Source organism: Caretta caretta, chromosome 2 (assembly GCF_965140235.1).
Source record: "Caretta caretta isolate rCarCar2 chromosome 2, rCarCar1.hap1, whole genome shotgun sequence".
Taxonomy (NCBI): domain Eukaryota; kingdom Metazoa; phylum Chordata; order Testudines; family Cheloniidae; genus Caretta; species Caretta caretta.
Genome location: NC_134207.1, coordinates 52,067,117 through 52,120,171, shown reverse-complemented (window position 1 = coordinate 52,120,171; position 53,055 = coordinate 52,067,117). Strand labels below are relative to the sequence as shown.

Genomic DNA, 53,055 nt, shown 5'->3' with positions numbered 1-53,055 from the left:
TTGCATTTGCTTCAAATTGTATGTAATGGTCAGTGGGTCAGAAGTGCCCAGTGCAGAGAGTACCCTGGAGTGGGGACACCCTAGCCCCTGTCCTAGCTGACGACAGCCGGGTTGGGGGTCGAGCCTCCCAGGAATCCTGGGCCCAGCCTTGCTGGGGTTACGAGGACTCCGCCAGACGGAGTGGAAGGGTAGCCCTCAAGGGCAGGGAGGCCACTGGTTAAAGGAAGTGGGAGCAAGGACTCAGATCCTTTTGCTTGCCCACTTCACCAGGGTAGTGCAGAAGCCAGGAAAGTTCCCCACAATAGCGGGACTATTCCCCTGCTTACATCTAGTCAAATAGATCTATTTTAGTGAAAGTCTCCTTCTAGAAAGCTTTTCTATAAATATAGGCTTGGATTTTGGAAGTTGTATAAAGGCATAAGTGCCTAATTCCCTTGAGGTTTGTGAATATTCCATCCTAATATTATAGGAACGCTTTCTTAAGTTATGTCCCCTTGATCTACCCAAAACCACAACATCTTCCCCACAGACATCTAAACTGTACATTAATATCTTAATTCTTGTCCTCCCCACTGCTGTAGTAATCTTAAAGGCTGTATCTCCTTCCCTAACTGACTATATTAGAGATTAAACAAATTTAACATGGAGCCTCACATGATGGGACCCAGGATGCAACTTTCCCCCACCTCTGTATGCTGGATTACCACTGCTCAACTCATAGGGTGAGTCACATTCCTCATAATACACAAACCAATAATTCACACCAAAGTCTCTATCTTAACGCATGAATGGGCTGGATGCCATTCTAGCTGGTCTGAAGAAATGCAATGCACAACAGAATATACAATGCTTCCCTTGAGAGTACACTGCTATATTTCCTCACCTAAAAATACCAACTGATGAAGGCAGCTGCTTTTCTCAAACACGCATGTTAAATAAATGAATGATATTGATGCAAACGAGGAAAAGTACTTTTGATCTCCTTCTTCTGAAGCATCAGGGATGGCCATAACTAGAGCTGGTACATGGGAAGGGGTGGGCCAGGATTCTGGGGTGGCACCAAGCATTTTCTCTCCGATCACCAGATGTGGGGTTTGGAAGGAATTTCCCCCTAGGTCAGATTGGCAGTGATCGTGAGGATGCGGGGGGGATGTCCCAGATTATTTGGGTATATCTCAATCATTTCCCTGCCACTGTGGGGGCCATGGGCAGTGGTGTACCTCAGTCCCTCCTATTTTCTGCCTGTGAAACATAATAGTCTAGTCTCTTATGGGCTGTGATACTTAACTCTAATTTCAGTTGTTGGATCTAGCGTGAGCCTGCTGGCCTGGGTTATACAGCAGATCAGTCTAGATGAGCTGGTGGTCCCTTCTAGCCTTGAATGCTATTGTTCTATCTGAAAATGTAATCCACAGTGAACTCAAACTTTAGCAGAGCATTCCCAGCCAGCTTTTCTTTGAGGACAAATCTGACAGCACAAATGCCGTTCTTAGAGAGATTAAGCAAAGTAGTTCTTTCTGTTATCTTGCACCTTGATTAGTCACTTACACATGTGTTTACAATGAAGCCAGGCTGATCAGCTAGCTTTTTATACTCGCTCTGTGATGTACAGAGGAGAGAATTGACCTGTCTCTGGAATGTGGTACTGTTCACTGTAGCTTCTCTTCTATGAACCAGTCCTTGAAAGAAGAACATGTGTGTGTGCCAGTCTAGTCATTCAATTTACACAAAACAATTAAGAAGCTGCAGCATAGGGGTGTCTTCTTAAGATCCCATTCCTAGAAAAGCAACAAACAATTCCACTGCTATAATTAAACAGATAAAAAAGGAGAGAAAATAAGAATATTCAGCCCTAGTCTTTACATCAATACATTAGGCCCTAAGAGTAGGATGGATGAAATTTTTAACTTTTCATGCACTTCTCCCTAGGGAACCTACCATTTTATCTTCCCCATTCCTCCTGGGGTTGGGAATGCCTCTTCTTTCCGGTAGTCTGCATTTAGTACAGTAGACTTGCTTTCTGGGTCCTGAGGGCTTTTGTTTGCAGAAGTCCTCATCCAAACCCTACCAGCAACGTGTCTATCTCAAGTAAGGTGAACCCTTGCAGAAGCCACCTAATAACTTTACCATCCAGGCAGCCTGGAGACAGGCTGCAAAATCATCAGCCCAAGAAGACAGAGGTTAGGGCAGCTTGGAATGTGCTAATTCAGACGATCTCATGGGGAGACTTCACTGTCATCAGAGTCTAAAGGTGTCTTCCTGTGAGTGGAAAAGGGGGGGATATTGCACATGCTTGAGCTCCGGGGGGTAAATCTTGCCTACTGTCTGTATGGTTCAAAATGCAGAAAGCAGCATCAGCTTAGTTAAAAAGCCGGCACGCAGCTGGCAGCATCAGAAAAACTCTGCCCACTTGGCACTCCGGGGGGTGTCTCAGCATGAAGGAAAAGACAGGATGAGGCTCATGTTATACAGTGTTGAAGATGACAGTGGTGGGCTATATAAAGGAGACTAAAATGAGTCCTCAAAAGAAGCATTTTGGGTAGGTGACAAGAAAGACAGAAGAGGGTGGAGGTGTCTTGGGAAAAACAAACAAACATACAAATAGACTGGACGGACACCCCCTGGTGGCAGATAACGGTGTGAATTTCTTCTCTCAACTGAGAACTGCAGGTACAATGGTTCATGAACCATTGTATCTATTCCAGCTTGGCTTGTCCAAGCCCACACCCAGGCAAGCTAGGTTTAAAGGCTGCACTTTAAGGTGTTTTTTCTAAACAGGTGCTTAAACAGTATTTTGTATGAATGCCATGATGGGGTCTGAGTTTACCACCCTGACTCCTCATGTAGCGCACTGATTGCGAAGAGCAAGGTACCACTGTGAGTGAGTAAGGGCAGTAGAATCTGGCCCATAATTTTGGATTTGACTGCTGACTTTGGTTACAAATGCTAATTGAACTTAGGCCCAGAAATAATCTCGACCCTTGGAGGAAAAAGAGATAATAAATGGGTAGCACTGGTTCCAAGGAACCCAATGTCAAAAAGGAGGATACATATCCAGCTATATCCATACCACAGACAGCAAGATGCGGGGAGGGGTCATCTGTGCTAGCGTAGAGTGACCCTGTGTTCTAGCATTCTGAGGGATGTGTCCTGATGACATAGGTAACCTGGTTTTTATCTTAACTCTCCTATTGTCCATACTAAACAATCTCTGACCCAGAAAGTGCTTTAAACCCAATCTATTTTACCTGGCTGGGGCTATAGATTAGAACCCAGAATCCCTGGGTTGGAAATCACCCACTTTACAATGGGGATGCAGGCTAACTCATGAGTGTGCTGACAGTCCTCCACTGCTGTAATTTCTGAGGCACCAGATTTGGTTCATTGAGTGCCAGTCCCACATTTTTCTTGTTTCCAGGCATAATCTTAACACAGACTTTGAATTATATCAGTAGGCCTTTTTGTTTGATCTAATTCAGTCGTTTCTTTTGCACCTTTGCCCATCTACATTTGTTGTTATAGGTTATTGTGATAATTTATGAACTTTCACTCACTTTTCACAGTTGAGCTCACGACTAGGATAAATGTTTAGGCCCAGTTATCACAATGTAATCCCTTCCTCTTATGAACCCATTCCACCTAGGATTGGACATTTTGTTCATTAAGTCACAATTGCAATCAAAGACAGATCTTCATATGGCTGGACAATGTGCTTGGGAGCCTGGAGTCCTGGATTCTATTCCCAGCTCTGTGTGGATTTCTTCTGCAACTCTTTTACCCTGGGGGGGGGGCACTTTCTTACAGCCAGTCTTTGAGCTGTTTACTGCCAATGCCTTAGATTTTGGTTTTCTGATCAAAGCAAAACTAGTGAAACGCTGGTAATTGGAACCTCTGACTCCTCATTGGTCCTCCTGGCTTATCACATATTCATGGCATCCTCAAAAAGAAACAGTTGAGAGTTTCGTAATTCACTCCAATCGTTTGTCTCTTGCTATGTGCTCTCAAACGTTTGTGACCTATTTCTAGGGACCTGGAAACTTGTCTCCAGTGAAAACTTTGAGGTTTATATAAAAGCACTGGGTAAGAAATGTGTGTGAGTTTAATGTCTCACTTTCTTTTTAGAAGTTATTGCTGGTTGTAAGGTCTTGCCATGGCTGTAATGAAAACTAACAGAGCTCTTGCTGCCTCTGTGACTCTCTGCTCTGCAACTCATTGGGGGAGGGGGTGAAGCTTTATTACTGGTTAAAACATTTTTTGGAAGCAAGTACTTGAGGGTGGGATTTTAGAAGTCACACTGAGACTATCTGAACCTTCTTGTCTCTTTCGGTTCTGACAACTATCTATGGAAGGGATTGGTTGAAATTCATTCTCATGGGGGGCGGGGGAGGGTTAGTGCTTCAGAAAAGACTTCATCTGAGCATGAAAAGATGGTCACACATATGCTCACTAAAACCTGTGTTTCTTAATTATGAAAAAGCTAAAAACCTGGAGACCTAAATTCCAGAAACTGGTGACACTAAAGCAGAAGTATGGCTTCTTCTGGCAATTTATCTTGGCCTTATGGGGCTCAAATTATCCCTCTGGGGTTGTTACAAGGACTGATGAGTTGGCGATGCATGGCTTGAGGGGGGAGATGGTGTGGGGCCCTTGCTGGAAAGAAAAGGGAAGGAGAATAAGGGGTTCAGTAAGAGAGAAGCTAATCTTGGTTTGGCTTTAAATCTGCAAAACTTCACTGGCCGTGACTTGGTTTTGCAAAATGTGTGGTGACTAGTCAGTCCCCATTTTCTTCAAACCACCGAAATCTAAGGGAGGGAGCAGGTAGGAGCTTGTCTAAATAGTTCAAAGCTGGGCTGGATGGGAAAATGCTCCTGTGCCTTGTAGAAAAACACTAAAGCAAGGATCTGGTTTAACACATTGTAAGTTAGCACCATTGCCTGTGGCTTTCTGCTCCTGTGGGATAGCTCAGTGTGTAGGAGGAACAGCTTGCAGATAGCTGTAGTCACAAGGGCTGCAATACCCTGATTGAATTGAACTAACAACCTCAGATAGCTGTGTGGGAAGGAAAGCAGTCCTGTTGAGTGAATGCTAACATTGGGGACTGGCAAGCAGTAGGTATCTCTATTTACTCAATATTCTGTAATCAAGTTGGAAAGTAGAAATACAGTCTTTAACACTTCATCCACTGCTATTCATCTGGTTAGTTTTTAACTTTCCTGTAGGACACTCTTTACCTCCAGGGTTTTACACCGCTACCCATCATTGTAGTACCTGAGGGACTGCACAAAATCAGGAAGAAACAGTCTCCTGATAATTCCCTTCTTGATCTATATGGTAAAGTCTTTCCAGAGTTTCAATTTTGGAGAAACAAAAAGGCAAATCTGTAGCAACTTGCTACAAATCACAGATGTGGTATTTAGTAAGCACTAAGAGAGTGGGTTGTTGGAATGAAAGCCTGGCTACCCGGCCTGCTTCAGACTTTCCACAGTTATTCTTGAAAAGGAAACTTGCAACAAAGCCTCATTTCCTCACCTATTTAATTAAACACCAGGAAAAGCTAGTGAGGAAGCTGTAGAGTATATTTCTCCGAGCTAGGAAGAAGGAACCATCCCATTGCACTACACCCCAGAGGCCAATTCTTGAACTACCTAAACAAATGTTGTGGTTAAATCTCCTGCATACTGGTGCTTCTTATCTAAATCTTCAGTTAATTTGCTGGGTACAGGAGCCAGATCACAAGTTTAAGGCCCTTGAGTAAGATTGTGTTTAGTCCTAGTTCTTTAATGGTTACTGAATTGCTGCTGGTAAGGCATGAGGTAACAACAAGAACTCAACTCACCAGTATACTCTGTTTTCCATAATTTGAGGGTAAAGGCACTAGTAACCCACATTCAGAGTAATGTGAATTCTACACTGTTTGAGGCAAAGTACCACCCTAAACCTCTACCCCAATAGCCAGTAAGGGTTGACGAACGCTGCAGTAGCAATGATGCTTCCAAAAGATCTTTCTTCAGAAAGACAAACTAAATGAACAGTCAATGCAGTGGCTTCAAAATGCTTCTGTGTTTAATTAAGTCAGAGGGGAATTAGGCCTCATCAAGAGGTGGGGGTGAAGGTATAGAAAGACATTTTGAGGTTAAGTGAAGTGAGCTGTAGCTCACGAAAGCTTATGCTCAAATAAATTGGTTAGTCTCTAAGGTGCCACAAGTACTCCTTTTCTTTTCGTGAATACAGACTAACACGGCTGTTACTCTGAAACCAGTAAGGAGATAATAGTTTCTTCCTCTATTTCTGTGCTCAAAGTGGCCCACTTCCCAACACCCTCTCTCCTGATGTAGGCCATGGAGAAGGCCGCTCCTTGGTGGGAGTAAGGCTATTGGAAAGTGGGTCGCTATCACTTATTTATGGTAGTGCTCAATGTGCTTACCAGTCATACCTGAAAATGGCTCTCCCCTATGGAGCTCCTTATCTAAGGGCAGGTCTACACTTAAACCGCTGTATCGGTGCAGCTGCACCACTGTAGCACTTGAATGAAGAAGCTCTAAGCCAACAGGCGAGAACTGTCCTGTAGGTGTAGTTAATCCGCTTCCCTGAGAGGTGGTAGCTATGTTGGCAGGGGAAGCTCTCCTGCCGACATAGTGCTGTCTTTAGATCAGTGTAACTACATCACTCGGGGGTGGATTATTCACACCCTTGAGCAATGTAGCTATAGCAAAGTAATTCTATGCCTAAGGGTGACCAGGGAGGGTAAAGGGATCAAAGTGGTAGTTGCCCACCTCTGGGGAGAATGTGGCTATCTAGATTTGCTGTTGGTAGTACAACACACTGTTAAACTGGATTCTTTGGGGCAACTGCAGGTGCAAATGTCCTAGTCTTATAGCGTGCTATGGGTGTGCCTCTTGAATTGTGGTCTCAGTGTAACTTGTTTGCTGGAGCTGTGAAAGACTAACTGGTAACATCTCCTGTATTTTATAACCCATTCCAGAATGCTTGCAGTAGCAGAGGTGAATCTCTGATGTGGTTAACCGAAGAGGATTTCAATTTACTGTGTAACCCATAATTGACTTGATTTTGCTCCAAAATAACTAAAACATTCCAAAAACATGCCTTAAACCAGCCTTTAATAGGAGAAGGGCAGGGTTTTCTGGGTTGTTGAGCATAACAAAAAAGAGAAGAGTTGTTGCTAGGAGGTAGCTAGAACAATCATTTCTCTAATGTGGACTCTTGGGTTCCTCTCTTTACTATCTTCTCTTTGTAACACAATTATACAAATACAAAATTGTTTGTTAGCACTATTCATAACTTAAGTAGCTAATTTTAGAGTCCATTCCATCTCTAATTAGGAAAGAAAGCCTGGATTTAGTTTTGCAAAAGCTCATCATCCAAGTTTTGGTTTTCAGTGACAAGTTGAGGCTGAAGTTTCAAATTTCAATTTCACCAAATTTCAGGGAGATTGTCACTGAATAAAAGGATCAGAGTTTTACCTTTTCTCTCACTAAGCTTTCTCCTGTCTCTGGCTTCGGTAGAGATCAAAAAAGGGGAATTCAGCAAGAAGTTCAGCTGAAACCAGTGACTTTTAGTGGTGAGGGTTTTGTTACAAAACTCATTGTGTCTCACAGTGAACCCTTCTAACGGCCAGTTTCAGAGTAAAGCTGAGGAAGCACTCCAGTCTAGCTGAGGGTTTTTTTTTTTTTGCAGGGAGCGTATTTAGGTACCTGAAACTCAATTCACACCACCCAGCGAACTGGACAGTTTTGTCCAAACTGATGAACTTAGGGTTATAAATAAAGCTACTCAGTTGTCTTTAATCATTAGTTTTTCACCATATTAGTTCTATGATTAAAAGTTACTCTTATAATTATGCTTACCCAAAGGCTCCATTAATAATTAGTTTCAGAGGAACAGCCGTGTTAGTCTGTATTCGCAAAAAGAAAAGGAGTACTTGTGGCACCTTAGAGACTAACCAATTTATTTGAGCATGAGCTTTCGTGAGCTACAGCTCACTTCATCAGATGTTTACCGTGGAAACTGCAGCAGACTTTATATACACACAGAGAATATGAAACAATACCTCCTCCCACCCCACTGTCCTGCTGGTAATAGCTTATCTAAAATGATCATTATTTTAGATAAGCTATTACCAGCAGGACAGTGGGGTGGGAGGAGGTATTGTTTCATATTCTCTGTGTGTATATAAAGTCTGCTGCAGTTTCCACGGTAAACATCTGATGAAGTGAGCTGTAGCTCACGAAAGCTCATGCTCAAATAAATTGGTTAGTCTCTAAGGTGCCACAAGTACTCCTTTTATTAATAATTAGGACCCCATTGTGTAGGCATTGTACAAACATATGGAAGTACGTAGTCCCTGTCCTGAAGAGCTTATAATCATTTTAAAACAAGACACAACAACTGAGTGTAACACACACCAGGACCAAATGGGAGAAAGGACAAATGGTATACTAAGAGCACATGATTATGTAGTTCTGTGCACAACCTGATAGTCTTATATTTAAAAAAACCTATTAGTAATACTTACTAGTCATGGTCAGTTGCAAATGTTTAAGGAAATTAAACTTCTGCTATAAATAATCAGGTTGTCATAAAAACAGGAATTCAGTCATATTAACACATTTGAGTCATTGAGAGGACTGGAACCTTTAGATCCATTCCCAGACCTCTGCCACTTGAGCTAATGGAGTAACTGGTAACAGTAATAGATTGTCTTCCTTTATGTGGACCAGCATTAGTAGGGGAGAGGAGACACTCTTTGCCAGGGGTTTCACAGCTATTTGCTGACATCAAACTCAGCAGACTGTTGACAGCAGATTCAGGAATCTGAGTGCCATTCTCAGCTCTGGAGAAGAATGTGGAGTAGTGTGTACACTCTTCTGTCACCTCTGAGCTCAACCCTTCTGCCCTTCCCCTGAAGGCTGTCACCCTTCCAATTCTCTCTTCCCCACCTCTGCCTCCTTGTCCCAGTCCCAGCCTCCACTCCTCAGTCTTCTCATCCTTGACTACCCAGTCCCTTTGCCCAGCTAGTCCCAGTTGCCACTGCATCCTAGTTCCTTGTCAAATCTGTCCCCACACCTCTACCTCCTCCTGCCCCACGGATTCCTGGCCTTGTCCAGCCATTGCCAGTCTCCCCCTGGATCTTCATCTGATCTGTTTTCCCCACTCCCATTAGCCCCTTGTCCTCTCTCTGTTTCCCTCATTACTCCCAATCACATTGCCTAGCCTATCCCGGTGTCCATCCAGGGTCCCAGTCTCCCCCATCCCACCCCGACCCCCAATACTTAGCCCTAGTTTCCTTCTCCCTCTTTGCTAAGCCTCCAGTCCCAATCTCCCCAAACCCCAGGGTCCTTCTCCCAAGCTACTCTCCCCCACCTCCTCAGTCTGACTGTTGTCCCCTCTGCATTTGAATCATGCAGCTTCCTCCTCAATACCACGGAGCGTCAGCAGTGGGAGCACTGAGAGCATGGAAGAGACAGCCCCCCAGCTTTCAGTTCTGGTTCCTGGACTCAGACCCGCGATTGCTGGGAAAGTCCTGGGCTGGAGCATGCTCACTGGAATGGAATCATTGAGGAATTTAGCTCTGAATGTCTCGAAAATCTCTACAGAGCACGTGTGAACTGTGATTGTCAAAGATTTATAACCTGGCCAAAGTTGGGTGGATTTTCACAGAGATGGCAAAAAGTGACACATTCTCAGGACAAAGGCCATCCACTCCCTCCCCACACCACATGCACATTTCTGGTCCAGTGCCCGGGGCAGTAAAACTTGTCAAAGAAAAGGTTGCTAGAATTTTTTAAGTTGGGTAAAGCAACATAATTTTTTCTGTAACTTCATCCGAAATATCTGAATGGTTTTGGCTGAAATTTTCCAAAAACAAATTCAGCCTGAGTGGACATCTACCATGGAAAATTTCAGCCCAGACAGTAATAAGCAACTAAAAATGGGACTTACTTGATAATGGGATGACTCAGGTAATGTTAATAATAGGTGGTGCTACCAGCCTGCCTATAATATGTAAGGGAGAGAATGGTTTTCTCAAATGAAGAACTGTGATAGTCTTAAAGGGACATGTGGACACTCAGAAATTCATAGAATCATAGAATATCAGGGTTGAAAGGGACCTCAGGAGGTCATCTAGTCCAACCCCCTTCTCAAAGCAGGACCAGTCCCCAATTAAATCATCCCAGCCAGGGCTTTGTCAAGCCTGACCTTAAAAACTTCTAAGGAAGGAGATTCCACCACCTCCCTTGGTAACGCATTCCAGTCCTTCATCACCCTACTAGTGAAAAAGTTTTTCCTAATATCTAACCTAAACCTCACCCACTGCAACTTGAGACCATTACTCCTCGTTCTGTCATCTGCTACTACTGAGAACAGTCTAGATCCATCCTCTTTGGAACCCCCTTTCAGGTAGTTGAAAGCAGCTATCAAATCCCCCCTCGTTCTTCTCTTCCGCAGACTAAACAATCCCAACTCCCTCAGCCTCCCCTCATAAATCATGTGTTCCAGTCCCCTAATCATTTTTGTTGCCCTCTGCTGGAGGTTTTCCAATTTTTCCACATTCTTCTTGTAGTGTGGGGCCCAAAACTGGACACAGTACTTCAGATGAGGCCTCACCAATGTCGAATAGAGGGGAACGATCACATCCCTCGATCTGCTGGCAATGCCCCTACTTATACAGCCTAAAATGCCATTGGCCTTCTTGGCAACAAGGGCACACTGCTGACTCATATCCAGCTTCTCGTCCACTGTCACCCCTAGGTCCTTTTCTGCAGAACTGCTACCTAGCCACTCGGTGCCTAGTCAGTAGCGGTGCATGGGATTCCTCCGTCCTAAGTGCAGGACTCTGCACATGTCCTTTTTGAACCTCATCAGATTTCTTTTGGTCCAATCCTCTAATTTGTCTAGGTCCCTCTGTATCCTATCCCTACCCTCCAGTGTATCGACCTCTCCTCCCAGTTTAGTGTCATCTGCAAACTTGATGAGGGTGCAATCCACGCCATCCTCCAGATCAATTATAAAGATATTGAACAAAACCGGCCCCTTGGGGCACTCCGCTTGATACCGGCTGCCAACTACACATGAAGCCATTCATCACTACCCGTTGAGCCCAACAATGTAGCCAGCTTTCTATCGACCTTATAGTCCATTCATCCAGCCCATACTTCTTTAACTTGCTGGCAAGAATACTGTGGGAGACCATATCAAAAGCTTTGCTAAAGTCAAGGAATAACACATCCACTGCTTTCCCCTCATCCACAGAATCAGTTATCTTGTCATAGAAGGCAATTAGATTAGTCAGGCATGACTTGCCCTTGGTGAATCCATGCTGACTGTTCCTGATCACTTTCCTTTCCTCTAAGTGCTTCACAATTGATTCCTTGAGGACCTGCTCCATGATTTTTCCAGGGACTAAGGTGAGGCTGACTGGCCTGTAGTTCCCCACGATCCTCCTTCTTCCCTTTTTTAAAGGTGGGCACTACATTAGCCTTTTTCCAGTCATCTGGGACCTCCCCCGATCGCCGTGAGTTTTCAAAGATAATGGCCAATGGCTCTGCAATCCCATCCACCAACTCCTTTAGCACTCTCGGATGCAGCGCATCTGGCCCCATGGACTTGTGCTCGTCCAGCTTTTCTAAATAGTCCCCAACCACTTCTTTCTCCACAGAGGGCTGGTCACCTCCTACCCATGCTGTGCTGCCCAGTGCAGTAGTCTGGGAGCTGACCTTGTTCGTGAAGACAGAGGCAAAAAAAGCATTGAGTACATTAGCTTTTTCCACATCCTCTGTCACTAGGTTGCCTCCCTCATTCAGTAAGCGGCCCACACTTTCGTTGACTTTCTTCTTGTTGCCAACATACCTGAAGAAACCCTGCTTGTTACTCTTAACATCTCTTGCTAGCTGCAACTCCAATTGTGATTTGGCCTTCCTGATTTCACTCCTGCATGCCTGAGCAATATTTGTATACTCCTCCCTGGTCATTTGTCAAATCTTCCACTTCTTGTAAGCTTCTTTTTTGTGTTTAAGATCAGCAAGGATTTCACTGTTAAGCCAAGCTGGTCACCTGCCATATTTACTATTCTTTCTACCCATTGTATCTACTTGAGGAAATATGGTAGTCATATTGTTCTGGACACCATGACTCTGTCTGTATTAGGGACGCAGGGTATGAAACGCTAACATAGCACGTAGCCATCTCCTGGGTGGTTCTTACCTACCTCTGACAGATACCTGAGGAAATCTGTCTCTTTTTACACTTCTATAGCTTGCCAAGCTAATAGAGTAGAGCCTTCCAATCTGACCCAAACCTGATGTGACCTGACTTCATGTATTGGGAAGGATCAGAAAATAACCTGACCCTATTGGGCTCAGGTCATCTCTGATCACCTCCTCCTGCCTGTGGGATCGGTGTGGTGGCGGCTGCCTGTCCAGGTCCTGCCAGTTGCCGCCTTGCTGTGCTGCGTGCGTTGAGGACTGAGTATGCTGACGAGTTGCAGTACCTCTCTCTCCGCAGCACATACGGTGCAGAGAGGCGGTGGCAGCTGGCAGGACTAGGACTAGGACTAGAGATGGATTGTGGGCACAGGGTGTGGGGAAGAGGAAGCCCACAGAGGCCAAGCCCCAAGGATGAGGTGGCAGCTCTGATATGGGTCTAGAGGAAAGTGTTGGGTCCAAGTTGGGGTGGATTTGAAAAGGACTCAATGCCCTTGGATCGGATTCAGGACAGCTCTGTCCGGGTTGGGTTCAGATCTAGGATCCTTTAAAATTAGGCCTGAGCAGACCTCAATAATACAGTCTCACTGAAATGAACGGAGTTGCATACATTTTTATATGTGGAATAGTTCTTTAAATTCTTTGAATGATTCCAAAAGAATAAAGCCAATGCATTTGTGCTGGAGGGGGTTGTGGCTCCTCTCCTGACTTAGGCCCAAGTCCTGCCAGTAAAATTACCCACATGCATAAGAGTTTGAAGGATCAGAACTTTAGTGTCTGTGCCTCAGGAACACGCCCTTTTCCCCAGCACTTCACTATTTGTTTGCCATCCCTGCATCAAGAGCTTCAGCCCACAGGCCAACAAGCGTGACCCAGTTTTCCTGTTCTCTATGCCTCTCCAGTAACAAGGAGTTTTCCAAGAACAAAGCTGTCCTGATTCCACCCTTGAACAACAGGTCTTTTTGCAGAAGCATTACATAAACAGAGCTGCCAGTTCTATCAGTCGTAATCCACCCCCACTGGATCTCACCTCAGGCTGAAGGTTCTTAAGGAGTCATCCCTACAAATTAGCTTCTCCCGAAGCAATTTGTTCCTTGCGGAGTGCAAATGATGGATAATCACTTCGGAGGAACCTTGCCATTGATTCCACAGACAACAAGACATGACATTCAAGGTGAAACCGGAGGCTAGGAATGAGCTCCTTCCCTTCTGTTCAAAGAGCACAGACTGCTAACATTTGAGATAAAGTCACCACTAGGGGGCAGCACTATAGACAGCTTTATTATTATTTATTTATTTATTTATTTGTTGTTAAGGTGACCACGTTCACAGAATTGTGGGGAAAAAACCCAACACAGAAAAGGTAAAACTGTCATTACTCCCCACGAGGGTTGCCAGCAGTCCAGGTTTCCCAGGATCCTCCCTGTTTTGAGGTAGTTGCCTGGGAAATCTGCAAAGGTGCTCAGTACACACTGCCCGGTGTCCAGTTTTATGGGCTCAGAAGAATCCTAGATGTCCCATTTTCTTTGGATCTCAGAAGTGGCAACCCTACTCCCCACCCCTTTGAGAAGCTAGTTTCTCACACTCATCCTCTTCCCTCACCTTAGGGGTTGGTGCTACCACCAGCTGGGTTCCACTCCGGCAGCCTGGGTGGCGGTTCTGCTGCTAATGCTGGCCTGGTGGTGGTGCTGCTCGCTGGGGTTTGGTGATGGTGAATTGGTGGGGGTGATCTGGTGGCATTGCCATGGTCCTCTGCCTGCTGTAGCTGCTCTCCCAGTAGGCGGGGGATAGGGAGTATGGCTTCCCGCAGCTTGTAGCAGTGCCCTCTGCTAGGTCAAGGAGTGAGGAGAGATGCTGTGCATAAAATGGGACACTCTCAGTTGTCCCATTTTAAGATGTCAAATTTCCAGAACAGAGTCAAGACCGTTGAAAAATGGAACTGTCTTGGGGGGCGGGGAAGCAAGACACTTGGTCAGTTCATTTGTTATTTGAATTACAGGGGTCCAAACCAACATCAGGTCCTACAGAAGAATTGCAGCACCACCGTTATCAGAATAAACTCAGCCCATTCTATATCATCAACCTATGTGGAGGTGAGTAGGTTCTGTGCGATAGTGTAACTATAGGCTTTCAATGTACTACCTAGCAGGGAACTGCAATCGATGAGACTTCTGTGCTTTAGTGAACTTCAGGATGTTCATTAAATAGAGTCCGCTGGTAGCTCACTGGAACAGAGCAGCAGGTTAGAGCAATAACTGAGCAGCTGCATCCATAACATCAGCAAAGTTAAGAATCGGTTGCGGCACCTGGTTTGTAAAATTTGATGCTTATTCAGTGGTGTGAACTTCACCCCAGAACTAGTGGAACCGACATATCTCCTGTGTGAATGTTCTGCTGTATCTTTTCTGCTCCAGTCCCTTGGGGTCAGTGTTCTCTAGCACCACCTACCGCTGGAGCTGGCAAATCAGCACTTAATAGGTCAGAGGAACGTACCAAATGTCAGCAAGCTGCAGGGATGGAAACATTTAGATGTTGAATGTTTTTTGTTCATGAGCCGAGTCTAAATACACACAGTGCACGTGTTTAGCCCACTGGATAACTCTGAACATAAAACTCTGTGCTACTAATATTTGGTTTTTGTGTCTCAAAGGTGATTTAACCCTGCTTAGGGGGTTGTGCGGACCCCTGTGTAGGTAAGATGTGTGGTTCTGGAGAGTTGTGCAGAAAAACAGCAGCAGCAGTTTTAAGTAAGGTGTGTTTAGAACTGATCTGCTGGAACGTAAGAATTCTAGATTGCGGCGTCTATCTGCGGATTTGAAAGCACATTACCAAGAGGAGTGAATTTAGCTACTCAGTCACTGTGAGGAAGGTATGTATTGTTCCCATTTTAGTGAAGGACCAGAGCTACAGAGGGCCACATTGTGAACACCTTCTGGTGGGAGCAGATACCACTCATGCAAATGCTTCCATTGATGTCAGTGAGACACCCTTTGTAAGTAATCGTTCAGCAGTGTGAGTAAGGGGCTCACAATGTGGTCCCGAGAAATACAGCATGTTCTGTGTTTGATATCTTGGTTTTCTTTCTCAACAGATGATGTGGCAGTAAAGAACCCTGCTTATGACTGGGTGAACACTGATCCTGAGCAGAAGCCTGGCCTTTGATACCTGCTCCACCATGTACCTGTTCCATCCCCTGTGGAGTGCTGGTATGGAATACTTCAGCTATATTACCACATGGGAGTTGCAGAGCATAAAGCATAGATGATACCCATGAAACTGCAATCAGTTTGCATATCATTTGTTTCTCCTAATCGTGAAAATGGAGGCTTTTTATTTTAATACCATAGCCCATTTTCACTAATTGTTATTAAAAGGTCACTATGTCCCAACGAATTACCCCATCAGTGATAGCTGTGTCTGCAAAAGCTGGTTTTTCAGCTTCTTCTCCTGGACTCAAGCACGCTATATTTCCATGTACATTTTAATTCTGGAAGCCTATATCAACTCTTCTATTTCCAGTGTTCCTGGCAGTTGAAAGGTTGCATCATCAGATAGAAGACTCAGTAAATGTAATATGTAATTAAAGTTATTGGGGCAAATTCTATCAATTACACCCGTGCAGCCCAACTGACTTTAAGTTTGCATGGGTGTAACTGACTGGAGATTTGAACCTATTAACTGTAGTGTGGACATTAATGAGATATTATATTGATGGTATATTTCCTAATTATTTTTGATCCAAAATTACTATCATAATGCACAGTCAAAGGAGCCAATTCCCATATCTAAGAATTCCTTCCCAACCTCCAGTTGTCTGGCCCAATTCTCTTTCCCTGGCATTGTGGTAATCTGGTGTCTAGCACCAGTGCAGCTCTTCTTCAGACTCACTTCCATAGTGTGATCTAATCTATGACTCTTGTTTCCTCTTCCCAGTTTAGTTCACCTCTTTCATTAACTCCCCAGTATATCCAGTGATGAGCTGCCAAAATCTTAACAACTGGTTCCCTCCTCACCCCACGAGGGGGTCGTTGCCCACCCCCACCCCTCGGGGACTCCTGCCCCATCCAACCTCCCGCGTTCCTTGATGCCCCACCCCGGGACCCCTACCCCATCCAAGCCCCTCTCCTGTCCCCTGACTGCCCCAGAACTGGGCAGGAGGATCTTGTGGGCCACCATACTGGGTGCCCACCCTGCCCCTAAGAGCCAGAGGGACCTGCTGGGGGGCGAAGTGGGGAGTCCCAGCGGTGCTTACCTGGGGCAGCTCCCATGAAGCATCCGGCAGGTCCCTCTGGCTCCTAGGGGGGAGCGTAGCTGGGGGGGAGCAGGGGGAGCGGCTGCTCCCCCCACAGATCACATCAAAAGTGGCGCCTTAGGCGCCGACTCCCTGGGTGCTCCAGGGCTGGAGCACCCACGGGGAAAATTTGGTGGGTGCAGAGACCCCACCGGCAGCTCCCCGCTCCTGACCCCAGCTCATGTCCGCTCCGCCTCCTCCCCTGAATGCCCCCCCCGGCTTCCCACGAATCAGCTGTTCATGTGGGAAGCCTGGAAGGGCTGAGAAGCAGGCAGTGGCTTCGCGCTCAGGCCCAGGGAGGCGGAGGTGAGCTGGGGCGGGGAGCGGTTCTCCTGCGCGCCCCACGGGTTACCTGCTGTGGCGCGGGCAGCCCTTCTCGCGCCCCCCCGCCCAGCTCGCCTCCGCCTCCCTGGGCCTGAGCACAAAGCCACCGCCTGCTTCTCAGCCTGCCCCAGCTTCCTGCGCGAACAGCTGATTCGCGGGAAGCTTGGAAAGGGGGGGGGGCAGAGAAGCAGAGTGGGGCAGCACGTTCAGGGGAGGAGGTGGAGTGGAGGTGAGCTGGGGCCGGGCGCGGGGAGCTGCCGATGGAGGCTCTGCACCCACCAAATTTTCCCCGTGGGTGCTCCAGCCCCGGAGTACCCACAGAGTCGTCGCCTAGGGCGCCACTTTTGGCTGCTTGTTAAATTTAGGAGTACTTGTGGCACCTTAGAGACTAACCAATTTATTTGAGCATGAGCTTTCGTGAGCTACAGCTCACTTCATCAGATGTTTACCGTGGAAACTGCAGCAGACTTTATATACACACAGAGAATATGAAACAATACCTCCTCCCACCCCACTGTCCTGCTGGTAATAGCTTATCTAAAATGATCAACAGGTGGGCCATTTCCAGCACAAATCCAGGTTTTCTCACCCTCCACCCCCCCACACAAATTCACTCTCCTGCTGGTGCTAGCCCATCCAAAGTGACAACTCTTTACATAATCAAGTCGGGCTATTTCCTGCACAAATCCAGGTTTTCTCACATCCCCCCACCCCCAAACACATTTGCAAATGAATTCCAATTCAGCAGTTTCTCGCTGGAGTCTGGATTTGAAGTTTTTTTGTTTTAAGATAGCGATCTTCATGTCTGTGATTGCGTGACCAGAGAGATTGAAGAGATTGGAATTCATTTGCAAATTGGATACTATTAATTTAGGCTTAAATAGAGACTGGGAGTGGCTAAGTCATTATGCAAGGTAGCCTGTTTCCTCTTGTTTTTTCCTACCCCCCCCCCCCCAGATGTTCTGGTTTAACTTGGATTTAAACTTGGAGAGTGGTCAGTTTAGATGAGGTATTACCAGCAGGAGAGTGAGTTTGTGTGTGTATGGGGGTGGGGGGGATGTGAGAAAACCTTGATCTATGCAGGAAATAAAAATGCTGGTGACTGGAATCTGATTCCTAGCATTGTTTTATCCCTACACTGTCTGTCACTAGTTGGCCTTGAGTATTACGTATTCAAGCCATTTTTAAAGAGAAGTTGTCAGGGTTCACATATCTCACGCCTTCTTTTTTCTCCACGGTAGCAGCAGCTCTTCTTGTCAATGCCCAGCAAACTCCCACAACTCCTGAGCTCTTCCTGGGAACTTGGAAACTCATCTCCAGTGAAAACTTTGAGGAATACATGAAAGAACTGGGTGAGACATTATTATTTTGACAGGGGACTGGAAATGCATCTGCCTTCATAGAGAAGGTGCTGAGTCTGTCCTTTGCTCCTCTGCTTGTCTGAAGTGGCAAAGCTGTACTTGGTGTACATCCAGAAAAGGGCTGGAAGGAAAGGTGACTAACTCACCTTCACATTTTGCTGATCCTCGGGCCATCAGGCACTGGCCTGGTCCCTAGCACAGGTTTGAGCAGTCTACAGGCTGCTGTAGCTTGTATTGGCTGCAAAAAAGCTCCCAGAGGTTATGGCAACTGATGATGAGCCAGCTGCAGGGACGCTTTAGCTATATTCACCATGGTAGATTTCAAGGACAAAGTAAAAGGGGGAGCTATGTTAGATTTTATCAGTGGTGTAAGTAGGGCGGTCTGGTCTGGTCCAGTCCGCTGTACCAGTAAGCGGTTTAGAGCCAGTATGGCATAGCAGAAAGACACAGGAGGAGCAGAATGTTGGGCTATCAGGCGGCCCCACACCAGCAGCTCCTCCAGCACAGCTGTACCTCCCCGAGTCCTTCCACACAGCTGCATGCCTGTGTCTCCTGTCAGGGATCTGTACGGCAGCCCTGCCTGGGATGGTACAGCCATGGCAGAGGAGCTGCTGGTGTAGGGCTGCCAGGGCTCCTTTTGCCGCGACGGTTCCTGGGAGAGACATGTGGTTCAGGGCTCTCCCAGGAACTGCAGCGGCGAAAGGAGCAGAACCCCATGCCGGCAGGGCTGTACCATCCTAGCCTCCCGCACCCAGCCCTGTCCTCCAGCGGGGCTGCTTTACAGACCTTGGTCAGGACTCAGGAGACACAGCTGTGTGGAAGGGCTGGGGGCTGTACAGCCACGCCAGAGGAGCTACCAGCATGGGGCTCGGTTGCCAGCATGTTTGACAAAAATATTCTCTGCTGTCAGAGGGAGTTGGTTTGAAGCTCTTCCGCTGGCAATTCCCTAAGCAGGTTTGACTGTGAACTGGCTCTTGTTCCAGAGAGCAAGCTCTCTTCTCTTAGCAGTCCACACAGCAGCTGTGCTGTGTCCACCCACTGGGAGTGCCCCCTCTGCAAATAACGTGGGATGGATCATGGGGAGGGAAGGGAAGGGAAGGGGAAAGTGCAGAGCCCTGGGCTGGGGTCAAGTGAGGAGCCACATGCCCTTTCCCAGGCCTCTGCTTTAACTAGTGCGGCGTACCAGTAAGAAATGAATTCTACTTGCACCACTGGATCTTATCAAAAAGAAAAGGAGTACTTATGGCACCTTAGAGCCTAACCAATTTATCTGAGCTCAAATAAATTGGTTAGTCTCTACGGTGCCACAAGTACTCCTTTTCTTTTTGCGAATACAGACTAACACGGCTGTTACTCTGAAATGGATCTTATCAGTCTCTACTAAAGTCAACATCTTGTATTAAGAGGAAGGGGAAATCTAGGTTTCTGAGTGATAGAAACAGGAAGCAAATAGATTGCTCCATCATTGAAGAGCAGGACTTCCTGGAAAAGGTTAGGGGTGAAGGTGGGCCAGACAGTGCCAAAGGCAATACTATAATTATCTGTTTAATATTCAAGCTACTACTGATGGTTAAGTGAAACTCCTATGTCATGCACTTTCTCTGTGTCAGAAAGGGGCGTGGAATGAGATTTTCTCCAGCTCTTCTGCTATTGCTTCATCCCTCTTAGAGGTCTAGAATGCACCACTGGAACTCTTACGCTTTTGAGTTTCCAGTGCGTGTCTCTTTCACCAGCAGAAGTTAGTCCAGTAAGAATTACCTCACCCACCTTGTCTCTTTAATAAAAAACCACACACACAGTCCATTCCTATAGCAGGAGACTAACATTGTACCTAAATTGAGAGGCATTGGAGCCACCTAGGAAGTTATAGGCCAACAAACCTTACTTCAACATCTGGCAAAGTTAATTATTCCCAACAATAATTAAAGGCAGAGCTCTAAAAGCCAGAGATGAAAGTCAAAGAAACAAGCCAGAACATGTTTTGAAATGTTAAGTTGTCTTCCCCGTAGAATTGAGTGCCAGTTAAAGTAGAAGAAAAACAGTTGACTTGTCTTTTGAAAAAAGCTTTTTTGTAAGTCTCTCTCAAGAGACTATGGTGGAATATAATTAGTCTCAGGGGAAAGGCCAATAATTGGCAACTGGTAAAGGAGGAAGGTTATGCAGTTTTGAACATTGTAAAGTGTGCACATTCCTGGAGTGCTGCACTTGTAAGAAGACCAGTCTTATGTTTGTTAATGATCCTGAACAGGGGGTTTTAGAGATGTGAGAATTTGCCAGTAATTTGAAAACTGATTAGGTGAGACTAAGGAAGATTGTTTGCCTTGCTCTTGGGGAATTGCAGACTTACAGAACAGCTTTGTTGAGATGAGCAGCACAAATGCAGGTGAAAATCATTGTTGGTAAGTGAAAGGTAATTCATACGGCAAGGATCAATTTGAGCTACTTACACACACTACAGAATTTTCAGTCAACAACAATTACTCCAAGACAAGTGTCATTGAAAGTATGCAGCAATTCAAAACCAGAATGTATTGAGATGGGACTAAAGGAAGAAACTTCTTATGCCACTATATAAAATTGTTAGCACCCTCATCTTGAGCATTGTGTTCATCTCTGAGTGTCCATCTCAGGAGAGGGAGACATCAGTAATATAAAGATCTAGAAAAGAGGAGATAAGTGATTTTTTAAAATAGTTTAGGAAGTTGGTACATTTCTAAGACATCCCCGGGAAGCTCTGACTTTATTCCTTCTCCCACCTGGACAGAGTTCCAGTGGGGCATTCTAGACCTCTAACTTCCTAGCATTCTTCTTGGAGCAGTTGGGTTTTCCATTTGGTGTTCCCTATCCCATATTCTTTTGACCCTCTCATCCAAGCATTTTGGGGTCTGTCCCTCAAATAGATGACCCACCCACCCCCATTTCTTTTTGTTAACCCCCCAGAATGGGGAGAAGCTTATCTTGTGCCTATGGTTTGGCTTTTTGGGGCACTCCTGCCCTAATCCAGGTCAAGTAGGCCACTTCAGGTATATCTTCTCCCCAGTTAGACATCTGTGGGTGGCCTTTGCCAGCTGATGTGGGTTGGGGTGAAGAGAGTGTTTAATTGCAGTGTTGATGTTTGGGCTCAGGCTGCCCTGGGCTCTAGGGCACGGAGATGGAAGGGGCCCAGGTTGCGGCCTGATTGCAATATAAGCATACCTTTCCAAGGTATCAGGCATCACCACAACACAAATACTCTAGGTCATTAGCCTGGAAATATTTTATTCACTAGCCACAGTTCAAACAAGTAGCAACTAAGCTGAAGTATGGTACATTGCAGGTACATGACTATTCAAAACTTTTACAAACAAACAGAAGGAAGAAGACAGTAGCCTTTATCTTGGGGAACTGAGCCAGTTCCCCGCAGCAGGTTGCAGTTAATTGCAGATAGTTTCCTCATGCTTTCTCATAGACTCTAGTGCAGATGGCATACTTCATGGTACATTCCTAGAAGAACAAAGAGGAGTTCAATGAAATTACAATAGCAATACAAGAGAAATGTCTCAACAAAGCTGTTCTGTAAGTCAAGCATGCACCTGAAGGTAGAGAGACTGCAGTCTACTTTACTGCTAAGCCCTGGTCTACACTAGGACTTTAGGTCGAATTTAGCAGCGTTAAATGGATGTAAACCTGCACCCGTCCACACAATGAAGCCCTTTATTTCGACTTAAAGGGCTCTTAAAATCGATTTCCTTACTCCACCCCTGACAAGTGGATTAGCGCTTAAATCGACGTTGCCGGCTCGAATTTGGGGTACTGTGGACACAATTCGATGGTATTGGCCTCCGGGAGCTATCCCAGAGTGCTCCATTATGACCGCTCTGGACAGCACTCTCAACTCAGATGCACTGGCCAGGTAGACAGGAAAAGAACCGCAAACTTTTGAATCTCATTTCCTGTTTGGCCAGCGTGGCAAGCTGCAGGTGACCATGCAGAGCTCATCAGCACAGGTGACCATGATGGAGTCCCAGAATCGCAAAAGAGCTCCAGCATGGACCGAACGGGAGGTACGGGATCTGATCGCTGTTTGGGGAGAGGAATCCGTGCTATCAGAACTCCGTTCCAGTTTTCGAAATGCTAAAACCTTTGTCAAAATCTCCCAGGGCATGAAGGACAGAGGCCATAACAGGGACCCGAAGCAGTGCCACGTGAAACTGAAGGAGCTGAGGCAAGCCTACCAGAAAACCAGAGAGGCGAACAGCCGCTCTGGGTCAGAGCCCCAAACATGCCGCTTCTATGATGAGCTGCATACCATTTTAGGGGGTTCAGCCACCACTACCCCAGCCGTGTTGTTTGACTCCTTCAATGGAGATGGAGGCAATACGGAAGCAGGTTTTGGGGACGAAGAAGATGATGAGGAGGAGGAGGTTGTAGCTAGCTCACAGCAAGCAAGCGGAGAAACCGGTTTTCCCGACAGCCAGGAACTGTTTCTCACCCTAGACCTGGAGCCAGTACCCCCCGAACCCACCCAAGGCTGCCTCCTGGACCCAGCAGGCGGAGAAGGGACCTCTGGTGAGTGTACCTTTTAAAATACTATACATGGTTTAAAAGCAAGCATGTGAAAGGATAACTTTGCCCTGGCATTTGCGGTTCTCCTAGATGTAGTCCTAAAGCCTTTGCAAAAGGTTTCTGGGGAGGGCAGCCTTATTGCGTCCTCCATGGTAGGACACTTTACCACTCCAGGCCAGTAACACGTACTCGGGAATCATTGTAGAACAAAGCATTGCAGTGTATGTTTGCTGGCATTCAAACAACATCCATTCTTTATCTCTCTGTGTTATCCCCAGGAGAGTGAGATATCATTCATGGTCACCTGGTTGAAATAGGGTGCTTTTCTTCAGGGGACACTCAGAGGAGCCCGTTCCTGCTGGGCTGTTTGCCTGTGGCTAAACAGAAATGTTCCCCGCTGTTAGCCACAGGGAGGGGGGAAGGTTGAGGGGGTAGTCACGCGGTGGTAGGAGGCAAAATGCGACCTTGTAACGAAAGCACATGTGCTATGTATGTAATGTTAACAGCAAGGTTTACCCTGAAAGAGTGTAGCCACTGTTTTATAAAATGTGTCTTTTTAAATACCGCTGTCCCATTTTTTTTCTCCACCAGCTGCATGTGTTTCAATGATCACAGGATCTTCTCCTTCCCAGAGGCTAGTGAAGCTTAGAAAGAAAAAAAAACGCACTCGCGATGAAATGTTCTCCGAGCTCATGCTGTCCTCCCACACTGACAGAGCACAGACGAATGCGTGGAGGCAAATAATGTCAGAGTGCAGGAAAGCACAAAATGACCGGGAGGAGAGGTGGCGGGCTGAAGAGAGGGCTGAAGCTCAAATGTGGCGGCAGCGTGATGAGGAGGCAGGATTCAATGCTGAGGCTGCTGCAGGACCAAACCAGTATGCTCCAGTGTATGGTTGAGCTGCAGCAAAGGCAGCTGGAACACAGACTGCCACTGCTGCCCCTCTGTAACCAACCGCCCTCCTCCCCAAGTTCCATAGCCTCCACACCCAGACACCCAAGAACGTGGTGGGGGGGCCTCCGGCCAACCAGCCACTCCACCACAGAGGATTGCCCCAAAAAAAGAAGGCTGTCATTCAATAAATTTTAAAGTTGTAAACTTTTAAAGTGCTGTGTGGCATTTTCCTTCCCTCCTCCACCACCCCTCCTGGGCTACCTTGGTAGTCATCCCCCTATTTGTGTGATGAATGAATAAAGAATGCATGAATGTGAAGCAACAATGACTTTATTGCCTCTGCAAGCAGTGATCGAAGGGAGGAGGGGGGGGTGGTTAGCTTACAGGGAAGTAGAGTGAACCAAGGGGCGGGGGGTTTCATCAAGGAGAAACAAAACAACTTTCACACCGTAGCCTGGCCAGTCATGAAACCGGTTTTCAAAGCTTCTCTGATGCGTACCGCGCCCTCCTGTGCTCTTCTAACCGCCCTGGTGTCTGGCTGCGCGTAACCAGCAGCCAGGCGATTTGCCTCAACCTCCCACCCCGCCATAAACGTCTCCCCCTTACTCTCACAGATATTGTGGAGCACACAGCAAGCAGTAATAAAAGTGGGAATATTGGTTTCGCTGAGGTCTAAGCGAGTCAGTAAACTGCGCCAGCGCGCCTTTAAACGTCCAAATGCACATTCTACCACCATTCTGCACTTGCTCAGCCTGTAGTTGAACAGCTCCTGACTACTGTCCAGGCTGCCTGTGTACGGCTTCATGAGCCATGGCATTAAGGGGTAGGCTGGGTCCCCAAGGATACAGATAGGCATTTCAACATCCCCAACAGTTATTTTCTGGTCTGGGAATAAAGTCCCTTCCTGCAGCTTTTGAAACAGACCAGAGTTCCTGAAGATGCGAGCATCATGCACCTTTCCCGGCCATCCCACGTTGATGTTGGTGAAACGTCCCTTGTGATCCACCAGAGCTTGCAGCACTATTGAAAAGTACCCCTTGCGGTTTATGTACTCACCGGCTTGGTGCTCCGGTGCCAAGATAGGGATATGGGTTCCGTCTATAGCCCCACCACAGTTAGGGAATCCCATTGCAGCAAAGCCATCCACTATGACCTGCACATTTCCCAGGGTCACTACCCTTGATATCAGCAGATCTTTGATTGCGTGGGCTACTTGCATCACAGCAGCCCCCACAGTAGATTTGCCCACTCCAAATTGATTCCCAACTGACCGGTAGCTGTCTGGCGTTGCAAGCTTCCACAGGGCTATCGCCACTCGCTTCTCAACTGTGAGGGCTGCTCTCATCTTGGTATTCATGCGCCTCAGGGCAGGGGAAAGCAAGTCACAAAGTTCCATGAAAGTGCCCTTACGCATGCGAAAGTTTCGCAGCCACTGGGAATCGTCCCAGACCTGCAACACTATGCGGTCCCACCAGTCTGTGCTTGTTTCCCGAGCCCAGAATCGGCGTTCCACCGCATGAACCTGCCCCATTAGCACCATGATGCATGCATTGGCAGGGCCCATGCTTTCAGAGAAATCTGTGTCCATGTCCTGATCACTCACGTGACCGCGCTGATGTCGCCTCCTCGCCCGGTATCGCTTTGCCAGGTTCTGGTGCTGCATATACTGCTGGATAATGTCTGTGGTGTTTAATGTGCTCCTAATTGCCAAAGTGAGCTGAGCGGCCTCCATGCTTGCCTTGGTATGGCGTCCTCACAGAAAAAAGGCGCGGAACGATTGTCTGCCGTTGCTCTGACGGAGGGAGGGGCGACTGACGACATGGCTTACAGGGTTGGCTTCAGGGAGCTAAAATCAACAAAGGGTGTGCCTGTACATCAAGGAGTATTTCAGGCAGGACTTCACGGAGGGTTCCAATAAGAAATGGTGCACCTAAGTTATCGTTCTTATTGGAACAAGGAGGTTAGCCTGGCCTCTGATTGATACATGGCTAGATTTACCTTGCTGCACCTTCTCTGTGAGTGACTGCAGTGTGATCTAGAGGAATGAGTCCCCTAGACAGGGGAGGAGGCAAATGAGTACAAAACAAATCTGGTCTATTTCTTGTTTTGACCCACTCCATCTATCTTTTACATCTTTGGCTGGCAGCAGACGGTGCAGAAGGACTGCATGCCATCCACATCTCATGGCTGCTCGGCAGAAGATGGTACAATACGACTACTAGCAATCCTCATCTCTTGCCTGCCTGGCAGAAGATGGTACAATACGACTACTAGCAGTCCGTATCGTCTGCCCGCTCACCATAAGACGGTTCAATAGGACTGACTGCAGGACTAAAGAGAATGACCTGGTCAAGTCACTCCAAATTTAGTCCCTGCGCCCATGTCTGCCCAGGCGCTCCCAGCCGACGTGGCCAGGAGCACCTCGGACATGACGAGGATGACTACCAGTCGTATTGCACCGTCTGCTGCCAGAAGGCAATGGGTTGCTGCTACTGTGCAGCAAAGCCGTACTGCGTCTGCCAGCACCCAGGAGACATAGGGTGACGGTTACCTGAGCGGGCTCCATGCTTGCTGTGGTATGGCGCCTGCACAGGTAACTCAGGAAAAAAGGCGCGAAATGATTGTCTGCCCTTGCTTTCACGGAGGGAGGGAGGGAACGGGGGCCTGACGATATGTACCCAGAACCACCCGCGACAATGTTTTAGCCCCATCAGGCATTGGGATCTCAACCCAGAATTCCAATGGGCAGCGGAGACTGCGGGAACTGTGGGATAGCTACCCACAGTGCAACGCTCCGGAAGTCGACTCTAGCCTCGGTACTGTGGAAGCACTCCGCCGAGTTAATGCACTTAATGCACTTAGAGCATTTTCTGTGGGGACACACACACTCGAATATATAAAACCGATTTCTAAAAAACCAACTTCTATAAATTCGACCTTATTCCATAGTGTAGACATATCCTAAGTCACCACACTTAGCACTGAATTACATTAGTAATCCACTGGTCTCAAAATTTCAGTTTAGAAGAAGTCATTGTACAGCAATGGTCTTTAAGCAGTACTTAAAAGTGGCTAAAACAATTTCCAATGCTGTTCAAAGATACAGTATGAGGGCTTTTCACTTGTTAATAAAAAACACTGGTCCACATTATCCAAAATAAAGAGATTATGATGAGGATTCAACGATGTGTTAAGAGCAGCGTTCATTGATCAGATTGCAGGAACGGTCTCACTTACCACAACCATATTCCCATCCACCACCTCTCTCTTTATTGTGATCTCTTTGTCATCCCATTTCTGCACATGAATCATTGAACCATTGTCCAAGGTTACAACACTCTGGAAAGACATAGCAGCAAGGTGAGCTATTTTGCCCAGTATCTTGCAAATTAAAAGGGCTATTTGCCCCCTGTGTACCGTACCATGTTCTCAGCTCTGTCCTAATCAAAATTCCAGATCCATGGTACAGCTGTATCTGATGGTTTTCAGACTGTAGTGCTTTCAAGTAGATTATCCTATCCCTCCCTCCGCCCAAAAGAGAAAAAAAAATCCACACAACACAAGCTGATCAGTAACACCAAGCACTCCCCTCACTTTAGTTTTCCTGTTATCTGTTGTGGTTTCCTCAAACTCTTGGCCCAGCTTGAAGGAGATCTCTGTATTTTTAACAGGGCTCTCTGTTTTGATTGTTAGCATATCGTCATCAGCACTGATGATCACGGTAGGCTTTGCCAGGCTGCACAGTTTCCTCATGGCAAAGCCCACTCCTGAAGAAGACACACAAGATACCATCTAAGATTTCACTCTGTTCTGAAAACAAAGGAAAGACAGGAGTTCTGTCTGGCAATGAAGGAGAGAGCACAAAGGGTGGCCTGGAAACAGAGACTGGGACAATTAGAAGGACATGAACAGATAAACAGCTTGTCCCCCCTGCAAAAAAGGCATCATAAATATAGGTGTGCATTTCCCCCCACTCCTCAGATAGTCAGCAGACTTAAAGAATCCTTATCTGTTCATCTCTTACTTCAGAGAGTGAAATTTTCCTTTTGATAAAATATTTCCAGGTATCTATAAAGATGTGATGAATCCACACATTTTGGGGAGTTAGAGGTTTCCCTATCTCCCATGTCAAACCAAACACTGAAGGAGCAGGTAGAGGAGAAAATCAGGGAGGCCCATTTATGGGAGGCTGTGTTGTCTAGTGGGTTTAGCACTAGATCAGAACTCAGGAGACCTGGGTTCTTTTCCCAGCTCTTCCACTGGGCTGCTGGGTGACCTTGGGCAAGTCACTTAACCTCTGTGTGCCTCAGTTCCTCATCTATAAAATGGGGATAATGATACTGATGTCCCTTGTAAAGCACTTTAAGATCTACCAATGAAAGTTACTATACAAGAGCTCAGTATTCGTTATTATTGTGTTACTACATCATAGCAGCTGCCATTTTACCTTTAGCTGTATGCCTTTATGCATACATGCTTTTTTATTTTGGGTCTACAAGTCTATCTTAATAGCAGGATTATTATGGAAGCCAGTTTGGAATCTTGCCCCTTTCCATCTCACCTATTTAGAGGTTAGGCTTCATTTAGGACTCCCCATATAAGCCACTGGATAGGTTGCCTCAGTGACACCTGTGTAATTGATTTGAATACGGATTCACCTATGGAGCACAGAATTGACTCTAGAGTGTGTCAGTTACCTAGTATTTCATATCCTTCAAGGAGTCTTCGTAGTCTAAAGAGCCCCCACATGAAAGCACCTTTTTACTCAATAGATGTGGCCTGTGGATTTAGTCATTGCTACTTACATTAGTGACAAAAAGAAGTTGTTACCTCTTTTGACTCCTATTTACCCAACAAAAGCAGAACAAACATGAGTCAGGGAGCTAGACTTCATACAATCCTGTTTACACACAATGGGTTAGTAAGTTCCAGTCATTGACCCCTCTGCAAGCCCACTGAATGCAGCCGAGTTGCACAGCAGCCACAGAAAGCATAGTCTGACCCTCATCACTGCTGAGGATGTACAAAATAGAAACAAAAATCCAACTTAACTCTCATAACCTAACTTGTGTTTGGTACCAAGGAATTCTCTTTTTACTTGTAAGCTAAGAACATTAGATATGGAGTTATTGAAACACAATGAGGGAACTCTACAATGCCTTTTTACCTCCCTCCCCACTCCAGTATGGCAATTTAAGACTATAAGTAGTGTAGTGTAATTTTCAGCTTGAACAGTGATATTGATGAGAGCTAATTAAATAACTATGTTATATAATCTCAGGTAGTATCTGAGCCCTTCACAAACTACATGCTCCAGGAAATACAGCTGGAATGCTATTGAGTAGAATTAACTGGCATCCCCTGAAAATCAGTATAAGTTTGAGGTTTTTTTAAGTCACAAGAGTAAATTCCAGACCCACTACAGTTTATATAAAAAGAGAGAAAGAATCACAAGATTATTAATTAAGAAAACAGTATATCTCACCTAATTCTTTCATATAATCTTCAGATTTTTCACTGGAGACAAGTTTCCAGGTTCCTAAGAACTGATCACACATTCTGTATGGATTTACTAGACAATGATCCGGGGGGGGACCCCAAACTTTCAGCAGGAAACCAACAAGCAATACATCATAACACCCCCCTCCCCAACAGCTTATTTTTAAAGATTTTCTGAACATGTGATACTAGGGTGATGACCAATGGGAGAAAATTATGTCAGGCCCTCTAATTACCAATATTTCATTTGTATTTTTTCTTGTAACAAAGTTAAACTCAAGGTGCTTACGGTAAAAACCACAAGGGCAGAAAGAATCCACAAACTCGGGCCCTGGTTCTGCAAATACTTATGCAGTATTAAGTATTCCCTTTGGCTTCAGTGTTTCTAAAGTTAAGTACATATTTGCAGGATAATGATCGTGGCTTTCACCTACACTACCGGGGATAATTTGAAAAAAAATAGCCTTCCAAAACAAGAGTTGCATCTATCTGAAAGGGACGGGGTCAACTATTTAAGCCCCCATAAAGTAAGTGGAATCTAAAAACCAGTGGATTATATTCCTAAAGTCTCCATGATACCTAGCATATAATATTGTATTTTAAAGAAACCAACAACGCAGGTTCTGCCTCCCTTCCCTCCCAGCAACAGCTGAGCCAACAGACCTAGAACACAAATCAGGGAATCAGGACTGTCAGGAGCTCTGGGGCACATAATGATTAGTGGGGGTTAGGGATTGCAGGTGGAATGAATTGGGAGGATTCTTAACTGATGCAGGTATTGAGGGACTTTTGTGGTCATGGCAGTGCAGCCCTCGGCACTGAAGCTGGCAGGGGCAGGAGGGGGAAGTTGACCAAAAGTTGAAGTACATCACCACTCCCTGCCCCCCAATTTGAGCACTGTATTTGTGAGGGGAGGAGATGGATGTTGCAGGAGCCAGGTTTGAGAGCAATCAGAACTTGCTCAGTCTAGGGGCAAGATCAGTACTTGGTAGGAGCCAGGAAACATCACCACAGGCAGTAATCAAGCCCTGTGTAGGGCCTCACAGGCACATCAGGAAGGGATTCTTTGAATCTACACAAACTGACAGGTCTGTTTCAACTGATCCCTCTCTAATTGGGGAAAGCTGATTCTTCATATTTACTGTGTCTCTCCATTGAAAACATTCAGTTTTGAATAGCAGATTAATTTGGGATGAGTGACCTTTATTAATTGCCCTTCTGTGCTAAATGAAATAAAAGTGAAAGTGATTGGAGTCCTCACATTGCCTCTTCTGATTGGTTGTCCCTGAGTATCACATATTTAGGGCATCTTTAAAATGAAGTGATTGAGCACCTATATTTCATAGACATTTCTGGTTTTAGAAGGTTTTAGTTTCCTCTTTGCTTAGTCATCCTTCCAGTTACATTTTTCTATCATGTGGGAGTCCTTTTTAGGAAGCTGGAAACTCATTTCTAGTGAAAATTTTGAGAGCTATATGAAAGAATTGGGTGAGGAATATATTATAAGTTAAACAAGGCTCATCTTTCTCCCTCTCTTCCCCATCCTTCCCCCCCCCCCCCCCCCCCCCGGTTTAAAATAGAAAATACTGAGATAGTATTTGGGGTTTGTTTGGTTTTCTTTATTTATAGATGATTCACTTTGGTAACAGAATAGAATGTCTCTGTAGTCTTGATTGTTTGATATTATTTGGGGTGACAGAACACTTTCATTACAAATATTTCTTTCCTAATGAATAGTCATAGCTCTTCCTTCCTAGTAAAGGGAAGGCTAGAAGTTTTGTATCTGCATGGTGCTGTTTACTGATATTGCATTCTTAACTATTGATAGTTTGTACATCTACAAACTAATTCTTACTCATAAGCAGGAAATGTTATGAGGGCTCTAACGTAATTCCTTGAATGGCTGATACTAAGTATGTGGCCCAAACAAACACCACTATTATTTAGGAAAGCTTGGATTAGGATACAAACGCCACATCTATGGCTTGTATCTAGCTGTCTCTTAGAGCATACTAGTACAACACAATTTACTGTTTCAACTGCTAAGTTGACTATTAAAATGCTACCTTCTTACAACATACAGAGGGAAGAGGTCTATATGGTATCTGCTGATCTCTTTTGTACTCCTCTTAGAACTGCAGAGCCTACATGGTTGAGCGTGAGATGCCTTCTAGTACATTCACAGACCTATTTACCGATTTCTCTCATGGGTGTGTATGTAAAATCCAAGCTGCTAATTTGTTTTTCTTTTCAAGGAGTGGGTATTGCTACTAGGAAGCTTGGCAGCCTGGCCAAGCTGAGTGTGATTATCAGTACTAATGATGACATAACAACCATCAAAACAGAGAGCTCCTTTAAAAACACTGAGATCTCCTTCAAGCTGGGGGAAGAGTTTGAAGAAACCACAGCAGATGACAGGAAAACCAAGGTGAGGGTTAATCTTTAAAGGTGACTTGCAAAGGACTTCTGGGTTTGTGCCCTGTCATAAATATAAAGGGAAGGGTAAACCCCTTTGAAATCCCTCCTGGCCAGGGGAAAGCTCCTCTCACCTGTAAAGGGTTAAGAAGCTAAAGGTAACCTCGCTGGCACCTGACCAAAATGACCAATGAGGAGACAAGATACTTTCAAAAGCTGGGAGGAGGGAGAGAAACAAAGGGTCTGTGTCTGTCTGTATGCTGCTCTTGGCCGGGGATAGACCAGGAATGGAGTCTTAGAACTTTTAGTAAGTAATCTAGCTAGGTATGTGTTAGATTATGATTTCTTTAAATGGCTGAGAAAAGAATTGTGCTGAATAGAATAACTATTTCTGTCTGTGTATCTTTTTTGTAACTTAAGGTTTTGCCTAGAGGGGTTCTCTATGTTTTTGAATCTAATTACCCTGTAAGATATCTACCATCCTGATTTTACAGGGGGGATTTCTTTTTCTATTTACTTCTATTTTTTATTAAAAGTCTTCTTGTAAAAAACTGAATGCTTTTTCATTGTTCTCAGATCCAAGGGTTTGGGTCTGTGGTCACCTATGCAAATTGGTGAGGCTTTTTATCCAACATTTCCCAGGAAGGGGGGGGGTGCAAGTGTTGGGAGGATTGTTCATTGCTCTTAAGATCCAAGGGTCTGGGTCTGTAGTCACCTAGGCAAATTGGTGAGGCTTTTTACCAAACCTTGTCCAGGAAGTGGGGTGCAGGGTTTTGGGAAGTATTTTGGGGGGAAAGACGCGTCCAAACAGCTCTTCCCCAGTAACCAGTATTAGTTTGGTGGTGGTAGCGGCCAGTCCAAGGACAACGGGGGGGAATATTTTGTACCTTGGGGAAGTTTTGACCTAAGCTGGTAAAGATAAGCTTAGGGGTTTTTTTCATGCAGGTCCCCACATCTGTACCCTAGAGTTCAGAGTGGCGGAGGAACCTTGACATGCCCTTCCTTGCTTCATGATTATTTTCTTTAGACATGGTTCCCCTCTGCCCTGGCCTCATAAGAACTGGGGATGTCATGCCTGGCACTTCTGCCTGGCTCTGGGGCAATCCTCATGCCCATTGTACTCCCACAAACTGAAGGCCTCCCTTGGATCAATAAGGTGTAACAACTTCCTTTCTTTGAAGTGTTCACTAGTCACTGGAACTAACGGATGGTAAATAAAATGCTTACTCTAAAAAATGCCTTCTATAAATGGCTTGGCTTTCAGTGTTTGTTTAAAGTAGTAATTTGACTACTTAAGTTGCTATAGCCTTTTTGGGTAGGAAATACCTCAACTGCTAACGCTCAACTAAAAACACAACAAAAAAACTGACTACATCCAGCCCTCCTTCATTCTATGTAAAGCAGAAAATGGGCACAAGCCCAGATCTTCCCTCTAAAGGCTGACCAGTAAATGCTCCTTATCTGCTGCATGGTGTAGAATAGGACTGTCTCTCAAAGTGACTAGCCGCAAAATTTCAATGGGACATTTTTACTGAATACAAGGTGCCTGAGGCAGACAGAATTACATGGGGAAGACAAGTGCCTCTGGGGTGAGGGGAGGGCTATGTAGTAGCCTTGGCAGTGGCATCTCTTACTATGTCTACTCACCCTCACATCAGTCTGGATGGAAAAGGGAGGAAAAACCCCTATAGATAAGGCTAGAATTTCTACTCCCCTTCTTTGCCATGCTTTCTTAAATCTCAACATGCAGCTGCACCTACTGGAGAAGCTTCTGTGGCAGGCCAAAGCAGATGGTGCCCCTATGCATCCATGTAATGCATTATCTGATAGGGCACTACATCAAATCACAAGTGATAACCACAAGGTAGTGGGGACTAGCCCAACTCCAATCCCCACCTGTGTCCTGACTTTTCTTCCAGCGGGGGGGCGGGGAGGAGGGCTGACAAAATGGATGTATTGTGGTGGCACATGTCTCCTATGCTAGTTAAGGCTCACAGCCACGGTACAGTGGGATCTGTGCCTTCTAAGAAGCTGTGCAAGCAGTGGTAAAGAAGCTTCTGAAACCTGGATCTTCCCAGGAAGCTTCCTGAAAGTCAGCTTGAATCTCTCCTGTGAACATGGGATTTGTTAAATGATTTGAAGAGGCAAATCTTCCGTGTGCTGCGACTATCTGACCCAGAGTCCCTCTGCTTCTTTTGTCTTGGCAGAGCATTATCACCTTGGACAATGGCTCTTTGATTCATGTGCAGAAGTGGGATGGCAAAGAGACGACAATAAAGAGAAAACTGGTGGATGCTAAGCTTGTGGTGGTGAGTTCAAATTTTTTTTTAAACCCTCGTGTGAGCACTAAATGCTCTAGCTGAAACAGAAATGCTCATTAAGAAAGCTGCTGGTGCATGTAAGAACCAAGTGAGGTACAAAAATATGGTTACCCCTCTTGCCTGAGCAGCTAGGCAAAACGTGGTCTAGTGGGCTCTCTTTGCTTAGGAGGAAGAGTCGATTTGACATCTGGTATTTACCGTGCACAAAGTCCTGTTTCCCTGAACACACAGTATCTTTGCTCCGTTCCAAGCCCCTCTCCTGCCAGTACTTAGTCCAAAAGTATGCAGTCTCTTGAGGTTCTCAAGGCTAGGTTCTAAGGTTCTGGCTCTATCCTTGTTCTCTGCTTCTCTGCCACTTCAGTGTCTTTCCATGCACAGAGATGCAAACCTCCACCAAACAAAAGCCTAGATTATGCAAATTCTCCATCTGTTCTTAGGTGGTGATATACCTGTGTTTGGGTGGAGGCTCCTAGTGTTTCAGTGTCTGGTTCCAAAAAGGCACGTAATTATTTCTTACACTTCTCACAGATGAAGGGGGACTGTACACCCACCATTTTAAACCAGGTTAAACCCAACCCATAACCTACAAAGTAGGCAAGTTCCGCTTGTAACAAAACTAGTGGAGAGACCCTAAAGAGACCAAAACCCAAGAGTTTGTATTCTTGTACTAAACACCAATCTGAGTGCCGGATAGAAAGTTAGAGGCAGACATGAAGCGTGCTGTTCAAGTGTACTAGTGCTGGCTGATAATTTAAGCTGATATCAGGATCACTCTAACCTGTTCCAGGAGGCAAGAAATGCTTGACTCTTGTGCTCATATTAAATATCAGAGTGACATACTAAATAAACATCTTAGACTCTGATATGACAGATATCCTTGTTCACTTAGACTCCTAGAACTCTGCTGTAATAGAAACCTAATTAATCATCTTGCCTTCTAGGAATGCACTATAAATAATGTCACCAGCACAAGAGTCTATGAGAGGGCCTGAGGAATTCCCATCTCCATGTTGGATCAGAACTTGCTGTTAAGAATCTGTTCAATGACTGCTGCACAACACTGCTGTCCAGTTCTACAAGTTTCTTCAATCACTTTGAGATACAAGCATATTCCTAGTAAAGTTGTAACTAATCTGCAGTTAGTGACTGTGGCTATTAAATCATTTCTGAGCATATAGTGGGGATTGTGTAATCTTCGTTTATTCTTTGCCAAAGGAAGGTTAACTGTCTAATACTGACCTCTGTAGTGATAGAGTAACATAGGCTTTGAGAGCAATCGTCTCACTGTGTGACTACTAGAAGAACAATATTTTGACAGGGCTCACAATGCTGTCCTAGCTAAAGCAATAGTTGTCCTTAGACAGCTCTTCTCTTCTGACTGTTTGAGGATATGGTTTGAGAATTCAAGTAGGGAAGCCCCTCCATTTTAAGTTCCGTAGTACTTGAGAGCTAGATGTTCCCAGACCCATGCTTCAAGACTGTACCTAGTCTCTGAAATCTAATAGACCCTTGTGAAAATAACTGACCATAGTATTATCCTGCTGCTAGCTTATGTAAGTACATGTAAAAATTCCAGCAGCTTGCAGCTCAACTTAGGTCAGAACAAAACCCAACTAAAGCAGTAAGACCCTCTAAAGCTAACAAAACCAGTCTTCCACACATCAGTGTAAATAGCATTACACACTGACCACTTCCATACCTCCCAGTCTCTGAATAGTGACATAGATACCTGAATCAGGTGTATATCATTGTCTCCTGTTTAGATCTTCAGTTTCTATTAACACAGGGCTTCACAATCATATGTGACTGGAAGCCTATTATTAGGGCCTTACCAAATTCATGGCCATGTGATTTGAAAATTGGTAAATTTACCATTTTCAGATGTTTAAATCTGAAATTTCATGGTGTTGTAACCATGATGGTCCTGACCCAAAAACAAGGCGGGGGAGGAAGGTGCCCCACACCTGTTGTGGGTGGGGGGAGGAGAATCATGGGATTGCCACATCACTTTTGTGCTAAGCCCCTTGAGAACAGCTATACCTGTTGGTATCCTGGAGGTGGGTCTGATCTCCCCATGCTGCCTGAAGCACCCAGTCTGGGCCGCCTACTTGCTAATCCTGGCCAGGCTGGGGATGAAAGGGGCTTGCTCTTTCCCCTAGATGGCTGCTCTCAAGGCAAGAGGGAGGGATCAGATCCACCTCCAGGTACCTTCTCGTTGCTGCAGGAAACCAGGCTGGGCTAGGACTTGCAGCTAGGCACCCCCCAGGTAGGGTGCTCCTAGCAGCACAGGGGAGATCAGATTTCAAAAGGAGGGGTTTATTTCATGGTCTGTGACACATTTTTCATGGCTGTGAAATTGATGGGGTGGGGCCCTGCCTATTATATATCTCAATTCAACTATCCAAGAATTAATGGATGAAAATCATCTCAGGGTCATTCCTTTGTTGCTCATCAACCTAGAAGCAAAATTTCATTAGGGTGAAATTCTGGGTCTGTTTGTACTGAAATCCCAGGGTATGTCTGCTTAAGCTGCAATCATGCTAGTTAGCTCAGGTCCCAAAGCAGGGAAGCTGCACCACCATGCAGGCTCCTTATGGGAATGTGTGTTTTTATTTCTTGTCTACAAACTGCAGGTTATTTAGGGGATACTATGCTGACAGCTCCCCTCTCAGTAGTGAGGTTATCGAGGGGGAGGCTACCAGTAGAACATGAGGCAGTGATATTCCAATGGGGGAAGAGCCCCATGGGCTGGATGCTCTGGAGTGGTGTGTATGGAGTCTCAGGAACCTTGGGCATAAGCCTTGCTACAAAGCAGCCTATCACCTGCAGATCCTCTCAAAGCAGCCCAGTTAATTCATCTTAGATCATTCTGATGCTGGACTTTACAAGATGACAATATGTATCTCCTTACATGTGAATTGGGACAGGGGTGTCCAGGAGATGTAAAATAGCTGGAAGTGATTTTTAATAGTGTCCATCAGCTGCTGCAAAATATCAGCCTAGCTCTTGGGAAAGTGCTTACAGACCTGCTGATAGAATATTGCTAAAACGACTAAGGAAAAAAAGGAAAGAACGCACGGAACAAGCAAACTGTGTACCAAACCCCACTCCTCGTTCCCTTTGCTTTCTGTTGCTTCTTATCCATCTTTCATTCGTATGGTTCCAGTACAGCCTTTGATCCTGCACTAGGAGACCCACAGTGGTTCACAGTCATGCTGGAGGGCATAAGGAGTGGGGTCCCGCAGGGATCGGTTCTGGGTCCAGTTCTGTTCAATATAATGGCATAGAGAGTACGCTTATAAAGTTTGCAAACGATATCAAGCTGGGAACAGTTGCAAGTACTTTGGAGGATAGGATTAAAATTCAAAATGATCTTGAGAAATGGTCTGAAGTAAATAGGATGACATTCAATAAGGACAAATGTAAAGTACTCCACTTAGGAAGGAACAATCAGTTGCACGCATACAAAATGGGAAATGACTGCCTAGGAAGGAGTACTGCGGAAAGGGATTTGAGGGTCGGAGTGGATCACAAGCTAAATATGAGTCAACAGTGTAATGCTGTTGCAAAAACAAACATCGTTCTGGGATGTTTTAGCAGAAGTGTTGTAAGCAAGACACGAGAAGAAATTTTTCCGCTCTGATTAGGCCTCAACTGGAGTATCATGTCCAGTTCTGGATGCCACATTTCAGGAAAGATGTGGACAAATTGGAGAAAGTCCAGAGAGGAGCAACAAAAATTATTAAAGGTCTAGGAAACATGACCTATGAGGGAAGATTGAAAAAATGGGGTTTGTTTAGTTTGGAGAAGAGAAGACTGAGAGGGGACATGATAACAGTTTTCAAGTACATAAAAGGTTGTTGCAAGGAGGAGGGAGAAAAATTATTTTTCTTAACCTCTGAGGATAGGACAAGAAGCAATGGGTTTAAACTGCAGCAAAGGCGGTTTAGGTTGGAGATTAGGAAAAACTTCCTAACTGTCAGAGTAGTTAAGCACTGGAATAAATTGCCTAACGAGGTTGTAGAATCTCCATCATAGGGGATTTTTAAGAGCAGGTTGGACAAACACCTATAAGGGGTGGTCTAGATAATACTTTGTCCTGCCTTGAGTGCAGGGGACTGGACTAGATGACCTCTCAAGGTCCCTTCCAGTTCTATGATTCTATAAACATCACAACTGAAAAAGATAATAGAACCAAGAGCCTCCCCTCTCTCTCACACACATCTGCAGATAAGTCCTCTTCATCCTGACCAGAGAGGCTACCAACCCACTGACAAGACAGCAGGAATGAAATCCTGTCCCCATTGAAGTCAATGGGAGTTTTGACACTGATGTTGCTCCAAGTCTCAGCAGCAAACACCCATAATTAAGCTCCCAGTACTATCTGCCACTACCTCCCCTACTGTGACCACAGTAGTAGCAGCCTCTTCATGGTTTCTGTCTCCACCATCATAGACATCAGTACCTGTCATCTTTCTGGATACACTATGACTCCAGTCTCCGTTTGCAACAGCCAAGGGATTTGTCCATTTACCCACCCCGTTCCAAAAAAAAATATTGGTTCAACCTAAACTGTAAATTTCAAAAAAACTGGTGAAACAAGAAAGTCTCCCGCTGAATGCCCCGGCTGCTAGGTAAAAGAGAGATTCTCACTCTCTCTAGTCCACTGATTAGTCAAGGATTTTCTGCAAAGTAGAACACCTTCAACAGGAGACACTGAGGGAGACCTACCCCAGACTATGCTATAACCAAGTGATTAGGGCACTTTCCACAACAGGCAGAGTGGAGAACTGAACCTGGGTTTCCTACATCCCAGGTGAGTGCTCTAATCACTAGCCTAAAAGCTTTAACTTGGGTGTTTCCTGCTACTGTTGCTGCTCCCTCCCTCCGTGCCCACCACTGCTTTGTTTATGGCAACTCACTTCCCCACAAAATTTTATTTTGGCCTGAACTATTCAGTGAAATCATGGCAAATACCCAACAGTTTTGGGTTGACCAAAAGAGCATTTTTGGCAAATAAATTATTTGTCAAAAAAATCTCACCAACTCTGGTCTGGTCTGGTCTGACCACTCTGCCTTGCCTAGCATACTTCCTACCTCAGCCTTTCTCATCTGAGTTTTAAGGAACCCAAACCATCCTTGAATAATGAGCGACCCCCCAACCCTTCCCCATAGGGTCTAGGACTTGCTGGTGAAATGGATTGGAGAGAATTTTTGAATGAATTGGAGTGACTGGGAGAATTCTTAATGGACGTGGGTATTGAGGGTCATATGTAGTAATGACAGAGCAGCCCTCTTCACTGCATCTAGGTGGGGGGAAAGTTGACAAAAAGGTGAAGTAAATCACCACTTCCCCCAGCTCACGTTTGAGCACTGTACTCATGGCGGGGAGAAGATAAGATGTTGATGGAGCCAGGTTTGAGAGCAATCAGAAGTTGCTCAGTTTAAAGGGAAGTACTTGCTCGGAGTCAGGAAGCATCACCACAGGCAGTAATCAAGCCTTGTGTGGGTCTCACAGGCACATCAGGAAGGGACTTCTTTAGTCTACACAAACTGACAGGTCTCTTTACAGATGATCCCTCTCTAATTTGGGAAAGCTGATTGAAAAAACTCAATTTCATTTAGGGTATGTCTACACTACGAAATTAGGTCAAATTTATAGAAGTCGTTTTTTTAGAAATCGGTTTTATATATTCGAGTGTGTGTGTCCCCACAGAAAATGCATTAAGTGCATTAACTCGGCGGAGTGTTTCCACAGTACTGAGGCTAGAGTCGACTTCCGGAGCGTTGCACTGTGGGTAGCTATCCCACAGTTCCCGCAGTCTCCACTGCCCATTGGAATTCTGGGTTGAGATCCCAATGCCTGATGGGGCTAAAACATTGTCGCGGGTGGTTCTGGGTACATATCGTCAGGCCCCCGTTCCCTCCCTCCCTCCATAAAAGCAAGGGCAGACAATCGTTTCGCGCCTTTTTTCCTGAGTTACCTGTGCAGACGCCATACCACGGCAAGCATGGAGCCCGCTCAGCTCACTGTCACCGTATGTCTCCTGGGTGCTGGCAGACGTGGTACTGCATTGCTACACAGTAGCAGCAACCCATTGCCTTGTGGCAGCAGAGGGTGCAATAGGACTGGTAGCCGTCATCGTCATGTCCGAGGTGCTCCTGGCCACGTCGGCCAGGAGCGCCTGGGCAGACATGGGCACAGGAACTAAATTAGGAGTGACTTGATCAAGTCATTCTCTTTAGTCCTGCAGTCAGTCCTATTGAACCATCTTATGGTGAGCAGGCAGGCGATACGGATTGCTAGCAGTCCTATTGCATCATCTTCAACCGGGCAGGCAAGAGATGAGGATGGCTAGCAGTCCTATTGTACCATCTTCTGCCGAGCAGCCATGAGATGTGGATGGCATGCAGTCCTTCTGCACCGTCTGCTGCCAGCCAAAGATGTAAAAGATAGATGGAGTGGATCAAAACAAGAAATAGACCAGATTTGTTTTGTACTCATTTGCTTCCCCCCCTCCCCCGTCTAGGGGACTCATTCCTCTAGGTCACACTGCAGTCACTCACAGAGAAGGTGCAGCGAGGTAAATCTAGCCATGTATCAATCAGAGGCCAGACTAACCTCCTTGTTCCAATAAGAACAATAACTTAGGTGCACCATTTCTTATTGGAACCCTCCGTGAAGTCCTGCCTGAAATACTCCTTGATGTAAAGCCACCCCCTTTGTTGATTTTAGCTCCCTGAAGCCAACCCTGTAAGCCATTTCGTCAGTCGCCCCTCCCTCCGTCAGAGCAACGGCAGACAATCGTTCCGCGCCTTTTTTCTGTGAGGATGCCATACCAAGGCAAGCATGGAGGCCGCTCAGCTCACTTTGGCAATTAGGAGCACATTAAACACCACAGACATTATCCAGCAGTATATGCAGCACCAGAACCTGGCAGAGCGATACCGGGAGAGGAGGCGACGTCAGCGCGGTCACATGAGTGATCAGGACATGGACACGGATTTCTCTGAAAGCATGGGCCCTGCCAATGCATGCATCATAGTGCTAATGGGGCAGGTTCATGCTGTGGAATGCCGATTCTGGGCTCGGGAAACAAGCACAGACTGGTGGGACCGCATAGTGTTGCAGGTCTGGGACGATTCCCAGTGGCTGCGAAACTTTCGCATGCGTAAGGGCACTTTCATGGAACTTTGTGACTTAATTTCCCCTGCCCTGAAGCGCATGAATACCAACATGAGAGCAGCCCTCACAGTTGAGAAGCGAGTGGCGATAGCCCTGTGGAAGCTTGCAACACCAGACAGTTACCGGTCAGTTGGGAATCAATTTGGAGTGGGCAAATCTACTGTGGGGGCTGCTGTGATGCAAGTAGCCCACGCAATCAAAGATCTGCTGATATCAAGGGTAGTGACCCTGGGTAATGTGCAGGTCATAGTGGATGGCTTTGCTGCAATGGGATTCCCTAACTGTGGTGGGGCCATAGACAGAACCCATATCCCTATCTTGGCACCGGAGCACCAAGCCGGTGAGTACATAAACCGCAAGGGGTACTTTTCAATAGTGCTGCAAGCTCTGGTGGATCACAAGGGACGTTTCACCAACATCAACGTGGGATGGCCGGGAAGGGTACAGGACGCTCACATCTTCAGGAACTCTGGTCTGTTTCAAAAGCTGCAGGAAGGGACTTTATTCCCAGACCAGAAAATAACTGTTGGGGATGTTGAAATGCCTATCTGTATCCTTGGGGACCCAGCCTACCCCTTAATGCCATGGCTCATGAAGCCGTACACAGGCAGCCTGGACAGTAGTCAGGAGCTGTTCAACTACAGGCTGAGCAAGTGCAGAATGGTGGTAGAATGTGCATTTGGACGTTTAAAGGCGCGCTGGCGCAATTTACTGACTCGCTTAGACCTCAGCGAAACCAATATTCCCACTGTTATTACTGCTTGCTGTGCGCTCCACAATATCTGTGAGAGTAAGGGGGAGACATTTATGGTGGGGTGGGAGGTTGAGGCAAATCGCCTGGCTGCTGGTTACGCGGAGCCAGACACCGGGGCGGTTAGAAGAGCACAGGAGGGCGTGGTACGCATCAGAGAAGCTTTGAAAACCAGTTTCATGACTGGCCAGACTACGGTGTGAAAGTTCTGTTTGTTTCTCCTTGATGAAACCCCCTGCCCCTTGGTTCACTCTACTTCCCTGTAAGCTAACCACCCTCCCCTCCTCCCTTCGATCACTGCTTGCAGAGGCAATAAAGTCATTGTTGTTTCACATTCATGCATTCTTTATTCATTCATCACACAAATAGTGGGATGACTACCAAGGTAGCCCAGGAGGGGTGGTGGAGGAGGGAAGGAAAATGCCACACAGCACTTTAAAAGTTTACAACTTTAAAATTTATGGAATGCCAGCCTTCTGTTTTTTGGGCAATCCTCTGTGGTGGAGTGGCTGGTTGGCCGGAGGCCCCCCCACCGCGTTCTTGGGTGTCTGGGTGTGGAGGCTATGGAACTTGGGGAGGAGGGTGGTTGGTTACACAGGGGCTGTAGTGGTAGTCTGTGCTCCAGCTGCCTTTGCTGCAGCTCAACCATACACTGAGGCATACTGGTTTGGTCCTCCAGCAGCCTCAGCATTGAATCCTGCCTCCTCTCATCACACTGCCGCCACATTTGAGCTTCAGCCCTGTCTTCAGCCCACCACTTACTCTCTTCAGCCCGCCACCTCTCCTCGCAGTCATTTTGTGCTTTCCTGCACTCTGACATTATTTGCCTCCACGCATTCGTCTGTGCTCTGTCAGTGTGGGTGGACACCATGAGCTCAGAGAACATTTCATCACGAGTGTGTTTTTTTTTCTTTCTAATCTTCACTAGCCTCTGGGAAGGAGAAGATCCTGTGATCATTGAAACACATGCAGCTGGTGGAGAAAAAAAATGGGACAGCGGTATTTAAAAAGACACATTTTATAAAACAGTGGCTACACTCTTTCAGGGTAAACCTTGCTGTTAACATTACATACATAGCACATGTGCTTTCGTTACAAGGTCGCATTTTGCCTCCTCCCACCGCATGGCTACCCCCTCAACCCTCCTCCTCCCCGTGGCTAACAGCGGGGAACATTTCTGTTCAGCCATAGGCAAACAGTCCAGCAGGAACGGGCTCCTCTGAGTGTCCCCTGAAGAAAAGCACCCTATTTCAACCAGGTGACCATGAATGATCTCTCACTCTCCTGGGGATAACACAGAGAGATAAAGAATGGATGTTGTTTGAACGCCAGCAAACATACACTGCAATGCTTTGTTCTACAATGATTCCCGAGTACGTGTTACTGGCCTGGAGTGGTAAAGTGTCCTACCATGGAGGATGCAATAAGGCTGCCCTCCCCAGAAACCTTTTGCAAAGGCTTTGGGAGTACATCCAGGAGAGCCGCGAATGCCAGGGCAAATTAATCCTTTCACATGCTTGCTTTTAAACCATGTATAGTATTTTAAAAGGTACACTCACCAGAGGTCCCTTCTCCACCTGCCAGGTCCAGGAGGCAGCCTTGGGTGGGTTCGGGGGGTACTGGCTCCAGGTCCAGGGTGAGAAACACTTCCTGGCTGTCGGGAAAACCGGTTTCTCCGCTTGCTTGCTGTGAGCTAGCTACAACCTCCTCCTCCTCCTCATCATCATCTTCTTCATCCCCAAAACCTGCTTCCGTGTTGCCTCCATCTCCATTGAAGGAATCAAACAACGTGGCTGAACCCCCTAAAATGGCATACAGCTCATCATAGAAGCGGCATGTTTGGAGCTCTGACCCGGAGCGGCCGTTCGCCTCTCTGGTTTTCTGGTAGGCTTGCCTCAGCTCCTTCAGTTTCACGCGGCACTGCTTCGGGTCTCTGTTATGGCCTCTGTCCTTCATGCCCTGGGAGATTTTGACAAGGGTTTTGGCATTTTGAAAACTGGAACGGAGTTCTGATAGCACAGATTCCTCTCCCCGTACAGCGATCAGATCCCGTACCTCCCGTTCAGTCCATGCTGGAGCTCTTTTGCGATTCTGGGACTCCATCATGGTCACTTCTGCTGATGAGCTCTGCATGGTCACCTGCAGCTTGCCACGCTGGCCAAACAGGAAATGAGATTCAAAAGTTCGCGGTTCTTTTCCTGTCTACCTGGCCAGTGCATCTGAGTTGAGAGTGCTGTCCAGAGCGGTCACAATGGAGCACTCTGGGATAGCTCCCGGAGGCCAATACCGTCGAATTGTGTCCACAGTACCCCAAATTCAAGCCGGCAAGGCTGATTTAAGCGCTAATCCACTTGTCAGAGGTGGAGTAAGGAAATCGATTTTAAGAGCCCTTTAAGTCGAAATAAAGGGCTTCATCGTGTGGACGGGTGCAGGTTTTCATCGATTTAACGCTGCTAAATTCGACCTAAAGTCCTAGTGTAGACCAGGGCTTAGAAGCTACCTTTGGGACTACCATCCTTTACTGAACAACTTTCCTTGTGTACTCTGCCAGCTGTAAGGATTTTAGGTTTATGCTAAAAGAAAGAAAAAGGAAATGATTGGTGTCTTTGCATTGCCTCTCCTGATTGGATGTCGCTGAGTATCACATGTTCAGGGCACCTTTAAAAGGAAGCCATTGAGCTTATGTAGCTCATAATAGCTTCAGGTCTTCTAGTGAGAGTAATTTCTTCTTTGCTTAGTAATAGTATCAACCATTGTCTGTATCATGTGTAAGTTATTTTTAGGAGCCTGGAAACTCTTTTCTAGTGAAAACTGACAGCTATATGAAAGAACTGGGTAAGGCATGTACTGGAATTCAAGCAAGAAATCTCTCTCCAATGATTCTGAGAATGTATTTAATTCTATTTATTTACTCAATTTAGTTTTCTACTCATGGTTGCTTCACTTTAGATTGCTGATGCTTATTTGGATTTGGGATAATAGAACATAGTTCCTGGCTTTTCTTCATATTTCACAAATTTCTTTCTAGGTAACGATTCAGGGGAGATACTGTTTGAATCTTCCTGGGGCTGTTATCTACTGATAATGCTTTCTTGACTATCAGTACTTTGAATGAGTTGCTTGTGGAACCTGTGGGTTAATGCTTGCTAATACCAATAAAATAATAAAATAATACTCAATAAAAGTTATGAGGGCCCTAATGTAACTATGTGAATAGCTGATACCCAGGTATGTTGCCCCGAACAAATATCCCTGAAGACTTAGAAAGTTTTGGATAAGGATTTAAATTCAGTAGCTGGGGTTTGGCTCTAGCAGTGACCTAGCATTATAAGCACACTTTAATCTAGTGGCTGTGTCAATTTCAAAAGTGACCATAAAAATAACAGTTTTTTACCTCATAGATTTTTCCCCCTTTCTATATTTCTGCTAATCTCAGTGTCCTCCTTTGTACTCCACCTAGAGCCCACTCAAGTGTTAGTGAGATGACTTCTCATACATCCACAGACCTGTTCAGCAAGTTCCAGTGAGCTATGTGTCCCTTCTGGATGTGCATGTAAAATCCAAGTGGTTAACTTTTGCTTTTCTTTTTCAAGGGGTGGGTTTTACTAGTAGGAAACTTGGCAGCCTGGACAAGCCCAGTGTGATCATCAGCATCAATGGGGATATAATAACCATCAAGACAGAGAGCACCTTTAAAAACACCAAGATCTCCTTCAAGCTGGGAGAAGAGTTTGAAGAAACCACAGTAGATGACAGGAAAACCATGGTGAGGGCTAATCCTTCAGGCTAATCCTCCTGCAAAGGACACCTGGCTTTGTGCCCTTTCTTGCTTATGATTATTTTTGTCTTGATGTGACTTTCTTCCTTCCCAGTCCCCATGGCTGTCTCTTCTGGCTGACTCTAGGGCAATCATGTACCCACAAACTAAATCCCACCTCTCTTCTAAGGTCTAAGGCATTGCAACATCTAAGTCTCTTTGCGGATCCAGGTCTAATGTCTAGGCAACCAGAAAATCCCTGAGATTCACAAAGCCTGAGTTAGGTACCTAGGCTCATTATACAATGCATGAGCAGAGACGGGCACCTGCAGAATGATCCGCAGACATTAGACCTGGATCCACAGAAACTGGCATGCTAGGCAGTGAACTGCCTAAGCTAGCCAATGGGAGATGACAATGAGAGGGGTGTGGTGTAAGGTCCCTCCCTCTCACAGAATTGGGCGCCTATCTCCTGCTTGCAGCCCACAGCTGGAACCCGGCCAGAATGGTTTGCAGGAGGTGGAGGTGGTGGTGGCAGCCTTCCTCAGCCCAGTGGTTAGGGATGTGGGAGACTTCAGTTTAAATCCCCCACATTCACCTGGCCTGAGAAGAAGGAATTTGTACGGGCATCTCCCACCTCTCAGGTGAGTGCCCTAAGTACTCTGACAACAGAGTGAGTCTCCCGTGGTGGCCCAATTAATTTATTTGAAGTAGATAGCTGCAACAGGAGAGACTGAAAGTGTCCCATCAGAATATCCCGGGGTCCATTTACTTCTCTTCTTTTGGCAGAGCACTGTAACTGTGGACAGTGGCTCTCTGACTCAGGTGCAGAAGTGGGATGGCAAACAGACCACAATCAAGAGAGCGCTGGTGGATGGGAAGATGGTTGTGGTGAGTTCAATCTTTTTATTTTTTTTTAAACGCTCATCTGGGCACTAAATTCTTTTGAAATAGAAAAGTACAAACTAAATGCTGCTGTGACTTATGATGGTGAACAAGGGAGGAATATACAGCGTAGGGAAGCTTCACTTGAAATAAAACTGGTGGGGAAGCCCTAAAGAGACCAAAAATAAGGTCTGTATCAGGGTGCTGGAACAACTTCTATAGTGCAGGTGCTGAGATGCAATGAACCAAACTGTAACCCGGTATATAATGGAAACCACTTAAAGCCAGGGGATGCAGCAGCACCCCTAGTTCCAGCACCTATGGGCTGTATCACTGTACTAGCTGCTACATGATGAACAGGAAGCTAGGGGAAGATAAGGCCTGCTGTTCAAGTGCACTAGGCAGAGAAGTAGAGTATATTTAGTGATCCGCTAGCACTAAAGAGTTCTTGGAGGCAAGAAATGTCTGGGTTCTTTTTCTGTTAACATGAATATTCTAGTGATGGGCACTAAATAAACACCCTTGACTCTGAGAAATGACAAACATCCTTGCCCTACTTAGACTCATAAAATTCTGGTGTGATAGTTCAGAAGTTTCAGTCAATTTTATATTTTTTCCCCCTGCTAGGAATGCACCATGAACAATGTCACCTGCACTAGAGTCTGAGAGAGCATGAGGAATTCCCGTCTCCACACCAGAACAGCAGCAAGTTCTGATCAAGGACTAGCTGCACTACACTGCTGTCTGCTTGCACAAGCATCTTGCTTCACCTTGAGAAACAAATGCATTCAAAGCAGTTCTGTAACTAATTTGAGCTATTGGTGACTGCGGCTATTATATAAGTCGCTTCTGAACACATGGTGGAATAGTCTACTCTTAGCTGACTCTCTGCCAGTCTAAAATAGTACTGAAATACGAACCACCGTTATAAAGCAGTGGTAGAGAGAGAGGTTTGTTTGGGTGTGGGGGTTTTTTAAAAACCAAAAAAAACCCCAGGAACCCTGTCAGTCATTGCTAGTGATTGGGGATGGGGAATCAACAGCCCTAGGCTCACTTCCGGTTTGTTTTGTTCCTAAACTCATGCTGCAGAGTTTCAGCTGGGATCAAGAGATATATATATCTTTCCTTCCCTCTACACAAATCCCCAATGTATTCTGGAGAGGATTTTTTGTTTTTTATTTGCTTCCTCTGAAGCATCAGGGGACACTGGGGATGGGATGCTTGATGGGGAGGGCCAGGGCTCTGAAGTAGCACTGATGAGCGTTCTCTCTGCTTGGCTGGCTGGTTCTTGCTCCCATTCTCAGGGTCTAGCTGATCACAGTATGTGAGGTTAGAAAGGAATGTTCCCCTGATCAGATTGACACTGACCTGTGGGGGGAGGGAAGCAGGAGAAGGTTGCCTTGCTCTGCAATGTATGGGAGCAGGTCACTTGCCAGGATTATTTGGGTATATATCTCACTTAATCATTTCCCTGGCATTGTGGCTTGGTGTACCTCTGTCCTTCCTGTTCTCTGCCTGTGGCACATAATCTAGTCTCCACAAGGTTGTAAATCGGACCAAACTATTCAGTTTTTGGGTTGTGTGCAGGTGCTGAGTGGTGGTCTGTGATAGACCGGAGGTCAGACCAGATGATCTGGTGGATCCTCTAGCCTTAAACCCTGTGATTACAATATTATCTCCCATTACTAGAATGACTGACACTTCTGTTCTAGCTAAAGCAATAACACTTGCTTCCTCAGCAACTGCCATCTTTATCAAAGAGCTATCTGATGGCAGTTATCAAATAGATCAATTTCTCAACCTACAAGTGGGGAAGCCTCTCCAAATTAAGTTCCATAGTACATGAGCTGTGGGATCAGACACCTGTTTTACTCCAAACAGTATCTAGCCATGGAAGCTTAATAGTGTAATCATGCAAATAGTGCAGCACAGTTACCCATGAAAGGTACTAACTGGAAAGCAAGTATAACTCTGCTGCAATAAGCAAGTACATTTTGACACACTTGGAGAAGAAGGTGATCAGGAACAGTTAACATGGATTCACAAGGGCAAGTTATGCCTAACCAACCTGATTGCCTTCTACAATGAGATAACTGGCTCTGTGGATATGGAGAAAGCAGTGGATATGAGATACCTTCGGTTTAGCAAAACTTTTGATACAGTCTCCCACAGTATTCTTGCCAGCAAGTTAAAGAAGTATGGATTGGATGAATGGACTATACAGTGGATAGAAAGCTGGCTAGATCGTTGGGCTCAACGGGTAGTGATCAACAGCTCGATGTCTAGTTGGCAGCCGGTATCAAGCAGCGTGCCCTAGGGCCAGTTTTGTTCATTAATGATCTGGGTGATGGTATGGATTGCCCTCCTCAGCAAGCGTGTAGATGACACTAAGCTGGGGGGAGAGGTAGATATGCTAGAGAGTAGGGATAGGGTCCAGAGGGACTTAGAGAAATTGGAGGATTGAGCCAAAAGAAATGTGATGAGGTTCAACAAGGACAAGTGCAGAGTCTTGCACTTAGGATGGAGGAATCCCATGCGCTGCTACAGGCTGGCGCCCGACGGCTAAGCAGCAGTCCACAGAAAAGGACCTGGCGATTACAGTGGACGAGAAGCTGTACATGAGTCAACAGTGTGCCCTTGTTGCCAAGAAGGCTAATGGTATATTGGGCTGCATTATTAGGAGCATTGCCAGCAGATTGAGGGAAGTGATTATTCCCCTCTATTTGGCACTGGTGAGGCTACATCTGGAGTATTGTGTCCAGTTTTGAGGCCCCCATTACAGAAGGGATGTGGAAAAATTGGAGAGAGCCCAGCATAGGGCAACAAAAATGACTAGGGGGCTGGGGTACATGACTTATGAGGAGAGGCTGAGGGAACTGGGCTTATTTAGTCTGCAGAAGAGAAGAGTGAAGGGGGATTTGATAGCAGCCTTCAACCACCTGAAAGGGGGTTCCAAAGAGGATGGATCTAGGCTGTTCTCAGTGGTGGCAGATAACAGAACAAGGAGCAATGGTCTCAAATTGCAGTGGGGGAGGTCTAGGTTGGATATTAGGAAAAACTATTTCACTAGGAGGGTGGTGAAGCACTGGAATGCGTTACCTAGGGAAGTGGTGGAATCTCCATCCTTAGAGGTTTTTAAGGCCTAGCTTGACAAAGCCCTGGCTAGGATGAGTTAGTTGGGGTTGTTCCTGCTTTAAGCAGAGGGTTGGACTAGATTACCTTCTGAGGTCTCTTCCAACCCTAATTTTCTATGGTTCTATGTAAAAATTCCAACAGTTTGCAGCTCAGCTTAGGTCTAACCGAACTAGAGCAGCAAACTAATAAACTAATAAAGGTAGTTTCCAAAATGCTGTGGAAAATGAACTGTACACTGAGTGCTTCTATACCTCCCATTCTCTGAATACTGGCATTTATATCTGAATCAGGTGTGATTCTTTTTCTTGTTCTTAAATCTTGAGTTACTCAATAGCCTGAGAAGGTCATGGGACTGTAAGATTCTTAGCTATCACACTTCAACTAAATGTAAAATATTTGGATCATAGGAGAAGTTTGTTCAGGGGTGTTCCTCTGGTATTCATCCCTCCATTACCAGCAGAGCTTTCCACTATGGTGATCAGATAATTTGTAGGCTATGACTTACTTTCCCAGCTGTCTTTTAAAAGAGTGGCCAGAAGTAAATTTCCTGAGGTAATGCAGAACACAAACTCTAGGCTTCAGTTCCCTGTTTCTCCAGTTTCCTTTGTTCCCTTTATAGTCCACCACTTGGATTCTACTTCCACCCTAACACATTAATGCTTTATTTTGTTTTAAAAAAAAACACACTCATCTAGTAGTTGTTTGATAGCAAGTGGCCTCCCTCACCTTTTCCTCTTATGATTTTTCTGCCTTTTGTCCAAGGCAGAAAAGGTGCTTCCAACACCAAAAGCAACCAATAGTATGTTATCTCAGCTCACCCTGATGCTGGATTTTACTAGGAGATGACACAGCAGGAATCTCCCCACATGTGAATCTGTAGAGCAGTGGCCATGAGACATACAACACCTAGATGTGATTTGAAAAATTGTCCATTTGCAACTGCAAAGTTCAGTCCATTTCTTGGAAAAGTGATCACAAAACTGGTGATCGAATATATTTTAAAAGAAAAAAGATTTAGAGAAAAGGAAAGAAAGCACAGATCTAGCAAGGTGTATGCCAAATCCCACTGCTTACTCCCTTTACTTTTTGCAGCATCTCATCTTCCATTCCTTATGTGTATGTTGCCGGTACAGCCATCAATCCTAAACTAAGACACCCATAAAAATGAAAACTGTTTTTAAAATATAGTAGCATCAAAAATCTTCATGCCCACTAACTCCCTCCACCGGGGCCAGAAATACAGGAAGCCCACTGACACCAAACATGAAATCCTGGCCCCATTGAAGTCAATGGGAGTTTTTCCACTGATGTTGCTCCAAGTCTCAGAAGTAAACACCATAATTCAGCCCCAAGTACTATCTGCCTCCTCCATAGGGCCTTTTGGGGGCAGAACTCCAAAGTCACGAGCTCCCTTAATATGGCCGCAAGAGCAGCAGCATCTTTATGGTCCCTGTCTCCAATCCCAAAGAATGAATACCTGTGTTCTTTTTGGACACCCTCGGACCTCAGTCTCCATTTGAAGCAGTCAAGGGGTTTGTCTGATCCCATTGCTCTGCCCTTTCTGATATGCCTCCTGCTGTAGACTTTGTCACCTGTTGGAAGGACAACGTCTACTTGACAATAAATTAAATATTGTCACAGCTACAGTGTATTCCAAGGTCACCCAGCCACGTTTGTACTTTTAAAGCCTCATGTCCTTAGTTTTTTAAATGTCTTACTCTCCCCTGGTGCTTTGTGGGAGATGCACACAAACAACAAATGGCACTGACTATGCATAAAGTGTTGTCCAATGAACAAAGCAATCAAACAATAAACAGAGAAAATATTAGTTTAACTTCTTTCATTTATAAGAATCTTAGGATTAATTGTCTCTGTAGTAGGTAAAATATTCTCAGACACAATGTAGTTTTAAAATTAATATTCTGTTTTGTTTTCAAATACCCATTTTCTTTTGTTATTATGTTGATACAGGAAAGACCCGCTAACACCCATTTTGCTGTTTATTGGTGTACTGTAGCCTTCTTTGTTAATTTTGGTGTTCCTTTAAAACTACTGCTGCTCTCATTTAGGAAAGCAGGTAAGAAGTTCTTCGGTTGGGAAAATTTTTTTTGAAGCTATGAAACATGGTATGTTTGGACTTTAAGATGTATCAAAATGTCAGGATCCTGTTCGCATAATTCATTCAGCTTTAAGGTATTGCTACCACTTTTGATTGGGGTTTTGCACTAAAAGAAATGGAAGTGAAATGGAGTCTCTGATGTAATCTGCTCCTGGAATGGAGTCTCCAAAAACACTTCAGTTCCCATTGGTCAGCCCTAGAGAATCACATGTTCAGGTCATCCTTTTAAAGAAGCTATCTAAGGTGGTTTCTCCATTTTCTTTTGCTCCTTCTTACTGAGAGTTGCTGACTTTTTCCCTGTGGAGCATTACTTAACAAGCCCTACAGAATGTGTGACCTGTTTGTAGGAATCTGGAAGTTTGTCTCCAGTGAAAAATTTGAGGACTATATGAAAGAACTGGGTGAGAAAAATGATATTGTGATATTTGGGGATGTTCCACTGTTCAGCAGGGAAAGCATAACTAGCCACTTACTTGTCCTGGGATTTCTTTCATTGTTCTTAGGGACTCTTGCTTATGTAGTTCCCTAGTACTCAATGAGGAAAAAATTAGGATGTATCAGAGTTTAAATTCCTTTTTTAAAAAGGAAATGTTGCTTCAGTTAACTAGAAATGCCTACTGTGTCTTCCTATCCCTTTATATGGGATTCTGACCTTGCATCTTTTTAGGCAGGGGATTAGGATTGAAAGGGAAGAAGCTGCTGCTATAACATTGTAGGTGTAATTTGCTTGTTCAGTAGCATGCGCAGAAAGTCTTTCTGTCTTGATAATTGGGACATAGAAGGCCAGGCTCTGGCTCCTAGCATCTACCACTATAAAGTAATGTAAGCTAAACAACTGAAGGCTAAATCTTGTTTTGATCTATGCTGGTGTACATCTAGAGCACATCAATGGTGTTGTCTCAGATTCTCTATTGTAAGAGACCAAAATGTGGATGTTGGTATCAGAGCTAGAAATATCACCAATAACTTACTATTCCTGGCACCAGAGTGCAGTGCTTAGGGGAAGCAGTGGCTGGGTAACAGCTGAGCTATAATTGGAACCCTGAAGGAGGGTAAATCTAAAACCTGCATAGCTTTGGGGATCACTGATTGGGTTAAAGTCCTCTACCTTGTGATTACTGCCTTGCTGAGAGGATGTTAGCAGCAGAATGTACCTTTAAACTGAAAATGCAAAGCTCATCAAGCTGACCTCCCTCCACCAGCTCATTCTAGATTCCATGTGGGATAGGGTTTGTCAGCTGCTGATGGAACTATGATACCACTTCAATTTAATTTTGTGTATGTGTGTGTAACTTTTTACAGGCCTGTCAGCTGTATAAATAAGAGGTTTAAGTAGCCTGGTTGTCAGGTG

At 45.5% G+C, this 53,055-nt stretch overlaps 4 protein-coding genes across 5 annotated transcripts in view; 3 read left to right on the top strand and 1 right to left on the bottom strand.

Annotated features, from left to right (window-relative positions):
- The first annotated feature begins 14,228 nt into the window (after positions 1 to 14,228).
- LOC125632602 (myelin P2 protein-like) lies at positions 14,229 to 35,044 on the top strand. Of its 2 annotated transcripts, XM_075125087.1 has the most exons (6): positions 14,229 to 14,314; positions 15,313 to 15,427; positions 18,078 to 18,188; positions 31,391 to 31,563; positions 33,758 to 33,859; positions 34,813 to 35,044. In XM_075125087.1, the coding sequence occupies exons 2-6, from the start codon at positions 15,397 to 15,399 to the stop codon at positions 34,861 to 34,863; spliced, it is 468 nt and encodes a 155-aa protein (XP_074981188.1). In that variant the 5' UTR covers positions 14,229 to 14,314; positions 15,313 to 15,396; the 3' UTR covers positions 34,864 to 35,044. The 2 variants fall into 2 exon arrangements, with proteins under 2 accessions (XP_074981188.1, XP_074981189.1); XM_075125088.1 differs by lacking the exon at positions 14,229 to 14,314 and having other exon boundaries at positions 15,256 to 15,427.
- Positions 21,487 to 29,194, bottom strand: LOC125632603 (myelin P2 protein-like). Its single transcript, XM_048841075.1, has 4 exons — positions 29,122 to 29,194; positions 27,231 to 27,403; positions 26,874 to 26,975; positions 21,487 to 21,680 (listed from the first exon to the last, which is right to left on the bottom strand). Exons 1-4 carry the CDS (start codon positions 29,192 to 29,194, stop codon positions 21,630 to 21,632), a joined length of 399 nt encoding a protein of 132 aa, XP_048697032.1. The 3' UTR covers positions 21,487 to 21,629.
- A 9,528-nt stretch (positions 35,045 to 44,572) lies between the features above and the next one.
- On the top strand, positions 44,573 to 47,116 carry LOC125632606 (myelin P2 protein-like). Its single transcript, XM_048841078.2, is given in 5 exon segments — positions 44,573 to 44,619; positions 44,621 to 44,643; positions 45,402 to 45,574; positions 46,355 to 46,456; positions 47,078 to 47,116. Coding segments are annotated over 5 exon segments (384 nt in total).
- Positions 47,117 to 52,032: 4,916 nt separating this feature from the next.
- LOC125632604 (fatty acid-binding protein, adipocyte-like) overlaps positions 52,033 to 53,055 on the top strand; it is a 2,579-nt gene continuing 1,556 nt past the window's right edge. The window contains exon 1 of the mRNA XM_048841076.2: positions 52,033 to 52,105. Coding sequence (XP_048697033.1) covers positions 52,033 to 52,105 — 73 coding nt within the window. The remainder of the gene's footprint in view (positions 52,106 to 53,055) is intronic.

Bases quoted from the DNA above. Each gene is read 5' to 3' on its own strand.
- LOC125632602 (XM_075125087.1), top strand. From the start codon at position 15,397: ATGTACCTGTTCCATCCCCTGTGGAGTGCTG. The intron at 18,189-31,390 runs GTGAGACATTAT...TTTCTTTTCAAG, and splicing joins GGAATACATGAAAGAACTGG to GAGTGGGTATTGCTACTAGG. The intron at 31,564-33,757 runs GTGAGGGTTAAT...TTGTCTTGGCAG, and splicing joins CAGATGACAGGAAAACCAAG to AGCATTATCACCTTGGACAA.
- LOC125632603 (XM_048841075.1), bottom strand. From the start codon at position 29,194: ATGTGTGATCAGTTCTTAGGAACCTGGAAACTTGTCTCCAGTGAAAAA. The intron at 27,404-29,121 runs GTGAGATATACT...TGTCTTCTTCAG, and splicing joins AGATTATATGAAAGAATTAG to GAGTGGGCTTTGCCATGAGG. The intron at 21,681-26,873 runs GTAAGTGAGACC...TTGTTCTTCTAG, and splicing joins TGGATGGGAATATGGTTGTG to GAATGTACCATGAAGTATGC.